The sequence below is a fragment of the Miscanthus floridulus genome, chromosome 9 (assembly GCF_019320115.1).
Source record: "Miscanthus floridulus cultivar M001 chromosome 9, ASM1932011v1, whole genome shotgun sequence".
Classification (NCBI taxonomy): domain Eukaryota; kingdom Viridiplantae; phylum Streptophyta; class Magnoliopsida; order Poales; family Poaceae; genus Miscanthus; species Miscanthus floridulus.
In genome coordinates, this window is record NC_089588.1 from 55,046,414 (window position 1) to 55,118,502 (window position 72,089).

General features: G+C 43.3%; 1 protein-coding gene across 16 annotated transcripts; it reads left to right on the forward strand.

Annotated features, from left to right (window-relative positions):
* Nucleotides 1–5,899: 5,899 nt before the first annotated feature.
* Nucleotides 5,900–47,096, forward strand: LOC136483733 (coatomer subunit beta'-3-like). 16 transcript variants are annotated; one of them, XR_010765592.1, is made up of 16 exons: nt 5,902–6,342; nt 6,402–6,564; nt 13,093–13,239; nt 13,813–13,876; nt 14,567–14,635; nt 15,155–15,289; nt 18,997–19,255; nt 19,343–19,574; nt 19,768–19,918; nt 20,038–20,247; nt 21,078–21,138; nt 38,560–38,714; nt 38,910–39,168; nt 39,253–39,417; nt 39,510–39,654; nt 39,754–39,893. XR_010765592.1 is itself a non-coding variant. In XM_066480879.1 (12 exons), exons 2-12 carry the CDS (start codon nt 39,517–39,519, stop codon nt 45,305–45,307), a joined length of 1,752 nt encoding a protein of 583 aa, XP_066336976.1. In that variant the 5' UTR covers nt 39,036–39,168; nt 39,510–39,516; the 3' UTR covers nt 45,308–47,096. The 16 variants fall into 16 exon arrangements, 4 of the variants coding, with proteins under 4 accessions (XP_066336976.1, XP_066336975.1, XP_066336977.1 ...); XR_010765593.1 differs by having other exon boundaries at nt 6,402–6,559; XR_010765594.1 differs by lacking the exon at nt 13,093–13,239 and having other exon boundaries at nt 13,785–13,876.
* Nucleotides 47,097–72,089: the final 24,993 nt, after the last annotated feature.

Sequence of the window (72,089 nt, forward strand, 5' to 3'; positions counted from 1 at the left end):
TCGGTCCCACGCCCGTGGAATGACGCCGACCGCTGCTGAGCCGCAGCCACCGTCATCGCCTGCCGCTGATGCTTGCCGCCGGAGCTGCTGCTCGTATTCTCGCCGTGCGGCGGCGCCAGAGGAGGCATCGCGCGTGCCGTGACTGCGAGCGTCGGCCGGCTGTAGAGCGGGGCTCTAGACGTCGATCGAGGCGATCGATCCGCTAGTAACGACTACGGACGAGTCACGTTCGGTGGTGGCGGCAAGGCTCGCGGCGGCCGGGCGACGAGGCGGTCAATGCTGCACAGGTGAGCTCCGCACCGGAGGACGCCGGATCTCGTAGGGAGGAGCCGAGCCGGAGGACGCCGGATCTCGCATGGAAGCGGGTGCGCCAGCAACTTCTTCGGAGGCCATGGTGGTACTGTGAGCCGCACGTGCGCGGACGCGTGAGCGCTTCGCCGAGCCAGGCCGTGGAGAAGGGGAGGAGAGGAGGGAGAAGGGTGGTGGGGCCCACAGGGGCAAAATCATCTTTTCACGTGGCAGTTAACGGTTCACAGATGGCAAACCCAACGGAGTATCATATAAGGAACGAAAGTTGAACTCGGTGTTAAATAGGGAACGAAATTTTTTTGAGGGCCAAGAAAGAAACGGGTCATTTGTCTGGTGTCAAATAAGGAATTCTCTCAAGAAAATTAGAATGGTGTTTCATGATGGTCATTTTTTGAGTACCTATTTTGAAATGGGCCATTGACTACCCTCACAGATCTGGAGTCTTAACTCTGATGTGTGCAAAACAATCATGTCAGACATGCATCAGGATGGCCTTCTCTGTGTTGATTTCATCACTGGTGCTGATCATCAGTATCTTATCACTGGATCAAAGGATCAGACTGCACAGGTTTCAGTTCGCATTTTTAGTTGTAGAGTACATTCTGTTTCCATGGTTAATACCATTGTAATGCTTTCTGTCTTTTTTTTTATTCAACCAGATCTGGGACCTGGAGATACAGAGGCGCAGGGAATACCTACAAGGGCATACAGACCAGGTTAGTGTTGTCTACTATCACTCAGATCATCAGAAACTAATTACAGGTTCACTTGATGGGACTATTAGGATTTGGGACGCCACTACTTACAGGTATTCCTTTGACACATATATGGACATTAGGTTCAAATAAAAACTGGTCAAAATGGAACAAATGTTACAAATGGTTATTATGAAAACTGTCATGGACAAATACTGTACGCATAGTTGATGGATTGGTATCAAATTTGGCTGAAATAATCCATCTGAATTTTTTATTACCAAAGAAGTTAACAATATATAAGCTTCTTCCCTTACAGGCTTGAGAATATTTTGCCTGTTCGGGAGGCCGTATCGTATCGTGGATTATTTACTGCTGACTGGTTTGGTGTGAGAGAAAAACACTGTTCCTGGCTGGAAATTTACGATCGTTTACGAGCAAGCGAACATGCCGATTATTGCTCTTAACCTAGGAGCAGTTTCTGATGTTGGATATATAGAGTTACAAAGGTAATTCAAAAGTTGCTGTTCCTCGGCTACTTTACTCACAATGCTATTTCCGATGAATAGTGAATAATGAGCTACTTTGGATGAATAATGAGCTACTTTCTAAACCATCCGATGGGTATAGTCTATATCCACTGGAACAGCAGACTTTTTCATATTTGCTTTATAAATTATACGCCATGGCATCATATATTATCCTCTAATTATATAAGAAAAATTCTTATATTCCTCCATTTATTTTCATAATGGTTCATGTAAGAAGATACTATGAATCTAGTTGGTACAGGACACTAAGGATATCCAATAGCATATATGAATTAGTTCAATACAATTTAAGTAGTTTAAGACACATATTGTTGAATATAAATTGTTTGCATACCAAGGACCCGTTTGACAGAGCTCCAGCTCTCAAAAAACAACTCCAGATCTGCAGATCCACGCAGCTTCACCATAGAGCAGCTCCACCGTAGATCCGAGATCCCGAAAAGCGTTTGGTACGGCTCCAGGTTTCCCTCCATCTCACTGAAATCTAGGGCCCACGCGACAGAACAAAAAATAAAAAAAAATGAGCATGTCTTCTTCCCCCCCCCCATGGGCTCTAGCGCCTGCGCGAGCGGATGGCCAGAGGCTGCCTGGTGGGACCTACCACGGCCTCACGGGGCTAGCGCGGCTAGGCGCGCGCGGCCAGCGGAGGCGGCCATGGCCCTCTCGCACGTGGCTGGGGCGGCCCTCCGGTGGCTGGGGAGCACCGCGTGGCTCACGGCACATGGCCATGGCGGGGCCAGCGCGGCCACAAACCAACGGTGTCGTCCAATATATAACAAGCGTACGTGTGCAAGTTGAGGAAGGGCTAGTCGTCGTCCACCCCGCTCTCCGTGTGCAAGGACCGGCCGGCCAGAGCAGATCCCCTCCATCGTCGTCAACGTGCGGCGATGGACCTCGACCTTGAGAACGGCGGCATGCTTCCATGGTGGGGCCAGCGTGGCCAGCGGAGGCTGCCGCAGCCCTCTTGCGCGTGGCTGGGGCAGCCCTCCGGCGGCTGGGGAGCACCATGTTTCTTGCCGCACGCGGCCATGCGCGGCTTGCAGCATGCGGCCATAGCACGGCAGGGTGGCCATGGCTAGGCGCGGTGGGCCGGCTACGGCCGGGCGCGGGGTCGGCGAACACGGTGGGACGCCACGGTGCAAGCTGGGGGTGGGCGCGGTGGGAGCAGTCCTCGCCGGTGTCGGTGGAGGCGACTACGCTCCCGACGGAAATGGACGAGGAAGAACCGAAACACGACATAAACGAACCGGTCATTTTCCACTAATGACAGGCAGTGGTAGGTAATTTCCCTCAATGCCACCAAATTTGATTTCGTGAAGCACCTTGACGAGATCCTAACATAAGGGTATGTTAAGCCTCAGGTCCAATGGTTCTCGACCGAAGAATACTCCCCGATCGACCCCTTCGGGATCGCCCGGGGGCTCGGGGGCTATGCCCATCGGGCACGCTCGCGCGTACCCTCTGGCGAAGAGATCCGACCGAGCCTGACTCGGCCGCAACTTCTGCCTAGGGCTCGGGGGCTTTCCCGAGCCTTGGGCTTCCGATCTACGACACCTCCGGGCCCGGCCCTTGGCTCCTGCCAGGCTAACGACGCCAGACAAGGCCCGGGCACAAGAAGACAAGCCCCAGGCTACCGATGCCAGGGGGCTCCCTAGCGCCGCTCCCTAGGCGTGCCCCTACCAATTGCTCCTCCGATAGGGTCACGTCTGAGGCGTGACACAAGAAGACAAAAGCTTCCCACAGCCTCCTAGGGCTCGGGGGTCTGGTATTTTCAAGCAGTTCTCAGGAAAAATCGATTCAACACCCAAAACTCGATCAAATCAACTCAGAATGACTTGAAACTTTACAGAGAGGATTATCGCAGAGTTGGTAGGCTACTCCTAGAAGATCATCACCCAAGACAAAGCCAATCATTGGGAAATCAAGAAATTGCGACAAACCCTAGTTTTTCAACCCTAGAACTTGATTCGCCCTGATCTATGAACTCATGAGGAATTAGATAATATCCTTCGGTGGAAGGGATCAACTCACGTCCTAGTCCATCTTAGATTAAAAAGAATGAGTCAAAACGCTCTCAAAATGACGAATCGAGCCAAGAAAGAAAGGGGGAAAAACAAGAACGCGAAGAACACAAACGCGATTCACAAAAGCACCTCACAAATCGAATCCCGGAGGACATGAGAAGGTTATCGCCTCCATTCTCAATCAAAATCACAGGTTCAATTACACCGGGACACTGGTTCATCGGTGGACCTCTTGAGAAGAACCTAGAGAGGGGGAAAACCTAAGGAGATGAAATGAAATGACAAGAGGTGAGGTAGATTGGAGCTCCCTAATCCTAATTTATCAGGGCTATTACACAATTCTAAACACGCCCCTAGATATTTTGAGTCGAACCACTTAACTAGAGGACGTTCTGGTCCAACCCGAGATAGTCTTCATCCGACAGCCACTGCGCCCTTCATGAGATAGCTTCGCCTCGATGCGAACAACTCAATGCCGCTACGTGCCGTCCGTTCCTCCTTGGAACCTCCACCCGAGTTTTGAGGCCAAACCCGCGAAACCATCATCCGATGGTTTTGAGACTCAACCCACCAAACCGTCGTGAGTAGCGTACTCCATATGCGTCCCCCCACTCGACGCGTGTCACCTCCGTCCTCAACCTCCTCGGCTCTAAGTCTTCGAGAGCCTCGCTCGACTTGCACGTCTGCCGTCTTGAATCGGTCTAACATTGTCACTCCCATATACACTTGCGCTTGACGATGTCCTAGATGTCAGCCACCTCGGCTGGTCACCCGGCCTCCCGGTCCCTCTGTCCAATCCTCACGTTCGTCCTTCACCGCTCCCAGTCCATCGGCACGGTATGTCCCTACTTGACCTTCTCCTCACCGTCAAGCACCGCCTGCCGAGTGCCGCACTCGGCAAAGGGTACTCGGCAAAAAATTAATCGGCAAAGAAGCCTTTGCCGAGTGCTTTTTGTCGGGTTTGCCGAGTGCTGAAAAAGCACTCGGCAAAGATTTACACTCGGCAAAATGAAAATGCGAAAAAACCCAAAAATAATAGCAATTTTTTTTTCGGGGGAGGCTGCCACCGGCCAACGCCCGCCCGTCTCCGTCAAAGTCGCTGCATTTTTTGCGCAAAATTCGTGGCTAACGCAGCCGGCGGGATTCGAACTCACGACCTCTCCCTCGCGTGTCTGCTGCTCTACTACTGCACTACACTGTCACTTGTGTCTAGATTCCGTTATCTATCCTCATATATTATACTAAACCGAGAGTAAATTGCTTTTTGAGGCCCTAAACGAATTCAAATAAAAAAGTGGTCAACTACAAAGTTTCATAACTTTTCGAGATCTACAATTTTCATTTAGGAAGTTTTTTCATCCGAGGTCGTTTGAAAAATTCGAATTTCAAATTTGAGAGATTCAAACGTAGTTTTGCATAATAAGATGATTTCAAATCAAAAAGTTGTCAACTACATAGTTTCATAACTTTTGGAGATCTACAATTTTCATTTAGGAAGTTTTTCCATCCGAGGTCTTTTGAAAAATTCAAATTTTAAAATTTTCAAATTCAAACGTCGTTTTTGCATGACAAGATGATTTCAAATCAAAATGTTGCCAACTACAAAATTTCATAACTTCTCAAGATCTACAAAGTTTATTTTGGTCATTTGTTCATCCGACATAGTGGTACTAACATTGTTCACAAATCTTATATATCTCTCTTTTACTTTCAAGAAACTATTATGAGATATGAGAGAGATGTAGATTTTATGAACAACGTTATTGTCGCTTTGTCAAATAAAGAAATGTCCAAAATAAACTTTGTAGATCTTGAGAAGTTATATAACTTTGTAGTTGAAAAGTTTTTCATTTGAATTCATTTAGAGCCTCAAAAATTACTTTGAAAAAATGATTTGCCGAGGACAAAAAAAAAAAAATGCACACGACAAAATACCTCTTTACCGAGTGCCAAAACAAAGGCACTCGGCAAAATACATTTTTGCCGAGTGCCAGAAAAAAGGCACTCGGCAAAGACGCATTTTACCGAGTGCCAGAAAAAAAAAACACTCAGCAAAGGCGTATTTTGCCGAGTGCCAAAAAATAACACTTGACAAAATACATCTTTGTTGAGTGCCGAAAAAACACTCGACAAAATTATCTTTGTCGAGTGTATTTTATTTAGCACTCAATAAAGACCGTCTTTATTAAATAGTCGATAAAATATACTCCCCAAAGCCTCGGCACTCGGCGAAGTGCCGGGTTTCCGGTAGTTACGTTCGTACGAGCGTTAGGTGATGTGTCGGGCCCAAGCATTAGGTGCTATGTCGGCCAATTTTAGTGCCTCGTAGTCCGATTCCCCGTCAGAGCCAAACCGGCCGATATGAACCGGCGTCGATCCGCGCGACGTGAGCAGTTGAGCACTCGGATATTCCGAGCGTGCACGCCGAGGCATAGGCGGACGGACGCGCAGCAACCATAGTCCCGCCTCCCTCTCTCTTTCCCCTCATCGAATCGCACAGCATGCGCCCCGTACCGCTGCTCGGAGCTCTTCCACCCGCCACCGCCGCCTAAAGCTCGCCCGCCGAGATCGCCGAAGGTGAGGTACCGACGGAGCCGCGTTCTCTCTCTCTCTCTCTCTCTCTCTCTCGTTCGTATCTGCTCTGTTTCTTTCGAGAAACGCCGCTGCCGGTGTCTGCCTGTCTTCTTGGTCGGCAAGGAGCCAAGGACCTCCTGCTCCGCCCCGTTGCAGCTGACGTGACCCCAAGACGGGATCCGCGAGCCGGTAATGCATCTCCCCGAACCGCACGTCTCTTTTCTCACTCATGACACTCGAGCTTGCAGATCTGGACGTCAAGGGTCTCCGCTACTGCACATCTTGCTGGTGCCGTGCGGGATTTAATTTGGCTGCTGCTGCTGGTTCCTTGCTCCGCCAATCTCCTCTTCCACAGCAACCAAGCATTGGGAGCTTCCATGAGCTCTTGTTTCTTCCATCTGATACAGTAAGGTGCAGCACGATCTCCTTTTTTTGTTATTTTTTTATTCTGTCCTATCAAATTGTTTGGATTATTCAAGGTCCCGGATCCATGTCGAATGATTTTTTTATTTTATTTTTGATAACATGTCGAATGAGCTTTGTGGTACTAATCGTCATGCAAGCCCATTTTGTAACTGAAAAAAGTCTACTTAAACCCTCACCTTTTATACTTGGTCTACTTCACCCCCAAACTATGAAACCGTCTGTTTTACTCCCTGAACTTTTCAAAACCGTCTATGTTACCCCGGACGGTTTTAACAGAGGGTTTGCTACCAGTAACAGCGGTTTGCTACGATGGGTTTGCTACAGTGTCGGTGGGTTTGAATTTTCTTTTTATTTATTTATTTTCGATGAATTTTTGAAAAATCATAGTAAATCATAGAAAAATCATAAAATAAAAAATCTAATTTTATTGGACTCCACATGAGTACATCTACACAGTTAATATATAATACGGTATATTTTAGTATAAAATTTTTACTGTAGCCTTAGATTAATTGGAAAATCTAATTTTGTCTGTAATTAATTGGAATAATTCATAGCTGCAGCTTCTATGGTCTAATTGTGGTGAAATTTTTATGGTACGCTAATTATTGTATGCTTGAACTATAGTAAAAATTTCGTACTCATTGGACTATGTATAACTTAGTTATAGATAAATTCTAATTAATTACAGAAAAAATTAGATTTTCTAATTAATCTAAAGCTACAAAAAAAAATTTGTACTAAATCATATCGTATTATATATTCACTGTGTAGATCTACTCATTTGGAGTCAAATAAAATTAAATTTTTCATTTTATGATCTTTCTATGATTTACTATGATTTTTCAAAAATTCACCGAAAATAAATAAAAAAAAGAAAATTCAAACCACCGATACTGTAGCAAAACACAACGTTACTGTAGCAAAACGCTGTTAGTGTAGCAAACCGCTGTCAGAAACGCCCGGGGGGTAAAATAGACGATTTTGGAAAGTTCAGGGGGTAAAACAGACGATTTCATAGTTGGGGGTGAAGTAGACAAAATATGAAAGGTGGAGGGTTAAGTAGACTTTTTCCTTTTGTAACCCATGTTATACGTAGAGGTCAAAACAGAGTCGCGGTTCTAGGCATAGCGTCCCATGCTATGTGGACGCAAGATTTCTTTTTTCTCACTCTCCTTTCAGTTTGGGGAAAGATGTATCAACGCAAAGTTAATATGCGTCAACTGTACTCTAAATAGAGCAGATAAATCTAAACCATATACTTGACACAGCTACTCCTATCTTAACTAATTTTCTGCCTTCCATATCAACTATATATAAAAAAACTCGGACTGTGGGGGATAGCATGCGGCCTTCGAGCATTCGTATTAAAGTAGAGGACTCCTCACCTAGTCAAGAAAACCCCAAACTTCGTATCCCGCACGCACATAGGGGCCCGTTTCCTGTGAGTGGGCTGGCGGTACAAACCTATGCTTTGGATAACACGGGACATATGAGGGTTTTTTTACCTTCGGTACTGCAATTCGCCCGCGTGGGAATAGTACCCAGACCGCAAGGGTGCCACCCGAAGTGCTTGACCAGCCGGTCTAGCATCCGTTGGCATATCTACTATATATACAGTCTATTAGGAATGTTCGGTCCATCAATAATGATTTGTTGAGCCACCAAACCAAGGCGCGGATGTACTTAATGATTTCTCTCTCTTTTTATTAGTCATCCGGTAAGGATGAACATCTCTAATTGGTAGTATAACAAAATAAGGTAGTGTCATACCCAAATTTAAAGGCAAATCTAGATATAAATTATATGTATGCCCAGGAATTAAATACACACATATAGAGACAAATTAAAGGAGAATACCAAGCACAGTGCTTTATTATATCATGATTATTTAATTCATTACATAAATATATCAAAGTCTAGCAAGCGGAAATAAATAAAGATAACTCCATGGTGCCTCCATAGCCACAGGGACCGGCGACTGGTTGATCGCAAGACTAGTAATCTTCAGGAAAATCCTTATAACCATTGCCATCTGTTACCCATCCAGAATTTTTATCCAAGTAGTAAAAATAAACAAGCGTAAGTACATCTCGTACTCAATAAGAATAACACAGGGTTCAAAAGGTAGACATGGGTTTAACTGCATTTGGCTTTTATTGAGTCACAATTTTAAGCAATTGAGTAGCAACAAGTTTAACATAAACCCAAGTAAACACATGATCAAGTAAACATAAATAATGAATAGCATAAACATAATTATCATTAATGATCATCTATTCCATAACGGTCCAATGCCGCTCGTGACCGTGAGCACGGCTGATATACCAATTTTACACTCTGCAGAGGTTGTACACTTTCACCGTGAGTCGTGATTCCCATTTGCCCAGGGTCATGACTTCCATAACACTTCCAAGGTGAGCGAGCAGAGTACACTATGAAGTCTTTCAGAAGTTCGTCTAACAAGTTAGGGCCGCTAGGTTTTCAATTGGCAAGGGAATATAGAGGGCCCCTTCCGAATGGCATATTCCGCGCAGGCTATACACATAAAGACAGAGGCCGCACTATACTCAGCTCAACAAGCCCCTTTTGCGCCCTTTCGGGTAACCACTAACAAGCTTGAAAATGTCTTCATACTGAACTAAAGCCAGAGCCATGTAGCTCTCACGGTTGTACTGTAAGTCCCGGATGATTGCTTAAAGACAAGTCCTTGAGAAGAGGAATCTAGAGCATCACAAAAACTATGCTCTAGCCCCCTTGTTCCTTGTTGCTAAAAAATATCTTTTATTGTTTATTGCATATACCATTAGTCAAGTTACAAGATCATGGTCTATAATTGAGCACTAGCATCACTACCCAATGCAATAATCCCATAGGTGTCAAGGTATGGTACAAAACTGGGAAATCCTTAATGGTAAATCAAGGAGGACACATGCAGTATGATTAAAATATGATTAATGTGAATAGGACGACAAGGATGATCCCATGCTATACTTGCCATGCTCAAAGTACTCTTAGCATACAACTTGTGTTCGCGGAGCTTCTGCGATACCAACCTTAGATGTTCAGCATGCTCTTCCTCATTCTGGGAGTAAACCAATATATCATCGATGAACACCACAACAAACTTGTCAAAATATTCCATAAACACCTTATTCATTATGTACATAATGTATACAGGAGCATTAGTCAAGCCAAACGACATCACCGTGTACTTATACAACCCATACGTTGTAGTAAATGCTGTCTTAGGAATATTTGTAGCACGAATCTTCAATTGATGATAGCCAGAACGAAGATCGATCTTAGAAAACACACAAACACCTCTCAACTGATCAAACAAGTCATCAATTGTAGGCAACGGATACTTGTTCTTGATAGTAACCTCATTAAGTGGCTGATAATCAACACACATTCTCTGACCATCATTTTTCTTACCAACAAAAATAACCGGTGCTCCCCAAGTAGAACTAGGATGAATGAAAACTTTCTCTTGCAACTCCTTTATTTGTTTCTTAAGTTCTTCTAATTCTACCCCCATTCTATATGGTCTTTTAGCTATAGGTGCAGTTTCAGATAATAGCTCAATAACAAATTCAATGTCGCGATCGGGTGGCATACCGGGCAAATCATTGGGGAACACATCCGGGAACTCATCCATAACTGGATTCTCCTGGTTGATGCCCTCACTTAGCTGGTTCACTGTTGCAGTCTATTGCTCTTGCACTGCAACATCAACACTAATCCTGTCTTCCTTTGGTGTTGTCGGAACTACAACCTTTTCCTGACATTGAATCACTGTCCGGTGTTGCTTCATCCAGTACATACCCAGAATAATATCAATACCAGACGTCCTCAATACAATAGGACTCACTTTGAAGTCTATCCCCTTAGAGAAAGACTAGCCGAGGGACACTAATAAGAAGCTGGCATGCTCCCTCCCGGTGAATTTACCAGTATGGGGTTTTTCATGGCACATCAGGGTTTGCTATGCACTCTAACAAAAGCTTGTGAAATGAATGAATGCGAAGCACTAGAATAAAAAAGAACTGCAACTATCGAAGGACTGCGCTATTTTCCACTGATAGAGGTTTCGAGTACAAACACGGTTAAAATTGAACCAACGCGCTAACAAATAATGTCACTGACTTTGGTTGTTTGGCAGTGAGTTCACTCAATAGGCTCCTAAGCCACAGTGCTTGCTTTGCTGCTGCTGTTGCTGCCATGAACTCTGCCTCACAAGATGACAGTGCCACTGTCTTCTCCTTGTGGGAGCACCAAGTAACCAGACTCTCATTCAAGTAGAAAGCCATCCCTGCAGTGCTCCTTCTCCCCACAAGATCACCTGCCAAATCACTGTCAGTGTACCCAATTATCTCTTCCTCCTTTCCACCTTGAGTATACACCAACCCAAGATTCACAGTACCCTTCAAGTACCTCAGAATCTGCTTTACTGCTTTCTGATGTTTCATAGTAGGCTTCTCCATGTACCTACTTGCCATTCCAACAGAGAAGGATAGATCAGGCCTAATATGCAACAGATATCTTAGGCACCCAATGACTCTCCTGTATTCAGTGGCATCTATCCTTTCTCCTCCCTTGTCTTCTTCAAGTTTAGCTCCTGGATCCATTGGGATCTTGGTAGGATTGCAATCTTCCATACCAAACTGACTTAATACTTTCTTGGCCGAACTTGATTGCTTGATTGTGACAAAATCTTTTTGCTGCTCAACTTCAATCCCAAGATAGAATGAAAGTAACCCCAAATCACTCATCTCAAACTCTGAAGTCATTTGCTTCTTGAACACTTCAATTTCTGCAGAATCTTCTCCTGTCACTATCAGATCATCAACATACACCCCAAGTATCACTGTTCTTCTCCCAACTCCCCTAGTGTACACAGCTGGTTCACTAGCACATTTGCTAAACTGCAACTTCTTCAAACTTTTATCCAGTTTGACATTCCAGGCCCTGGGTACCTGTCTCAGTCCATACAAAGCTTTACTAAGTTTCAGAACCATTTGTTCCTTCCCCTTTTTCACAAAGCCCTCTGGTTGTGCAACATAAACCTCCTCTTCCAATTCTCCATTGAGAAAAGCAGATTTCACATCAAGATGATGCACTTGCCAGCCTCTGTTTGCAGCCATTGCTAGAATCATTCTGATTGTGTTGAGTCTTGCAATAGGAGCAAACACTTCCTCAAAATCCACACCTTGCTTCTGTACATATCCCTTTGCAACCAACCTAGCTTTGTGTTTTACTACCTCACCTTCTGAATTTCTCTTAAGCTTATAAACCCACTTAAGTCCAATTGGCTTCTGTCCAGGTGGTAAAGTAGTCAACTCCCAAGTTCTATTTTTGCATATTGACTGGATCTCACTGTCCATTGCTGCCATCCAGTCTGCATCACCTGCTGCATCCTGATAACTTGAGGGTTCCTCCATAACTGCAAGTAAAGCTTCAACTTCAGTGTCAGAGTTCAACTCCACCTCTGTGGTGTCTTGGTAGACATCATTCAGGCTCCTAAATCTCTGTGGACCATCATCAGACTCATCACTGCTATCTACATCCATAGCATTTTGATTTCCCCCAAAACCTTGTGCTGAATTCACTGGAGTCACACTGTCTGCACCTGTTGTCGGACTATGAACAGTCAGACTGGCTCCAAGCTGCTGCTGCCTCTGAGCCATCTCCACCTGCAGAACTCTGAGCTCCAATTGATGCTCCCCCTGATCACCAAACTAGTGAATGTCCTGAGAATCGCCACCAACTTCAACAGTACCAACACCTCTAGAGAAAAACTGACCATTCTCCTCTTCTCTGATTTCTAAAAAATCTCTTACTTCTGCAGCTTCCCAGCTCCACTTCTGTGATTCCTCAAACACAACATTTCTGCTAACCACAATCTTGTTGCTATGAGGATTATACATCCTGTGTACTTTGCTGCCCTCTTCTATGACAAAATACACCATTGGCACATTCCTATCATCAAGCTTTTTCAAATGTGGCATTACAGTCTTCACATGACCTCTGCACCCAAAAACTCTCAAGTGACCTAAGTGAGGTTTCCTGCCATTCCAGCCCTCATATGGTGTTCTATCACCCATAGCTTTGGTGGGCAGCCTATTTAGTAGATACACTGAATGCCTCACTGCCTCTGCCCAAAACCTCCCTGGAATCTCCATGCTTTTCAGTAGAGCTCTTGCCATCTCCATTACAGTTCTATTCTTCCTCTCTACCACCCCATTATGCTGAGGAGTGTAAAGTGCTATAAACTGAAGCTTAATACCAGCCTGCTCTCACACACACACACACACTTAAATGCTCCAGCAAGAAACTCACCCCCTCTGTCTAACCTAAGTATTTTGATATGTTGCACAGTACTATTCTCAACTTCAGCTTTGAATTTCATAAATGCATCAACTGCTTGATCCTTAGTCTTCAGCATGTACACTGTACTCCACCTAGTTCAGTCATCCACCAACAACATAAAATATTTGTTGCCTCCTGCAGTAGGTGGTGAAATTGGCCCACACAAGTCAACATGTACCAGCTGAAGTTGCTTATCTGCTCTCCACAATGCTGAATGAGGAAAAGGCATCCTGGTCTATTTGGCTGCCAAACATGCCTCACAAACCTGATCTGGATGCTAAATCAGTGGTACTCCTCCAACCATCTCCTTGTCAACCAGCTTCTTTAGAGCTTGAAAGTTAACATGGCCAAGACGACCATGCCACAACCATGCCTCATCTGCAATGCTGGTCAGCAAACAAGTTGGCTCCATTGGCATCAACTCAATCTTGTACAGATGATTAACTGTTCTCTGAACTTTCATGATCAATCTAGATGGGTTCTTTTCTGTCACCTCAATCTCATCATCATCCATGACAATTCGATGCCCAATCTAAGTCAATTGCCCAAGACTAATCAAATTACTTTGAAGCTTAGGAATAAAATAAACATCTCGAAGCACCCATTGATCACCCGTTCTACCCTAAAACAAGATTGAACCCTTCCCCATAATTTCAACCCTGGTGTTGTCACTTGGGAAGTCTTCATGCCTGTGCATGGTTTTGATTGCTAGTAGTACCAGATATTCAGTCATCGCATTGTTGTAGCAGCTATATATAATATATGTCCATTCATATGCAAGCAATTGTTTCTGACAAAAAAAAATTAGTTGATTCAATTCGCGTTGCACTTAGAACATTCGTGGTTTGTCCGTGGCCGCAGAAGATCGATGCAGAGGTTCTTCCGGTGGTAATGGTAGCCCATGGACAGTAAGGAGAACAAACTGGTAAGTGTTTACCAGTATTCGTAGTTGTAAGCTCTCAAGCTATAACACAAACGCTCTAACATACAGTGTCTTGCGCAAATTCCATGAGCTCTTGTTTCTTCGATCTGATATAGCAAGCTGAAGCACAGCCTCCTTTTTCCATCATTTTTTCCTCTCTCGTATATATCAACTTGCTTCGATTATTCTAGGTCCCAGATAGAGCTCCAATGAGCTTTAGTACTAATAATCCTGATGCAAGTCCATTTTTCAACTCATTTTCTACATATATAAGGTCGATCGAAACAGAGTCGCGGTTCCAGGCATGGTGTCCGGCCTAGCCTCCTGGAGTATGTCACTATGTGGACCCAATATTTTTCTCTTTCTCCTTTCAGTTTAGGGAAGTGTCTCCTTTATTGATTGATGTAAACTATGCATCAAACTCAAACTGTATGGTACATAGACAAAGTAAGGATCAACGTCTCCATGCCATATTAGAGATTAGAGTCTCTATTAAGATCCATCAATCATGATTTGTTAATAAGCCACTGAATCAAGGGCCAGATGTACTTTTAATTTCTGTTACCATTTTTATGATTTTTTTAAGGCATCTGGTCAGGATTAACATATCTAATTAGGAGTAATAGTAAAACAAGATAGCTTAACATTATGATAGCTGGTTGATTATTATTCGGTTGGCGTCCTCTTTATCAGGTATCCATTTCCGCGTTCAAGGACCAAAAGCAAAGCCTCCCGCGTCTGCCGACTGCAGGACATGTTCAGGTTTCCTCCGGGCCTTATATATCCTGCCAATTAATTTCAACTTTCTCATTAAGAACTTAGTGGATAATCCCAGGCATTTTTAGCGGATGATTCAAAATTGTTCAGACATAACACCCACAACGACCTTTCCTCTTATTAAATAAGATGCACAAAGACGAAAGCTACGACGTTTCCAAAACTGAAAATGTTGAAACTAGCATTGGAGCCGAGAGATGGCTACATTTCATATATTACACTGCGTCTAGTTGTGCATAGTAATTAAATGCTATGAATAGTTGCGATATAAAAATGTGCACTGAAAGACTCTATTTCATTAATCACCTCAAATCCCTTTATGTGATATGGCACCTTTGGAAATCGTGGAATAAAACTTGGCCTAAGTACTCGTCATGCTACCTGTTTGTCCTATTTTTTAATGGGCTGTTGTGCCTCCCCCTGGCCGCTGCAGAAATTTGTAATGAACATTTGAATCTACTCTCTGTGCCAATGATAAATATGCTTATACCTTGTCTTCTGCAGATAGATCATTGCGTTGGGAGCAGAGATAGCATGGATAATGCGGAGTCAATGAAAATGTCACATAAATTATTGAAAGAAATTACACATGATTTCTCCAAGGAACTCGGTTGTGGCGCGTATGGAGTGGTTTACAAGGTATGATTCAAAGCCAACAGCAATATGGTTTTAATATTTTGTGATTAGGTACGTAAGCAATCTCTGAAAGACATGATAAAAAGACTAGCTCGCCCTCTTCCCTTCCTCTCATTCCTGTCTTCTGAGCCTACACTAGTACACTGATAATGTTTAGACACGGTCAACATCTATTTTTAGTGATAGTTTTTATAATTGCTCCTACCTACTGATTGTAGAAATTAGACATTTACAGGTTCAGCTTCATCCCCTACTCTTTCACGCTAGTCAAGAACTCAATCAGTAGGTCGGAGCAATTTGAAAAACTCAATAATGCAAGCCTTTCTCCCATGCACCTAGCTTGTATTACAACCATGTCGTACGGCTCATGAGGCTATTATTACACGAGCTGCAATGCTATCTATCCCAACATCCATACCCTATCCTCTTCTATTCTCTCTTGCATGCCCCTAGTTTGTATTAAAGTTTGTCTGCATCCAACTTGATAAGAAAAAGTTATGATTTTTTTAGCTGCACCTATTTTTAGAGACGGGCTATATTATCAACCGCCTTTAGAAATTAGAAATCAATTTCTTGAGGCAGGTGGTGTTTGTCTAAAAATAAAGAGCATTTTACAGGTAGCTAGAAACACCAACTTTTAGGGCCATCTCTGAAATCATGTTTAGAGATGGTACTTGATAAAACCATCTCTAGAAGAAAAAGAAGGCGCCTCTGAAAATCGTTTAAGTAGTGACCACCGCCTCCACCCTGGTCTTCTTGAAACTTGTCAGATTCATTGGCCATGTCACCATGCAACCGCCAACATCCACAGCAACCCAAGCTGCTCCAAAATCTCCTCAAACCAACCCTCCCTAACTAATTTAGCGAAATCTACCACTCTCCAACCCTTGGTCCTCTACCACCCACCAACACCTCACTCGCCGCCCACTGCTCCACTAGTCTAGCTTACTCGGAGGCATTCTAAGGCCGGTGAGCATTGGAGCCACCTAAAACCCCCAAATCTTAACTCTAGTTTTGCTACCTTGCCACTACTATCGATCTGCATTGCCTTTACGCGGCCAACCACCAAGCGCTCCCCTCATCTGCCATCCTTTGCCCATCACAAGCGTCGCAGCCAGAAAGCATGTGTCATGATGGACACATGTGAAATATGAATTTGATATGATGCATGGCATCTGGAAGGACCAATTAATGGCTAGAGGGGGCTGAATAGCCTATTAAAAAAATCCTTCAAGGCACAACACAACTAAGCACAAGTATTAGTAACAAAGGTGGCACAACACAACTAAGCCAAACAAGCACTCCTACAAAAGTCTAGTCACAGAAGATAAAGCTTCTAGTTACACACCAGAACTAGAAACTACTCGAACAAGGCACAAGAGCTAAATGACTACACTAGCAAGAAGAACAACTAGGCAAGCAAGCTAGTGAACAATAGTAAAGCACAAGTGTAGGGAGCTCAAACTAGATGAAGGGGGGACACAAGATTTTCTCCCTGAGGTTTGGTAGCTTGCCAGCTACATACCTACGTTCCCATTCTGGCATGTCCAAGGATCATCGCTCCTCCGCTACCTCAACTACCCCTCAAGGTAGGCTCAGACATGAGCGCTAAATTATAAGCCGACTTGATCATGAGTACACCAATAGCCTCAAATCCACTAGAGTTCCTCTTCGCTTCCACTGGTGGGGATGAGCACAAGAACCCCTTAAATCCTTCTCCAAAGCCCCCGAAACAAATTCCACAAGTGCTCGACAGAGGCCGTTGCCTCCAACCCATCTAGGTGGTGGCAATCACCAAGAGTAAAAAGAATCCCATAGCTTCAACAATCCACTAGTGCCACTACATGCTAACTCTCAAAGCAAATGCACTAGATCCTAGCCAATCTCACCCAAATGCGATTTCAACTAAGCAAATGCGAGTGGAGTGTTCTCTTGAGCTCTAGTAGCTATGTGTATCTGATGGTAGTGCCAAGAGAGCCAAATAGCATATGCCCACCACCTACTTATTATAAGCCCACAAGAGAAACTAGCTGTTACCAACTAAAGCACTAAAGCTACTTTCTGCACACACTGGATAGCTTCGGTGAGCACCGAAATTATCCAATGGCTATCTCAATGGCTATTCAAACTAGCCGTTACAATGTACAAGATCTCCAGTGACATCTCCGGTGGATTACAGAGAGGTCCAGTGTGTGTCTCAGCCCAAAACAGCACGAAAAGAACCTCTCGAGTCACGCTTCGGTGCACCCACCAGAGAGCTCCAATGGCTCCAGAATTCTACGCAGAAGGTTTTTGTTGAGCGCTGCAAGGTTTCGTTGCCTCTTTTTGAAAACGCTTGCATTCCATACCACCACTGCAGCTAAGCTCTAGTGCTCATCACTCCGGTGCCACCGGAAGATAATGTGCTCCCGCAAAAATAGGCTGACAATAGGCCCTTCAACCAAGCTCTAGGGATACTCTCTAGTGCACCACTTGAGAGTTTTGGTATACTTTAGATGTCCGGACCCATCAAGGATTTGATATTGTTCTAACCCTCCGGTGGAACCTCTCCGATTCCCACTAAAGAGCTCTCGTGAGTGTAAAAACCTTTTTCAAATGACTAACTCTAAATAGGTGTCCCACATGACAACAAACACCTTTAGCACTGAGTTATCATTTTCAAAATATTTTTCAAAGGTTTTCACTTGCTTCCTTGCCACACCACTCGACCTAACACATATGCATTGTTTAGTCCTCACCTAATGGCACTGGATAACCATATTAGCCAAAGAATTCCCCTCATTACACTATCCTAAATCCGGCCATTCACTTCTCTATACACCTTATGCTGGTGAAACAGAAAGCCTATGCATAAACCTTTGCCTTCAGGCTTTTGCTTCCGTCTCCACCATCTTCCTTACTTGTTGAGCACTTCACTTCCATGGTCCTTGCCATCACCTTTGGGCTCCACGTATAGCTTATCCTCACCTTGTGGACTAACCTAGCTCATCATCTCAAGGAAATCATTAATCCAGTAATAGCCACTCAATTACTAGAACCCAAAGTGGTCTTTGAGAATCACTCCCCAACTATGGAGGACACAAATCACGGGCATCACACTTTGGTGCCCATATCTGACCCCGAGGCTATGGCGTGGGCTGACCTGACTAAGCAGCGGATGGGCACAACCCAAAGTATCTCCACTAGGTTGCTACACAAAGCATAGATAAACACCATCCTCGAGATTTTGTTGCAACCAACTAGAAAACATAAATCTATATAAAACTAGATTAAGGATGTTGCATCCATGTAACCCTAGTCCCGGCTATATAAGGCAGGTAGGGACCCTCTTCATTGGTACTTAATCACACTTCACCATTCAACAATTGCCAACAATACAATACAATCAGAAACATATTACGTGTGGTATTACCTCATCATGAGGACTTGACGTGTATAAAATCCTCGTCTTGCACTACCCTCTATTTTTTCTTCATGCACACCATAATGATAATGTCAGTGACAAAACGCCTATATTTGTAGTGCAAGGAAGGGGAAGTGTGTAGGCCCCATTTGCAAAAGAGTTATTAAATGGCATGTGCAGCAAAGATCATCGCTGACTTCCCTCCTAGACACAGGCCTGTGCGGGTATTCCTAAAATATCAGGATCACCAAAACCAAAAATCAAACCATATATACCCCATCTTTATGAGATCTGATCTGATGAACAGGGTACAAATGCAAATGGAAGAGAGGTTGCTGTGAAGGTACTTCGTGACAAGGCAGCACTTGATGATAAGGAATTTACGAAAGAGTTCCAGACCCTTGCGAAACTCAATCATGAAAACATTGTACAGTTCGTGGGCTACTGTAATGAATCAGAACCAGTAGTTGTGGATTATGATGGAAGACAAGTTGTTGCTGAAAAACTGCATGTTGCACTCTGCTTCGAATACGTAAACAATGGCAGCCTTCGCAATCATATTTCAGGTGATTAAATATTTCTCCGGGCCATACTTGGAAAACGAAAAATCTTTTTTTATAATACATTTTGAGAATTATTTTTCCTTTTTACAGATGAAAAACAGGGGCTTGAGTGGCACATTCGTTACAAAATAATTAAGGGTATTTGTGCGGGTTTAAATTACCTTCATAAGGGATTGCAGGAACCTGTATTGCATTTAGATTTAAAACCTGATAATATATTGCTAGACAAAGAAATGGTGCCCAAAATCGCAGATTTTGGTTTATCAAGACTCATTGGAGATGAAAGAACAAAACAAACAATGAATAAGTCTATTGGTACACGGTAAGCCCACTGCCTTGTGCCAAAACATATTTTGCTTCATTAGTTGACTGTTAATTGATTTGAAATAGTTGAAGTTTCTATGTGACCTAGTACTTCATTATTACATACTATTGTGATTGGAATAATGTGCACAATTTTTAAACACTTGTTTGCTACAGTTAATTACAATCTTACTGTGTAAGATGACATGCAGTGGATACTTACCGCCAGAGTACACGAAATTCCAATTGCTCTCACCTGCGTTTGACATATTTAGCTTGGGTATTATAATTACAAAGATAATGATGGGAAGAGAACGCTACCACGATATTGCTGATATGCCATCTCGGAGACTTGTCCAGCTTGTAAGAGTATATGATAATTTTCTTATACCGATCTTACTCAACATTAAAAAAAAAACTACATCATGTTTGATCTCTTATTAGGCTCTATCGTCCTGACTCTATGTTCTAATATTTTGGAGGTACATACTAGTTGGAAAAATAGACTTCAGGAAACAGAGGGCCTCAGATCACGGCTCGAAGTATATTGCCAACAAGTGAAGACTTGTATTGAAGTAGCATCAAAATGTTTGATGGAGGATCGGCACCAAAGGCCTACTATACAAAAAATTATCGCTACATTGAACGAGACTGACATGATTCATAGCATACCGTCCAGGCAGATAGAAAAGGTGTGGGCTCAGAACATAGATTTAATCCTGCTTGTATGAGAATCCCATGACATAGATTCCTCTCTATGAAAAATTACATAAAACTTATTACAATATTCTACATCAACAAATGCTACTGCAAAAACTCCATTTTTTAAGAGTAATAAGTGATACACCCTCAGTTACAATCGTTTTGGTTACCTAGATACATAGTTTTTGCTATACGTCTAGATATACACTATGTCCAGAACTTTAGATATATAGTAAAATATATGAATCTAGAATAGTCAAAATGACATAATTTAGAACGGAGGGAGTATAAATTAACATAAAACTTTGGGGCTACATCTAATAAAAAAATCTTATCTCTGTTGGCAAAGATAAAAATGGTTATTCAACCTTAAGGCGTATTAAGCTCCAGTGTTGGCAAAGGCTATCACTGACTATGGATGTTGCGAACTCCCATCGGGCACTCTTGATTAGGGATCCACCCTTTTGCTAACGGGTAGTCGGTCTCTAAGTAGATGCTTTCTCATTTTATTCAGTTGTGTTAAGGATACTAATATCAACTATTCTCTTCGTCCCAAAAAACTTGATGTGCTAGAATAAAAAATATCACATAAAACTTGATGTTTTAGCTCTTGGACAATATATTAGGATTTAGCCCCATATCCCAGCTTGAGATTATGGTTATGCCTTCATGCATTCATTGTAACGAGGGTTTTATTTCTTAGTTAGCATGGTTTATCTTCAATAAATCGCGGTATATGGGTAATTTCTGTATCCGCTTTTTGATATTTTGTCCATTAGAATCACACCCGTAGTTGTGGTGCGTTCAATTTCCTTGGCAGTTTCACGATGGACAATCTACCCATGCAACCAGGAGGAGCATCGTGTCCGTCTTAACATCAGGTATATGTTGTCACAAACACATCACCAGTAGTTACAATCTGATCCTTTCTGTCTTTCATGATCAACGTAGTAGATGAAAGTAGAAAAGCACAAAGATACAAAGTAGGGAACTATTTTTTTATTATTCTCTTAATATCTATAATTACAATGTAGAGCTCCCATGTATATAATTACAATGTAGGCCTTGTATTATATGTAGGATACTACCTAACTCTTTGAGCTACATAGACAATGGGCTAGGATTCGGATTCATCTTTGTTGGTGTTTTATTATACCGTTGATAAATAAATTTTGTGCCACGCGCGGGGTTTCAATGAGGTAGCATACAAGACACAGTGATTTATACTGCTGGTTCGCGTGGGGTGCCATACATCTAGTGATTAGGGAGAGAGTTAATTAATTGTTGTGTCCTGAGTGCTCGAATTGTGTTATGCCATGCTCTTGAAGGGCTCCCCATCCCTCCTTATATAGCTGAAGGAATGGGGTTATAAGTGCTATGAGTTGGTATTAATGGTCATGCTTGTTGAAGCCTTGCTTGGCTGGTTCCCAATTCCACTAGTCTCCAGGTGCTGTCTTATCCAATTGGTGTCACTATGGACATGATTCCCTATGATTTTGGAGAAACACCTTTTATTTACACGGGCAAGCAATATCCACCGATTTTCGGAGGCGGTTAGTTCATTTATGGAGAAAGTAAAAAAAGACAACCATCTATATAAACAGATTTTTAGAGGCGTGCATGTTTAAGAGGCAACCTCTATTAATAAAGATGGACGTCCTAAGAAAACCACTTCTATAAATAGTAATTTTAATAGGCCGGTTTTCTATGAGTACCACCTCTAGAAATTGAACACCAGAGGCAACACTCATAAGGGAGAGGGATGCCTCTAGAAATATTTGCATAAAAGTAATTAATAACTTTTTCATATGAAGTCAGGTAAAAAAGTATTTTATACCAAAATGTTATAGTTCAACAAGATCTATAACTTTGTAATTGACAATTTTTCATTTAAACTGTCTAGAGTCCATAAAATTCGTTTTAAGTTCTTAGATTTTGAAATTCAAAATTTGTAGTCTTTGTATGACCTTCAATTTGACATTGTCTATTATGAAATTCTATCTTTTTTTTTTCTCGAACACGCAGGAGAACTGCGTATCATTGTATTAATAGAAGAAAAAAGAGTCATACATAGACCCAAACCCCACACACACCCACCAGTTAAGACAGACCAACAAGACAACCCTACACCAGTCGTTTAGGCTGAACCTCCAACAGTGAGCATGGAAAGTCCCTTGGCTCCTGCCATGCTCCACCAATGCGCCTCCTCCCTAGCCAAAGCCAGAGCCAAGTTAACATTTGGGGTTGCCCCATTAAAGACACAATCATTTCTATGCCGCCAGATACTCCAAGCTCCCAGAATGACTAGAGAGTTCAATCCCAACCTAAAGTCTCCACTAGCAGCACTGTCAACTTTTCTCCACCAATTATCAAAGGATTGGTCGGAAGGCTGAGGAGCAAGTGCTGCGAAACCAAAGCGAGATAGGAGGGAGAACCAGAAGTCTCTTGAGAAAACGCAACCCACAAGAAGATGGTGAATGTCCTCCTCCTCTTGATCACATAGAAGGCACTGATCTGGGTGAGGGAGCCCCCTCTTTGCCAATCTATCCGCTGTCCAGCATCTATTATGAGCGACAAGCCACATGAAAAATTTGCATTTGGGTGGAGCCCAAGATTTCCATACTCTTTCATAAGATTCAAAGGCGACTGCACCCTGATAGAGCGTATCGTAGGCGCTCTTTGCTGTATATTTTCCTGAAGCAGATAGCCTCCAGATGTGCTTATCAGGAACTTCCTCATTTAGCTCCACAACATTCAGAATATCTGAGAGGTGAAGATACTGGAACAAGGCAGTAGAACCGATCTCACCCTGTATGTCCTCTATCCATTTTTCCCCCGTTAGAGCTTCCGCCACAGTACGTGTACTTGACCTTCTTTTATGAACCAATGCATATATTAGAGGTGCGATGTCCTAGAGACTTTTGCCACTTATCCATTTGTCCTTCCAAAAGAGTGTATTAGATCCATTTCCAACTTCAGTTATTACAGCCACGGAGATGAGGCCAGCTACCTCTGTACTGAATTGGAAAGGTAGATTTGCCCATGGTTTGTTGGGCTCACTCCGCTTGAGCCACGGCCATCGCGCTTTTAAAGCAATACTCAAAGCCTTTAGATCAGCAATCCCAAGGCCACCAAGTTCGCGTGAGCAGCAAACTCTAGGCCAGGCAATGAGACAGTGACCACCCTTTGCCTCTTTTCGACCTCTCCACAAGAAGGCCCTTCTGATCTTGTCAATTGCTTTGAGAGCCCAAGGTGGGAGATCTGTTGCCATGGCCACATAAATCAAGATTCATGTGAGAACATACTGCACTTGAATAACTCTGCCCGCTCTGGTCAACAAATCAGCCTTCCACCCAGGAAGCTGATCTGCAATTTTGTCGATGATGGGTTGGACCTGTTGCTTAGTCAGCTTCTTGATGGTCAGTGGTAGCCCCAAATATTTGCAAAGGAAATCCAGCATCTCATAGGGCAACAAATTCTGAATAAGGTCCAAATTTTCCTCAGCACAATGGATTGGCAGCACATTACTTTTTTGAACATTGGTCCTAAGGCCAGTAGCATCACCAAATAAATCCAGTAGCTGTAAGGACAAGTTGATATCTGCTGCGTTAGGCTGAAGGAAGATGGCTACATCATCGGCATATAGGGAGATTCTATGCTGGATAGGCCTCCTTGATAAAGGTTGTAGCAGCCCCACTTCAGTAGCCCTTGTGAACATCTGATTTAATACATCCATAACAAGAATAAAGAGCATAGGGGATAGCGGATCTCCCTGTCTTAGACCCCTTCTGTGCAGAATACCTTCTCCTGGGATGCCATTCAAGAGGACTTGGGTTGATGAAGATGATAGGAGGCCACAGATCATGTCACACCAGCGATTGCCGAAGCCCAATTTTCTAAGCACCTCCAAAAGAAAGGCCCAAGACACAGAGTCGAAAGCTTTGGTAATGTCAAGCTTCAGGAGGATTCTAGGCTACTTGTGAGAGTGTAAGAATTTAACTGTCTGCTGGACCATCATGAAATTATCTTGAATGAACCTCTTTTTAATGAAAACACTTTGGTTAGAGGACACCAACTCATCTAGCCGATCAGCGAGCCTATTAGCCAAGATTTTGGTCACAAGTTTGGCAAAACTGTGAACCAAGCTAATTGGCCTATAGTCCTTGACTTGAACAGCATTGGTCTTTTTTGGAATCAGAGTGATGTATGCAGAATTCAGTTTTTTGAGATTTCTAAAATTTCCGATCCAAAGAAAATGAAGTGCTGCCATGACGTCATTCTTGATAACTGCCCAACAACTTTTATAAAACCTGCAAGTGAACCCATCCGGTCCAGGAGCCTTATTAGGCGGCATCCCCTTTATGGTGTTCCACACTTCTTCTGAGAGAGGCGAATCCAAAGTTTCAAGATCAAAACCAGGGCTGCCAAGGGTGTCCAAGTTGATAGTTCTCCCTCTATCGTACTCAGTCCCAATGAGACTATCATAAAAATCTAGAACAGCAGCTGCCTTATCCTCATGCTTTGTGAAAACTTGATCTCCAACATGCAATTTGGGGATGAAATTCTTCTTTTTTCTATACCTTGCATAATGATGAAAAAGCCTTGTGTTGGCATCCCCATCCTTTAGCCAATTCATCCTGGACCTGAGTCTTGATATTGTTCTCAGCAGAGAAGAAAGCGCCAGGGAATGCTTCTTGAGATTATTGCGTAGCCATAACTCATTAGGCTGAAGTGGTCTACTTTCTTGAGCAATATCAAGATGGTGGACGATCTCTTTTGCCATGAGCAATTGGGACTTGAAGTGACCAAATTTCTTTTGACTCCAGCTTTGTAACCTCTTGGCTGTTGCCTTGAGTTTCAGAGCGAGGGTATCAAGTGGGCAGGTACTAGGTTGTACAGTGTTCCAAGCATCCTTCACTACTTCTTGGAAACCATCCAGAGAAGGCCAGAAGGCTTCGAAATGAAATCTTTTCTTGCAGCTAATAAAATCCTTCAGCCCAAGAATCAGGGGACAATGATCTGAACCAATTGAAGCATCACACTGCAAGAGACATCCTGGAAACTGATCTTCCCAGTCCAGTGAACAAAACATTCTGTCCAACCGAACAAGAGTAGGGGAAGCGTTAGTGAAGGAGCTGGTCCATGTATATTTACGACCATGAAGAGGAATTTCAGAGACCCCCACATCATTTATCCATCTTCTGAACCTTCCCATCATTGCTCTATTGAGGTAGGAATTGTTCTTGTCCTCCTCCTTATAAATAAGATTGAAGTCCCCGACTACCAGCCATGGCCCAGAACACCGAACTCTGACATCCCTCAATTCTTGAAGAAATTGGATCTTGTCATGATCAAGTTGGGGACCATAAACACAGGTCAACCACCACGCACTACCATCAGACGAGCAGAACTGGACCGAGACACTGTAAGCATCCACCCTGGTAGCTCCAATAGTGCCCAGCTGGAATCGCCAAGCCACCAGAATTCCACCACTGGCCCCATCCGAAGGAAGGTAAATAAAATTATTATCAAAATCACTTCCTAACATGGACAGGACAATACGCCTGGAAACCGTACTCATTTTAGTTTCCTGCAGGCAAACGACATCAATCTTGGAGGAATCCACCATGACTCGAACAGCATCCTGTCTTGCTATTGAGTTCAATCCTCGTACATTCCAATTTAGGATGTGTGCTGGATCCATAATGATACTGGAGAGCAAAAGTGACCAGGAGGGCCAATCAGACAAGACACTCAACCAAGTCAGCAGCAGACACCGCCTCAGGGAGTGCCCAACCGAAAAGAGCAGCCAGGGCCTTAGTGTGTGAAGTTGGCATGGGCTGCTTAAAACATTGCACATATTCCTCTAGTGCTTGCTGGCTAATTTGTGCCCTTTCATCGTCTACATTCAAGTCCAGAGCACGCATGACTTGTTTCTTCAGGTGAGAGGGGCATTCCTCCGATGTAGACGCGGGGAAGCCCGCAAGTCGACGACTCCGTCGGGGCTCCTTGCTAGGTGGCTCCAGCTTCTTCTTCCTCCGTTTCTCCACATGGGGAATTGGCAAGATAGCCCTAGGAAATTTTGACAGAGCCATGACGAACTCCGTTGCCGGGCTGGGAGGCGCACTAGGGGGAGCTTCGGCAGCTGCTACAGAATGTGCCGCCCTCTCTTTTCTTTGGGGGTGGCGACGCGAGTAGACCTGCAAGGTCTGCTGAGAAGCTGCAGCCACCGGCCGGGCCACAGGTGGACGCAGCGAGGGGGTGGAGTTCAAGGCGGTAGGAGCAGCAGTGGCGGGGAGTGGCGAGATCGAGGAGGAAGTAGCATCAGAGGTGGGGCACGGCAGCTTCGATGGAGAGGGAGCGGAAGGAGAGGACTCGGTCGGCGCGGAGGGAGCCGACTCGGCCAGCGGCACGAGGACGGCGAGAGTCTCAGCCGGAGAAGTGTTGGCGTCCGACACGGGGAAATCATGGGCCTCAACTAGCCCAACCAGAGAGGGGAGGGGAGAAGGCCCAGATGCCAACAACTCAGGCCCCGTGTGGAGATCAGCAGCCATAGGCCCAACAGAATCAGCACCAGCAGCAGGATGCACCGAAGGCCCACAGGAGAGCTCCAGAAGGAGCTCAATCCGTGGCCTAGCGATGCTAGTGATGCAATTACTCTGCCCGACATCCGGATCTTCTTTGCCGTCCACTGCCGTATCCGCGTCGCCGCTCGCCATAACATCGCCAGCAGCACGCGTGCATGCCCCCTCAGTCAGCGATCCCCAAAGACCGGCATCAACGCCACATTCCGCATGCACCATCTTCTCGGTTCTAGTGTGGAAGCCAGACGCTGCCACATGCAGCAGCGAAAGCCCTGCTGGCACGGCCGCCTGACCAACAATGGCAGCCGCGAAATTCTATCTTTTAATGTGATCTATAACTTTATAGTTGATAATTTTTTATTTGAAGTCGTTTAGAGTTCTAAATATGTGTTTTAAGTTCTTAGATTTGGAAATTCAAAATTTGGAATGTCTAAACAACCTGAATGTTGATATGCGATCAATACCCAAGTTGTAGTGGTCTACGAGATCTACAACTTTTTAGTTGAGAAGTCTTAAATTTCTAAGTTGTTTAGAGTGTCAAATATTTGTTTTAGTTTATCAGATTTTGAGATTCAAATTTTTGAAATGTTCATGCAATCTCGGATGGAGACATGCCGCATACAAAAGTTGTACTGCTCAACAAAATCTAAAACTTTTTAGTTAAATCATTTTTTAATTTATGATTATTTAATAGTCAAAATATTTAATATAAAACTACTAAATGTTTATATAAAAGATTATCATCATATGCTCACTCACAATTGAGTGCATAATGCAGTGGTAGGGAAGTGTTATGCTAGACTAGAGGTCACATGTTCAAATCGTCCGACTGTCTCATTAAATGGTAAAATAGCTATGTAATAGAAACCATTTGACAGAGGTGTCTCTATTCCATTAATAAACAATTTTTGAAAAAGGTGGCGAACCTGTGTGTTGCTAAAATGCTTTTCCTAACCTGGGTAACCAGTGTCCTCTAACTTGGAAACCGGACAAATTTCTATTTTCTTAAAATATTAGTCATATTGTTTGATCGCTAAAAATTCATAATTAGTTTATTTAAAACAAAAAAATGAAACTAGCATCAACTTTCTTCTAAAAATGTTATGTATCTGATGGTGCTCTATTTAGAGTTGTTTGGCTCTTATTTATGTTAAATAAAGAATGAGCATGACTAAAAGCAACAAAGCAATAGGAACATAAAATCAGTTCCAAATAACTATATATATAGTTCATAAAGAGGTAACATTTTTAGAAAAAAACGATACTAGTTTTATATTTTTCTGATTTTAAATCAACTATTTATGGATTTTTAGATGGTAACCAATTGATTATTATTATAATAGAAAACCATCTTTGAAACTAATGGAGGACCAAATTTATTCAGTTTTGACGGTTGGAGTTTATCTGTTATCCAGTTTTTTAATTTAAGGCTGAAAATCGGACTATCATGTTGTAACACCCTGGCTAGAAACACCAAAAACACACTGTCTAAAAAAACTGAAAATTTCAATAGAACCTCCCCAAAAAACTAGACATCTAGGACAAATAAATCAAGAACATAAATGATATAGAATCATAAATAAAGTCATAAGCATCAGCCCAACCCAAATAAAATAGAAGGACCATCCCAACTGCAACTACCATCTCAATCAAATCAACATTTAAGCAATCTTTAATCAAATTATTAGTGGCAAAAACTTAGACTTAAAGAATGATGCATAGGTAACTATGTTTGTGCTCATGAAGGTGCTACTCCCAATTATCCCCATGCATTTCGCGGTCATTTGGTACCTAAAAACCAAATAAACACAAGGGTGAGTAAAAACACTCAGCAAGTACAGTTAGAACCCAAAATCAAATTTCACACAGGAGTTCATGAACTGGGAATCTCATATAAATAGTAGTTTCCATCTGAAACGAACGAACTTGAATCCTTTGCATCTACCGGTAAAGCCGAGTAAGTGGGGCTAGCACTTACTCACAGGAACCTGAACATAAGAACTAGATTGCACATCCAGAACTACCAGAACTTGAATTGAATGTAAATAACACTCGAACATAAATCTCATGAAACGGAGCTTGAACATAAACCAGGAAAAAAACACTTGAAACATAAACCAAAGAAAAACTCGAACCTCTAGGCTTAAAGCCCAAACACAAGTTCGTCATGCACTTGCCTTAGCGATGCTACGTAGCGTGTCGAGTAGAAGATTGGGTTATGCCCTCCAACTCACCACCACCTGACCAACCACGTTTATACTCAAGAACAACTCCAAATAATACTGAGCCAAAAGCAGCACAAACATACACATTTAATTTATATATACGAAGTTCATGCTACGGCTTAACTTTTTTCTTTATCATTTATTCCTTTGACCACCGAACCATCCAAATTGTGCCATGGTGAAGATGGCGAGCTGCATAGTCACTAGCTTTACATGTTTCACCCTAGTTTATAACCACGGAGTGCCTAGCTTGATAAAAAGCACAAGCCTGGAATTTTCTAGCGTACTACGTACTACTGAGGTCCTGAAAAAAAAAAAAGAGAATCTAAATCGATCAGACAGAGTCTGTCTGTATACGGGTATATATTTTCCATTGCCATAGCTATCTACAACTACCCAGCTGCTACGACTACTACCCAGCTGCTGTAAATTCAATCCGCAATCCACACACCCCACCCCACCCCCACCCCCACCCCCCCTCTTTTTTTTCCTTGAACGGGAGAGAAAAAGGTTACCCTAAGCCACGACCGGGGGTCCAACTTTAACAGCTCCACCAAAATTCATTCGGTCTCGAAACAAAAATGTTAGTAGTCAATTTGATTCGTCTCGACGACCTCTACACATCCACGAGTCTCTGATCTTCTATATGACTTATGGTTCAAAAAGTCAACTTTTCCTCCTATCTGTAGTCCGCCTTGTCAACATATATATATATTTTTTTAAAAATCAGGGTATTACACGTGTAAGTTGGACGATGCACAAATGTAATTTACCTTAAAAATAATGCACCTTTCATTTTTTTTAGTTCCTAACAAACATTATAAGTACGGGATCAAGAGAAACTCATCTGTCAACTACTACAGACAACCACTTATGGGTGATTCCAAATGGATTGTAATATAATGTCGATTTTGAAACCAACAGTAGTCAAATGAGTGCAAATGACATTACCACAGAGTTTTTAGTTTGAACCGACGGCATAAACATATTATCATGGTGTGTTATTGGCTCAATAAATGGTATATAGAGGCAATCCTTATAGTAATTAATTAACAGATGGCATAATTAAATCTACGTTCTAGTATTTTATAACAATTAACCACGATTTAAAGAAGCAAAAAAAGTACCAATTGGCTGCAGCACGGGCACACCAGTCGTGGTCCACTGGTGTGCTGCCACTGGTGTGGGTTAATTGTTATATTACTAGTGGACCACCAGTGGACCAGTGCTGCCAGTAATATTACCAATCATGGTTAATTGTGCCATCTGCAAACCATATAACAGATGGCACAATGATATTACCACGATGGCAATGGTGTCAAAGTCACCGGCCGGGCACTGCCACGGCAACAGCAACAGGATGTGTAGGAGATGGTGGAAGCTACTGGGGAAGGCCGTGGCCATGAGGGAGATAGTAGGAGCAAAGAGTTTTTTATAGCCTTTCGTATTAATAAGAACACATAAATTTTGGTGGGAAAAAACTTCTAACAGTTTTTTTCAATTAGATCTCTAAATATGTCATCATCTATTTTGAGTCTCTCGCTAGTAAAAGATGGAAAGCGGAAATGGCTCTCCAGAGTGCGCATAAGATATAAAGAATCTGCTAGAGTGTGAAAAATCTATAGTGCAATTTTTATTCAAAAGACTCCATATGAAGATTTAGATAATAAGTTTATGAAAGATTCTTGGAGATGCTCTAAGGGATAAAGGACAGTGATAAGAGCGCCACGATCCAAATAAGATATGTGAGCCTGTGATTTATGACTATGCCAGAAGGTGCAAATATCCATCTCCTGAACTATGATGATCCGGTGATATAGCAAATTTGTTTTGGTGAGTTCAATCATAAACTCCCAACACACCTTATTCTTAGGGCAGCATTGTAGTCACGAATTGTAGGGAGAGGTATCAGGCATCTCTACTAGCACTTTTTTGTTGCAACCGATGGTATATCAATAGAGTTTATACCATTGCTTCTTTAGCCCAATTTAATTTGTAGCATTGTTTTTTATGTGTAGCCAATAATATAAACGGTTTAAGCCCTCCTAGAGCAAGTCCGCTGGTACTGTGAGTTATTATTCTATTGAATGGTCGTTACAAGGCCTTTTTTTATGTCTAAATAAATACAAATGGACATAACTACTCTCTTACGTGTAAATTAAATGTTTTTTGTGACTTATGTGTAAATGAAATGTTGCGCAATTAGAATCTAGTCAGACAGCAGAGAGTGTTAGAAAGTAGATACCCAGAGACAACGAGTGGATGTGAATGATTGTCTGTATTCCATTGAACAGTGATGTACATATATATACAGGAGCCCAGATAGGCAATTATAAGTCTGAAAGAGAGGTGAAAAGACACCCTTTGAGATTAATTCCTAATTGATCATTAAATAATAATTCTCAACACTCCCCCTTGATCAATTAGTTCCTTGTAATCTTCATTGTTTATCTATTATGCATCATTATGAATCTTTGGAAAACCCTGTGGGAAAAACTAAAGTAATACCGGCATACCAGGCAAAACTCCTTAAAACCCAGTGGAAAAAATAAGGAGAAACACCATGATATACAATCACCAATGTTATTAGACCCTTTGAGATAAACCCAAAGTCTTAGTCTAGAAACACCTTGACCATATGGTTAATATGCATCAAATATCATCTTCCAAAAACCCCGGTGGGAAAAAATAGATGATATAGCATATACCTTTGTGTTGACATTGCCTCATCAAAAACTTTATATGAGAAACCATAAATGGAAAACTCACAAAAAGAAAAGAGTACAATGCATCTTATGTCCCAAAATCGTCCACCAAAAACCCCTGTGGGGAAAAATGGATATATGACATAACCTTGTGTTGATATTGCCTCATTAAAATCTTTATATGAGAAACCACATGGGAAACTCATACAAAGAAAAGAGTACAATATGGTGTTTGCAACAAGTTATTAATCAGAGAGACTCTCCCCCTGATATTTGCAAATCTCGAAGTCAATTTGTACCAATGCACTCAACACATCAAATATGGAGTATGGTAGATTTTGTGAATATCTCAGCGAGATTATCACACGACTTAGTTTGCAAATGTTCATTTGTCCATATTACCTATGGAGTAGAACCATCTTAGTGCAAAAATATTGCATTAAGTATAACTTGTCTCCATCTACACAACACAAGTTGCATTACCTTTATAGATAATGACCATTGATTTAATAGAATCAACACCACATAACCTCAGTATGTGATATATCATTCTGTCAAGCTATAAACATTCATGTAAAAGCCTTGTACCGTACAATATCAGAATGATTAGTGGAAATGACCACTACTGTCTATTAAAAAACTACCACAAAATGGTCTTTCCACATGTTAAGCCTTTTTAATGATCTAGAATTTGGGGATGTTATAGATAACCAGAATCATTATATCCAATCATATCCGGATCATGGGTTCTTACAAATGAACACACCAAGATCACATGTGCTATTAAGATATCAAAAGATATTGTTAACTTCAATCTACCAACATTTGATAGGAGTAGCCCTGCTACCAGATAGCAAATCATTGCAAAAATAATATCCGGCCAGAAACTTTTGCAAGATATATTAGCGCATCAATAGCACAGAGACAATGGACCACATGTCCCAAAATCTCATCTCAATCACTATGACATAAAACAATCTTCCTCTATCATGAGGTAGAATAACCATATGATACCTTCATATTGAGTCACTCAATATGATATGGATATAGATAGCTTTTGTACAAAATCCTGAGAGAAGATGCTTGGATCACAAACACAAAATGAAATTTTGGTTTAGTCTGTATCTTCCATCTCAAACTCCGTCTTGAGATTAGTACGTGCTATTAACATGTGTTCATCACCAATTATGTCAAGATTATTAACCATCATATAATACTATGAAATCCAATCAAGGACTTCAAAATGAACACCCATGTGTAATCAATCTTGTATCCCTTCAGTTTAAGGAATACACACAAAGTCGACTGTACTAAATTCAACTTAACTGCTTTAAGTCATATACTAACTTAAGCAATACACAATATATGTTGCGATTTTATGTTTGAGAGTTGGGTATGTGAACTCCTTCCTAGAAGCTTCACAAATACACCAAATCAAGTGATCATATAAATATATGCAATCACTACATCTATCAACTATCAACTGCAAAGATAGATGCTTTTGTACTGCCAATCAAAAAATAGTATCGGAAATTTATAACACTTACTATGGAGAATAATTTGCATTGAAAATCAATGCTTGGGCTTTGCGTAAACCCCTTGTGCTACTAGTCTTTCTTTGATCTCACCACCGTATTGTTCTCAATCCATTACAAGATAAAAACACATTTGTATCCCACAGTAGAGATACCTCAAGGTGTTAGCATCGTAGCTCCAAAACACCTTCTTTTTTGTGAGCAAGACTATCTTTGCATGTATTATATCACTCAACAAGTTCTAGTAAGAGTGAGAAAACACTCTGCCATGGTCTTATTCACTGGATGACTTTTAATGGTGTATATAGTTTATTCAGAGAAGTATGTGTCGACACTTGTAGCCTTTCTATCATATAATTCTCCGGTCTATCAAAACTCAAAGTACCCTAAATGACTCATCGTGACTTCCCGAAACGAGAGCCGGGGCGTTCCTATATCCCAGCATTAGTATTTAGGTGCACCTCTGAGCTAGGTTTGTGGATGACATCCATCCACTGGGTAATAACCAATATTTACCCACAAGGTGTCGCCAACCATAGGTTGACCTGCATTTACTATCTTAGAAGGAAAACTTTCTATTGCTTAGCATGACTAATTCTACTTTATGGCTATTCTTCTCCCCTCTCTTATTTACAATTGGGAGTTGAGTGGTTTTACTTGGTACCACCACTCTTTCTGGCACACACTTGCAAAGGATTAACAAGATTAAAAGACACCTTAGTAATCAGTAAATGCATTTGGCAGTTTGTTTGTAATATTATGCAAATCAACAATTCTTTGAACTCAAACTTCAGTTCATTTAGTACGTGATCCTGAGCTTAAAATGCCTTATTCATTCCAAATAATTTTCTGACATTATGTGTGGTACGTCAAATCTCCCCCTAATGCCTGGAAATGCTCATTATCAAATAAAACCAGCATACGGGTCATAAATAGATCCTCCATAAGAGGTTCTAGATACTTAACAATCGATGGAGAGATTGAAATCTCACACTGATCCCCAGTTTCATGTGTATACCCATCGGTGTATGCTGTGGTGGTGAGATTGGTACGCATACAACGTAACCCAATCTTACACAAATAGGAAATCTGCATGGATTCCCACATACTAAATGCATATAGGGGATATGCAGTTAATCACAAATCAGGAGTGTTTAAATTTGCATGATCCCAACACGAAGTTGGCAAATAGCAATTCACTAACAGTGGTCCTACTATGATCTTGATGTCTTTCTCATAGATTCCATTTATCCTTTTGGATATGTAACTAAACTTTTGATATACCAAACAATCGTCATTGTAGACACAAAAATTTAGTAGTGTCTAGAATAATCTGCTCACAACATGAGCCAGTATTTACCAAATGCATGGCTGAGTGTGGATCCTTCACACACTCTAGATCATCTTATAGATGTATCTTCACAACCATGAAATGCCTGAACTGTCCATACAATCGTTGTATCGGACCCACACTTATACTTTTGAATATGATCAAGGAATCTAAGACATTCAATCTAATTTTAAGATAAGAGGTTCTTAAAATCTATTTTCCTATTGCACTTATCATATCCTTACTTTGGGAATATCATGACCAAAAGAATTGCCAATAATTTTTCACCTCATCCCATATGATGACCAAGTTGATCATTCCAAATTCAGAATGCATCAATAGTGTGAAAAATTATCGTATACGCAACATGTTGTACGGGGATGGTTATATGCATAATACAACCAAAACGAGACTCATTTCATTACTTATATGCCATATCCAATGTTGTCTTTTTGTGTTTCCATACGAAAACACATTTGAATATTTCTATAATTTGGTAAGATATGAGTTTAATTAGGACATAATAAATATCCTCAATTGCTAACTTAGTATCCATATGAAGAATGATAGTGGCTAAATAGGCCAAACTATCATTGCATCGCATCAGCGATGGCCAAAATTATTCCCTCTTCAAGAACCAGGAATATTTTGCTTCCCTAATTATTGAGTTTGTGGATACAAATGTCCACTAGGCACATATCATTCCCATTGGAATGATTCATGTACAATCTATATGTGACAAGAATTTAATGAAATTCTCGTCTAATATATAGAAATCCATAAATATTGTCGAGTATCAAATACATCAATATGATACCCACAGTAGTTATGCATTGACAATAAGCATTACAACATATTCCGATGGACATTATCAAATAATATCAATGGACCATGAGATTATTCCAAATCTCAAAGCAAGTCATTCAAAGCATATTCGATGATCATGTTGTCCGTATATTTGAGGTTCTCTTACGAGAAAAGTGAAGTGTTGTTATGTGATCCCATAGGATCCAGCAGTGAACAACCAACATCCTAGGTAGCTTCAGATTTAAGATTGAAAAATACTTCATATCGTATGTCTTAGCTCCTGTTTCCTCCCTTATAGACTTTCGATATAGATCAATTTCAAACTTAAGAGTATGACATTGTTTAGTGCTATGCTAAATACAACCACATATATGACATTACTATGTCATTCTTGGGTTCACATTGTCATGACTCATTTTGCACATTAGGCCTTTTGCTTCTGTCATTGGAAGCAAATTGTATGAACAATATGATCATAGTCTTCCATAGTTTGAAAACTAGAGACATGATCCACTCATGATTAGCCTCAAGCTATATGAGTTCATTTATTGTTCATAACACTCTCAAAGAGTGAGCCACAAATTATGTGCATTGTCTTCCATAATCGAAAAACTTTATGGATGTAGTACCTTAACAATAATAAGGCACAATTTTCTTTGATCTATAACAAATAACCCCTAATTGAGGTTCATTAAATTCTTCCATTAGTCCATGGGATAAACCAATGTTAATGTCCATTGTCCATGTGGGATAGTGGTGCCATCTAGGGTGAGTTTATCAAACTCCTCTGAAGTCAGTATCCGCAACATGTGCCAAACCATTGATTTAATTAATTTACAACAATGGTAAATTAAAAATCAATATGGCGATGTTATAATATCAAATGCAAAATTCTAGGGGATTCCATATCTTGTCACTTGGTTTTAGATAGTTGGAGGTAGTCACAAAAATTGTAAACCTCACAACCATTAGAGGTAACTAGAAGTGTAGACCTCACAAACAATCATCACTAATATTGGTACACACATTGTAGATAATCTCTATGTCCGAAATATAGAGTAGATCTATCAGTAGTAGGCAAATAAATTGCTGCTATAGGCATGGTCTCTGGGCTGATATATTCGGATGAATAGACCACAGACCATGCCTAAGACTCTACTACCTATGTGTAGCCTTTAACAATGAATGATGGTATCGTTCTCATATTTCCAAAACACTTATTTGGGAGAGCACAATGTAGGTAATCAAGTTCAAATAAACATGATGTAGACCTCTCAGCAATGGACGAATAATCGCTGCCATAGGCACGGTCTTTGGGCTGAATAATTCAATATGAATTAAACGCAACCAATGCCTAGGACTCCCTCACTTGTGTTTTGATCCCATATATATCCAAGATATGCATTGGAAATTTTTGCATAATCTCTTATTAAATAAGCAACACTTAATTAAGAGAATTCACCTATGTTAAACTGCAATTTATGAAAAATTACTAAATTAACAAGGTCAACAAAGTACAGGAATGATCATTCTACTGTACTGATACTGTTAAAACATGAAACTTACTAAGCACATAGTGCTATAGTTGGCTAGTGGCATAACTATGCAAAATCCCATAGGATCAAAGCAAAAATCCACTTTCGATGTTAGCCTCACTAGCAAAAAAAGGTGTGACTGCCATTTTGCTTTTCCAGATTAGGCCAATATGGGCCTAAACTCACCCATCATTAATTAACTATCTAATTAAGAGGATCTGATTTTGTTGCAAATAAAATCATTGCCAAAAACAATATCGACAAACTAAGTATGTTTAGACATATATAATTTTTTTGGTCTAAAAAAATGTATAGGAGTAAACCTCTACCATACCACTATGTTAAAGTCCATGACTAAAACAGAACATTATAAACACAGAAAACATATCTAAACATTGCAATAGTAAATTCATCTACAATATAACTTGCAATATAATTGATCATGATGCAAAAATTTGATCATGCATAGATCTAAAAATTTTACACTAGGTAAACGTTGTGCATCAAAATCATAAATTGTTTAAACCAGAGGTCTAAATCGAGCATTTATATGAAATATATGTAAATGGAATATATTGCATATTCGCATTGATGATTTAATGAGGGTAAATAAAACATAAGGCTGAAATAGGCAAATAATCCTTGGATTATCACGTAATTCACATAATATAGGAGAGTCTTTGTGCAAAACGGCACAATCCTTATCCTATCCCCACGAACGGTTGCTCCACAATCCACACGCCTGGGTTCTGTGGCCCCTGGCCTCGGGGCCAGAGGGACGGCGCCACCATCGCCGGTCACGCGGCACCGACGTCGGTGGGGTGAGTAGGCACGAATGCCTCCGTACACACGTGCGCAGCCACGCCGGCCTGGCACGCGGCCACCGCATCCGGGCCCGGCGAGTGGGTGCTGGCTGCCACCGCTCGTACTCCGTCCGTTGTAGGGTGCGAGGGACCGGCCGCGGGCTCCGGCCGCCAGGGACAGCCTGTCTCAGGCTCCGAGTCGCGCATGGCCTCCGGCTGCAGGCGCGACGGGCGCGGAGGCCGCCGCCGAGGGCAGGCTCGGAGTCGCGCAGAAGCCGCCGGTTGGGGCGCATAGCCGGGGGCGCCGGTAACCGCAGGCACAGGTCGCGGGCTCCCGCCGCCGCGGAGCAAGCCAGTAGCGCCGGGCGCCTGCCGCGGGCGCGAGGCCGCTGGCGCGGGACCACGCGTGCGCGCGCTCCCTGCTGCCTAGGCGCTGCGGGGAGCCGGCCGCCGGTTCGGGGCCGCAGCGCAGCAGGCCGCGCGGGGCCACCTGCCACGAGTGCGGGCGCAGAGGCCGTGGGCGTCCGGCCCGCCGCGGAAGCCATTGAACAGTGATGTGCACACGCAGTTACTAGAAAGGGGTGAAAAGAAACCTTTGATATTAATTCCTAATTAATCATTAAATAATAATTCTCAACAGAGAGGAGGCCCAACTTGCCAACAGTGGCCCTATTCGCTTCTCTTATAATCCGTACTTTTTAGCTTGTTTTTTTCAGCTAGAACAGTATTTTTCTCTCACAAGAAATCAGCCAGAACTGTATTTCGGTTTTTTTTTCAGCGAAGCGAACGGGGCCCGCGACCTGTTCAATGGCCAAGGAGTCTACCGTTTTTTTTCAGCCAAGGAGTCTACCATTTATTCTACTTAAAGGCATTACAAATGATTTCTCGGCTGATAGGATAATTGGTAAAGGCATCATTGGAGATGTGTACAAGGTATGATTAAAATTTACATTTAGTATGCTAGGGTTGTTGTTGTCGCTTTTTTTTGTATTATCCAGTTTGGATTTCTCTTCTTTTAATCTAATCGGCAGCTCCGATTCCATTGAAAAAAAAGGTGGCCATTCAAAACCTAGAAGCACGTGATCCAAGTTCTAATTTCACTAAGATGAGATTTTAATTTTTAAATAGGGAATTTATGAAGATGGGACAATCATCGCCGTGAAGATTCTCCACAAACATGTTCGTGAACTGGTGCAAGGATTCGAGAGAGTGGCTGCAAGCTTATGCCATGTCCAGCATGAAAATATTGTACAGTTAGTTGGCTACTGTGAGGAAACAGAAGATATAGTTGTAGAACACAATGGAAGAAATATCGTTGTTGAGATGTCAATTAGGGCACTTTGCTTTGAGTATGTTCAAAACGGAAGCCTTGAACGGTATATTTCAGGTACAGCGCTGCAGCATTTTTATTTGTTGATATTCTATAAACCTGAAAGTTTGGGCATACAATACACTTGCTTTGCTTTTGCAGGTGAGTGTTCTGGACTCGATTGGCGCACACGATACAAAATAATTAAGGGAATTTGTATTGGTTTAAGACACCTTCACGAGGGATTGCCCAGTCCTATTTTCCATTCGGACCTCAGCACATATTGGACGTACACACTTATGTGGGACTGGCCCCATCATCATTCTGGTTGGCCACAACTTAACGTGGCTTTTGCCCTTTGGCTACTAAATTGCATTTTCTTTTACCAGAACCGTGTCTGATATTATGATGTTCTGCAGGAGATACATGGCGCCAGAGTACATTAATATAGGAGTAATTTCAAATAAACATGACATATTCTGCCTGGGTGTAATAATGTTGGAGATGATCACAGGACACAAGGATTACCCAGAGTTTGAAACCCAAAAAGACTCTATCGAACTTGTAAGGCGAAAAAAAGAGGCTTACTTTCGTCTACAAATGCATTTGTTTTTTTTTTATCTATCATTCGATCTTACGTTGCACTGTTAACTCGATGTGCAGGTAGTCGGAATGTGGAGGAAAAGGCTACAGCAGGAAACATCCAAGGGCCGGTCGGTGGAAGGATATTGCCGCCAAGTGATGGCATGCATCCTAATAGCACTGAAATGTGTTGATTTCGACAGGCATGATCGGCCCGACATAGGAGAGGTTGCCCGTGCGTTGGATGAAACAGAGACATGGATTCACGACGACAGTGATCTGCTTGATGTGCACCCGACGGATCTCCGCTTCGCCTTCAAGCCGAAAAAACACGCCTCCTGCTTGGTGCAGCTACATAACAAGCAAGACGATCTTGTGGCGTTCAGGATTATGTGTCATAAGAGTCCAAAGAGGTACCACACGAGCCTGCCGCTCCACGGCATGGTGCCTCCCAGGTGTACCTACACCCTCGCCCTGATGACTAGCAAGCAGCTGAAACCACCACCGTCAGACAGCGACGAGGCCTTGGTGTTGTGGAGTGTTGCAGTGAGCCATTCTCAGGAGCTACAGCTGAAGATTCTTAGTAACCAAGCGTCGGCGTCCAGAGAATATGAAAATATGTTCAGGAAAGCACAAGAGTCTGCTGACGATGAGATGCAAGAGGTGACGCTCAAGTGTATTTCTGCTCCACCACCAGCTGATGAAGAGGCAACCTCCTCCGATGTAAGTTTTGTTCAGTGACCTCTCACCTCTTCCTGTGTAATGTAATAACAGGTGCCTGTTTTCTTTTGCTTATTCTATATATATGGTTTTCCTGGGGTTTGCATTGGTCCAGCAGCTCTCCGGACAAAAAATTGAGGTAATTATATATCTTCATTTTTTGTTCCTAGATGCTAACTATGAATTCATTTTTCATTAAGAAAAATAGGAATGAAGCATGAACAATCTGGTTCCTCTGAACTGATGATCATGCCTCCCATTTGGTTGCACCAGATCATAGCCACGCTGAACGCACATAAAGTGTCGTCTGTACAAGTTCATCCGACGGAGCCATGGTGACTTCTCTAATATATTACCTTTTGTTTGCTGACCAAATTAAAATGATGTCCAAATAATCAATGCCTGGTGGTGTAATAATTCTAATTGCCTGCCTCAGGATTCTGACAACCCATGAAGGGGGAAACCTTCGCCGTTGGAACTACAAGACAACGGTATATTTGCATTGCATTCACTGCTCAGTAGAATGTGCCTCGTACTCCAGTTAATTTTGATGAACAGATTCAACTTAGGTCATATTTTCATTTATCTGCAGGAAGTCTTGAATTCATTTGAAGACGAAGCAGGTACGGAAGCTTTCTAATTAATCCCCGTAATCATTTACCATTAGCTCCTCCCACATCATCCCATGATGTTTGATCACATTCCACAACTTTGCAGTTTATATCGCTAAATTCATCCCACAAGAGGAATGGATTGTGGCCGGAGATGGCAATGGGTGGATTCATGTGTTCAGCTGCGATGGATACCAAGACCCGACAAGCTTCGAAGCTCATGATGGTCACATCATGTCGTTGGCTGTTCATCCCACTGATTCCTATGTGCTGTCATCGTCTCATGACGATCACCTGATTAAGCTCTGGCACTGGGATATGCACTGGGACTTCAAGAAGGGGCCCTGGGCGTGCACTCGCACATTTGAGGGGCACACTGACAGAGTGTCGCAACTAGTTTTTAACCGAGAGGACCCTGGTTGCTTCGCCAGTGCATCATGGGATGGCACGGTCAAGGTTTGAACCACAACCAGAATATTAAACTTCTTCCAGTGATGTGGGATTCTCCTAGTGTTTAGCATTCAATATTTAGTATGAGATTTTCCTTACCAAATGCCTCCTAGTGAGTATTTTCATGTGCTATGACTGGTAGTAGTGTTATTATTACTACTTAAAAACACTAGGAGAACTCCACCATTTTGGTAGTGAACCTTATTACTTGTATGATCCCTTGACTTTTAAATTTTAGTTTTCCTTATTGAACTGGTAGTGTACCAACAACATGAAAAAAATTAGAATGGTGTTTCATGATGATCATTTTTTGAGTACCTATTTTGAAATGGGCCATTGACTACCCTCACAGATCTGGAGTCTTAACTCTGATGTGTGCAAAACAATCATGTCAGACACGCATCAGGATGGCCTTCTCTGTGTTGATTTCATCACTGGTGCTGATCATCAGCATCTTATCACTGGATCAAAGGATCAGACTGCGCAGGTTTCAGTTTGCATTTTTAGTTGTAGAGTACATTCATGTATCATCTGCTAGCTGTTTCCATGGTTAATACCATTGTAATGCGTTCTGTCTTTTTTTTTATTCAACCAGATCTGGGACCTGGAGATACATAGGCGCAGGGAATACCTACAAGGGCATACAGACCATGTTAGTGTTGTCTACTATCAACCAGATCATCAGAAACTAATTACAGGTTCACTTGATGGGACTATTCGGATTTGGGATGCCACTACTTACAGGTATCCCTTTGACATACATATATGGGCATTAGGTTCAAATAAGAACTAGTCAAAATAGAACAAATGTTACAAATGGTTATTATGAAAATTGTCATGGGCAAATACAGTGCGCATAGTTGATGGATTGGTATCAAATTTGGCTGAAATAATCCATCTGAGTTTTTATTACCAAAGAAGTTAACAATATATATAAGCTTCTTCCCTTGCAGGCTTGAGAATGTTATTGCTCTTAACCTAGGAGCAGTTTCTGATGTTGGATATATAGAGGAGTTACAAAGGTAATTCAAAAGTTGCTGTTCCTCGGCTACTTTACTCACAATGCTATTTCCGATGAATAGTGAATAATGAGCTACTTTGGATGAATAATGAGCTACTTTCTAAACCATCCGATCCGATGGGTATAGTCTATATCCACTGGAACAGCAGACACGTTTTCATATTTGCTTTATAAATTATACGCCATGGCATCATATATTATCCTCTAATTATATAAGAAAAATTCTTATATTCCTCCATTTATTTTCATAATGGTTCATGTAAGAAGATACTATGAATCTAGTTGGTACAGGACACTAAGGATATCCAATAGCATATATGAATTAGTTCAATACAATTTAAGTAGTTTAAGACACATATTGTTGAATGTAAATTGTTTGCATACTAAGGGCCTGTTTGGCAGAGCTCCAGCTCTCAAAAAAACAACTCCAGATCTGCAGATCCACGCAACTCTACCATAGAGCAGCTCCACCGTAGATCCGAGATCCCGAAAAGCATTTGGTACGGCTCCAGGTTTCCCTCCATCTCACTGAAATCTAGGGCCCACGTGATAGAACAAAAAATAAAAAAATGAGCATGTCTTCTTCCCCCCCATGGGCTCTAGCGCCTGTGCGAGCGGATGGCCGGAGGCTGCCTGGTGGGACCTACTGCTGCCTCACGGGGCTAGCGCGGCTAGGCGCGCGCGGCCAGCGGAGGCGGCCACGGCCCTCTCGCACGTGGCTGGGGCGGCCCTTCGACGGCTGGGGAGCACTGCGTGGCTCACGGCACGTGGCCATGGTGGGGCCAGCGCGGCCACAAACCAACGGTCTCGTCCAATATATAACAAGCGTACGTGTGCGAGTTGAGGAAGGGCTAGTCATCGTCCATCCCGCTCTCCGTGTGCAAGGACCGGCCGGCCAGAGGAGATCACATCCATCGTCGTCAACGTGCGGCGATGGACCTCGACCTCGAGAACGGCGGCACGCGGCCATGGTGGGGCCAGCGCGGCCAGCGGAGGCTGCCGCAGCCCTCTTGAGCGTGGCTGGGGCAGCCCTCCGGCGGCTAGGGAGCACCGTGTGGTTTGCGGCACGCGGCCATAGCACGGCAGGGTGGCCATGGCCCGGCGTGGCGGGGCGGCTATGGCCGGGCGCGGGGTCGACGAACACGGTGCAGGCTAGGGGTGGACGCGGTGGGAGCAGTCCTCGCCGGCGTCGGTGGTCCCGATAGAAACAGACGAGGAAGAACCGAAACACAACATAAACAAACCCGTCATTTTCCACTAACGAGTGGCAGTGGTGGGTAATTTCCCTCAACTCCACCAAATTTGATTTCGTGAAGCACCCTGACGACATCCTAACATAAGTGTATGTTAAGCATCGGGTCCAGTGGTTCTCGACCGAAGAAGACTCCCCGACCGACCCCTCCGGGATTGCCCGGGGGCTCGGGGGCTATGCCCATCGGGCACGCTCGCGCATACCCTATGGCGAAGAGATCCGGCCGAGCCTGACTCGGCCACAACTTCTGCCTAGGGCTCGGGGGCTTCCCCGAGCCTTGGGCTTCCGATCTACGGCACCTCCGGGCCCGGCCCTTGGCTCCTGCCCGGCTGACGACGCCAGACAAGTCCCGGGCACAAGACAAGCCCTAGGCTACCGATGCCCGAGGGCTCCCTAGCACCGCTCTATAGGCGTGCCCCTGCCAATTGCTCCTCCGACAGGGTCACGTCCGAGGCGTGACACAAGAAGACAAAAGCTTCCCACGGCCTCCGGGGGCTCGAGGGCTTCCGGGCCCGCGTGTCCGCCCCTGGAGCCGACCTCCTTCACCATGAAGAAGACTCCAGAATCTCTCACCTCGGGGAGGCCGGTCCAAGCCGACATATCCTAACATGTAGAGTGTTAAAACAGAGCAGCCGGACGACGCCCAGGCTTCTTTGGCTCCAAGACACCTCGACGGTCCACGGCGCATCGCTATAAGGCCCTCCTGGACTTCGGGGCACGTAGACCATAGACTAGAACCCCCAAACCGCCATGTACTCGACCTATCTCGTTATATAAGGGATAAGGTTGGACCTAGGAGGGGAGAGGATCCCAGATCGATCACCAGACACTCCATTCCATTCCATCCGCCTCCGCTCGACACCGAGAGCAAGGCAACCCACAGAGGGGCACCGAGAGCCCCTCCACCGCATCCTATCGTCTCCTTCCTCTCCGACGAGGGGGAGACTCCACCAACGGTGAGGCAACCTTAGGATTAGCACCGAGCTAGCCCCCTACTAAATCTTCTTCTTCCTTTACACTCTGTTGTAATCCCCTGATTTTGGGTGCTCTTGAGTATAAGGATCATCAGCTGCTGGACGTAGGGACCGAATTGGCCCGAACTAGGATAAACTGATGCGTCTTCTCTGCGTGATCCTTGTGTTCCTGAGTCCACCGAGCCACTGGAGACCCGTACTCTGACACCGGCTCGAACAACATGCTTGCCACAGTTTCGACCCTGCGACACATCCCTTGAGGTGCTCCACCAAATCCATGAATCTGGGGGCAGATCCACCGTTTTCGTGGAGCAGATCTATGGTGGAGCTGTTGGATCTAAAACCATTTGGCAGAGAAAATCTGGAGCGGAGCTGTTTGTTAGGATCCGGAGCTGTGTGGAGCTCTGCCAAAGAGACCCTAAAACTTTGTTTGCCTTCGCTCATTTTCATCAATCTTGTCCTTCTGGTCCATCTGAAATTCGTGACTAAAGAGTACACTAATTTGTGTAGGATTATTGTCGGATGCTACCAAGGAATAGCAATGATGGAGATTAATTTTCATGAACTCTCAATTGCGAGCAAAGGACGAATGCAGATAATGCCATGAACATGAAATGGCATTTGTTATTACTATGCAAATCGTTTGAGTTGCAAGCTCACTGACAAAATGCCGAGTACACAAACAGCCGGATGTTTCAGTGAAGCTAATGGATGGATTGTTTCTCTATATTATGTTTCTTAGAACTTGGTGAAGGAGAGTGTGAATGGTGTGCTATTCGTAGTGGTGCCACATCAAGCAGTCCGATGGAATTTCTGTTTACTGTTATGGCACATCATGATTATTTGGATGTGGATTGAGATTGATTGATGTGCAGTATAAACTAATCATCATAGAGTAGCTAGTACTGAATTTTGGTGACAATAACTTCCTTCGTTGCTTGCATTCTGAACTCGAATCGGTTGCACGAAAATTCTGCAGAGCAAAAACTCACTCGTGCAGTTCCGATTCAGGTTTCAGGGAGATGCATGTGGCACATTATGCGAGAAGTAACAATGAATCTAAACGAATATGTGGCAAGAGTAAAAAAACATATGTCAAAACAAATTCCTCAGAAGAAGTAACGATGAATCTATTCCATAAATCCACGATACAATCCTATTAAGTAGACAGTTGAAGTTTACATACTCAAAAGATAACAAGATGACCACAGCATTGTGCAGAATGGAGAACACCATAAGCACAGAAGCATGTACACAACTAGAGATAAGATCGTTTCGTTTTTTTACTAACTTAACAAAATAGTTATAGCAATAAACAATTCAAAACTGTGTGTTCCCAACAGAAAAAATATATATACCACAGGTATTAATCATAGCGAAAGGATGTAACAATTTCACTCATAACTTAAGATTTTGCTCCAAATATAAAGCCAAAAATCCGCAATCATGATAGAATGGAAACATATCAAGCACCAAGAGCATTCTATGTCTGAAACAAGGCGATATCGGTACAGATCAACAGTCATACAAAAATGGAAATGACTGGTGGAAACAATATAATACAAGTCAAGCCATGCTTACTGACAGTGTACACACAGCTACAATGTTTATGCCTTTATGGTAAATAATACTAAAACTAACCTAAACCAGAATGACAACAGTGAAAATACAACAGTTATTAAAAGGCCGAGACAACCTGAGCAATATTAGAATTTGCTGACACTAGAATTTACTTGTACATGATTTAGAGAACTATGATGGCTTTCCTCCCATTATGCATCTAATTACGTTGTAAGAGGCTACATTTCCAGATGACAACACCTATACATAGCATAAAACACTAGTTCACGTGCTTGTATGTATGACCCGATTATAAACGGTACAGAGGTACTCGCATATACTCAGCCAAAAATATACTCACATAGCATAAAACACTAGTTCACTCATCAGATTTGCATAAAGTGGCACGCGCAGCGACGGGATCCAACCAAAACCAAGATCTAAAGAGAACCGTGCTACGCCGCCAACCCATCACACGGATCCAAGTAGGTCAGAGAGAGACTGGGAAGGATGGGGATGGGGGAGGGTGTTCATACTTCTTCCATGGTGGCGGCAGAGGCGCAAAGACAAGGTGAATGGGGCGAAAAGGGTGGCGTCAACTTTTGCGTCTGAGTGTGCATGGTGGCTTGGCTTGGGCCCAAATGCTCAGTTGTGGCCTGTCCTCTCCTCTCATCTTTCGCTCTTTGGAAGCCTTTGCTGCCTTCAGCCCTTCACTCAAATTCCACCTGCATTTTCATCTGTTTCGACGTTTTAGCTGCAGTGTAGGAAATACAAAAATTGCTGCCATTGTAATTTCTTGGCTCCTCATCCTTCCTCCATATGAATGTGCAATTCAATTTTGTTTATGTCCCTAGTTCTGTGAAGTATTACCAACAGAAAGACATGAAAGACTTTAGATTTTGGGAGAATCAAACCTGTTCACACTTCAAAATTTATGAGATTTGCTCAAAATCATGGCATTACGGAGTTCGATGAAGCAGTTCTACTTTTCATTGAGTTTTATGAGGTTTGGCTAAAGTCGTGAGATTTCAGGCTAACCAAATATGATTCACGAAGTTGGCAGGATACAGTCAGAGTGGTTCCTGCAACCGATTTTCTGCTCTCTCCACCATAAGCAGGTAGCAAAAACGTAAAGGTAGTGCCACAATCACATGTTCTCCACTCATTAGCCATTACCCAATCTATGGCAGAAAAGCAAAAACTCAATTCAATCTACCATCCACCTTATGCAGAGATCAACAGCAAAACAACGATGGTATGAATTGAGAACTGAAGATTGTCTAAGCGCCAATAGTACCTATAGCATAAAGCAGCTAGATTAAAGATGTCAACGGGCCCCGTTCCCCGATTCCCCGCGGGGAATTCACCCATTAGGGGACGGGGATGGTATAAATTTTCTCCCCATGGGGAATTAAATGGGGAAAAAATCATTCCCATCGGGGATGATGGGACGGGGATGGTATGTATGCCCCCGTCCCTGTTCACCGCGGGGACCCGAAATGTGCACTAAGGAGGCTGCTGCTTAAGCTAGCTGGGCTAGCTGTCTGCTGAGCGCGTAGCTGGGTCGGCCCGTCGTAGTGCAAGAGCTGGGCCAGCGGCTTGCGCGGCGTGGGGGCGCAGTGATGCGCATGGCCCGGTCATCAGCCGAGCCAAGCCGCCGCTTCTGCCTCCTCCTTCTCACTTGCCCTCTCCCTCGCTGACGCCCCGCCCCCAATCCATTCCCCCCGATCCCCAGACCCCAGCTGCTTCGATTACACGACCCGCCTCGCAAACCCTAGCTCTCCCGCTCTCTCCCTCTCCCATGCGCCCCAAACCCTAGCTTGCCGCCCGCCCATGGCCCACCCGCCGGTCATGCGCATCTCCGCCTCCGCGGTCCCCATAGAAGCCTCTGCCTCCGCCTCCGCCTCCGCCCGCAGATCCGCCGTGGGCCCCGACCCCGGTGGCGCCAAGAAGCCACGCCTCGCGCAGCCGCCGCTGCCGTGGGACCCTAGATCTTACGCCACCGCCGCTTCCTCCAATGGCGCCGCCACCGCCGCCGAGCAAGCACTGGTCGATGAGCTGCTCGGCCAGTACCGGACCGTGCTCGGGGGGCTCACCTTCAACTCCAAGCCCATCATCACCAACCTCACCATCATCGCCGGCGAGAACCTCCGGGCTGATGCGGGGATGGGGATCCCCGTGGGGATTAAATCCCCGAGTGGGGACGGGGATGGGGAAGACGTGCTCCCCGTGAGCCTTCACGGGGACGGGGAAATTTGTCCCCGCGGGGACGGGGATGGGGCAGTAACCCCCGACAGGGAATTCACCGTTGACATTTCGAAGCTAGATTAACAAAATATCGCTGCTACAATCACAGCATACACTGTCATGCTACCATCCATCATCAATTGCAACTACTGCCGCACCAATCTCATCTCGACTGCATCACCAAAAGGGAGTGGTAGCTGCCATTGTTGACAACATAATTAAAGTTAGGAAATTTTAGAAAATAGTAAAAATCTTTTGGTTAGTTTTTAGTGTTTTCAAGTCACATCCCAAAATAGGAATTTTTGGGTGTGACACCAAATGATTGGGTGGTAGGAACACAGCGGGACACCACAAAGCCAATGCAACAGACGAAAAACGAATCGGAGCTCAAACGAACAAATCACACCGGACCTGGAACAGCACCGGACACGTCCGGTAAGCACAACCTCAGAAAACCTGCTGAACTGAGCACAGTCAGCAAATACCGGACACGTTCGGTATGCTGAACAACACAAAGCGACTTTCGGAGAAAAATCGAAAACCCTAGCAAATGGTGTACAAAAATTATGAAATTTTAACCACAGCTTCTAGACACCTTGAGGTAGGTCTCGACCAAATTTCAGCTCCAAACTCGAAAGTTTGACCTACCAGACGCGTCTGGTATTTTCGAGCAGTTGTAGGGAAAAATCGATTCAACACCTAAAACTCGATCAAATCAACTCAGAATGACTTGAAACTTTGCAGAGAGGATTATCACAGAGTTGGTAGGCTAGTCCTAGAAGATCATCCCCCAAGACAAAGCCAATCATCGGGAAATCAAGAAATCGCGACGAACCCTAGTTTTTCAACCCTAGAACTTGATTCGCCCTGGTCTATGAACTCGTGAGGAATTAGATAAAATCCTTCAGTGGAAGAGATCAACTCACGTCCTAGTCCATCTCAGATTAAAAAGAACGAGTCAAAACGCTCTTAAAATGATGAATCGAGCCAAGAAAGAAAGGGGGGGGGGAAACAAGAACGCGAAGAACACAAACGCAATTCACAAAAGCACCTCACAAATCAAATCCCGGAGCACACGAGAAGGTTAGCGCCTCCATTCTCAATCAAAATCACATGTTCAATTACACCGGGACACTCGATCATCGGTGGACCTCTTGAGAAGAACCTAGAGAGGGGGAAAACCTAAGGAGATGAAATGAAATGACAAGAGGTGAGGGCGATTGGGGCTCCCTCATCCTTATTTATCAGGGCTATTACACAATCTTAAACACATCCTTAGATATTTTGAGTCGAACCACTTAACCCGAGGCCGTTATGGTCCAACCCGAGATAGCCTTCATTCGACAGCTACTGCGCCCTTCATGAGATAGCTTTGCCTCGACGCGAACAACTCAATGCCGCTACGTGCCGTCCGTTCCTCATCGGAACCTCCGCCTGGGTTTTGAGGCCAACCCCGCGAAACCATCACCATGTGGTTTTGAGGCTCAACCCACCAAACCGCCACGAGTAGCGTACTCCATGCGCATTCCCCCCACTCGACGCGTGTCACCTCCGTCCTCGACCTCCTCGGCGCCAAGTCTTCTAGAGCCTCCCTCGATTTGCACGTCCACCGTCTTAAATCGGTCTAACACGGCCACTCCCATGTACACTTACGCTTGTCGATGTCCCAGATGTTAGCCACCTCGGTTGGTCACCCGGCCACCTGGTCCCTCGGTCCAAGCCTCACGTCCGTCCTTCACCGCTCCCGGTCCATCGGCACGGCATGTCCCTACTTGACCTTCTCCTCACCGTCAACCACCGCCTCCGAGATTCACACCTGCGCACCCACTACGTAAAAAACAGTTTGTAGCAACAGGACAAATTTTTTGTAGGGGAGACTGGTGATGGAGCCGCCCCTACAGTGGCGTGCTCGGGAGCCCAGAGACCAGCCACCCCTATAAATGGAACAGCAGGGGCGGCTGGTCATACAAGCCACCCCTACAAATGGGTCGGATTTATAGGGGTGACTCACTCACCAGCCACCCCTGGTATTGCTATTTGTAGGGGCGGCTGGTGATTGAGCCGCCCCTACAAATGCCCGAGTATAAATACCTCTGATTTGTAGGGGCGGCTCAATCACCAGCCGCCCCTACAAATGACACACATATAAAGCAAACTGCAGCACCTTCTTTCTCCTTGGGTCACTCACTCCAACCCGTGAAAGAAAGGTGTGGAGGCCTTGGGCACCTCCCAAAAATTACTCTACTAAGGGGGGAATGTTTTGGTCTCAAATCCTTTGATGGAGAGGTTGTAGACGGTAAGAAAATGCTATTCCACACTTTTTTTGAAGTTTTAATGGTTGGTTAGTGAGTAATTAGAGTTTTGTTTTTCTCTCTCTTCTATGGTGCTTAAGCTACTTATGAAGCAAATTAGACCCAAGTTTTGAATGTACTAGGGTAAATTAGGGAGGGAAACAAGATCATACCCTTATTTGGTCCATGTTTCTTGATTTTAGTGAACAATTAGTTAGTTTTATGGATGTTTCATGTGCATGTAGATCTAGATCTAGGGTTTGTTTTTTTATTAATTTTGTTTTTGTAAATTTATGTTTGATGAAATTGGACTAGGGTTTGCATGAAAGATATTGGGTAAAATATTAATTGTTGCTAATTATTGTCTTTGAAATTGTTTATTATAATCAACAAATATGTATTTTAATTATTTATGGATAAATAGGCCATTAATTAATTTTCCTCTACCATGGTATGTTTGTATGCTTCATGTAATTATATTTGATTTATATTCATATATATCTGAAGTATATACAATTATTCTCAAGTAATTATTAATTTGATTCATTTTTATATATATTTGAATAAGTAGTCCTTTAATGTTTGTTTTGTTGTTGTTATAAAAGATGGAGTACAGGAACTCTTGGATGTATGGTTTGTTAAGGTTCAAGGCAGGCTTTCGTGAAGAGGTGGATAAATTTATTGAAGCCGCAAAGAAGCATGCAATGACGTTGACAGAGAATAAGGATACAACTATTTGTCCCTGTAAAGATTGCAAGAACCGTATGGAATGGACAGATGTGACTATCATCAGATCACATTTGACTATGCAAGGATTTGTTGAGGACTACACAGTGTGGATTCATCATGGTGAAATGGTTATTGTTAACGACAAGGATGAGGAGGAATACGACGACGAAACCCTAGAATCCCTGTCCCAATATTCAGCAGAGCTTGATGCACGAATGAATTCTGAGTTTGGCAAGAGCAAGGTGGCGATGCTGGTGGTTGGGATGGTAACGATGAAGGTGGTGCCAATAATGATGGTGGAGCACATGTCGGGGATGAAGATGATTTGGAGGACATGATTCGAGCCCTTGGACCAAAGATTTTATTAAAAAGCCCGAAAGGTCTAGAAAATTTTGAAAGGGTGACAAAAACATCGAAGGAGACTGTGTATGGTGTTGAAAAGGGTTGTCCGACACATTGGACATTGCTACATTTTGTGCTTGAGCTACTCATCCTGAAGGCTAAGTATGGCTAGTCAGACTGTAGTTTCAATGATCTATTGCATCTCCTGTCATGGATGCTGCCACAACCAAACTCAGTTCCCGCCAACACATACGAAGCGAAGAAGGTCATAAGTCCATTGACAATGGGGGTTGAAAAAATCCATGCATGCCCCAACCACTGTATACTTTTTTATGGCGAAACATTCAAGTCACTCGATAAATATCCCTGGTGTGGGGCCAGCCGATAAAAGAAAAATCACACTTGTTCATCATGAACAGTTGTGATTTTTCTTTTTAATCTCTAGGTAAAATTGGTAACTAGTCTTTCTCCCTCATACTAACTCCAAATGTGATGATTTTTTTCATAAAATTTTCTAAAATCATGCCCTATCAAGTTACTATGTTGCTTTGGTCATTCTTTTCATTTGACAAAGTTTGAGCAATTCAAATTTTCAAATTTAAAAAAAATGACAAGTTCTAACAAGATTTTCAACCATTAAATGATTTCAGCTAAAAAAGTGATGAATACCAAAGTTGTATAACTCATCAAGATCTATAACTTTTATTTTGATCATTTCTTCAACCAATAAAAAATGCTTTTAGGATCATAGGAGAGTCATTCTGACATTGGAGGTCGGAGCTCAACAAGAAGTATATCCAAAAGGGGTTAACTCCCTTCAACGAGTTCGGTAACATAACTCTTAGTCAATGGGAGGAGCTCGTGGCTCAGAAGACTTCACCAGAGGCATTGGAGCTCAGTGCCCATAACACCAAGCTGGCAAAGAGGAACAAACACCACCATCATCTAGGCCCCGGTGACTACTATGCCAAGGAATAGCAGTTTAGGAAGATGGACGAAGAGGCCGCAGCTGCTGGGAATATCGATGTGATGAATTTGAAGGTACGCTCAAGGAATTGGATATATGCGAGGAGTACAGAATTATCCGATGGTAATCTTAAGTTTGATAAGCCAGAGACCCAAGAGGCAGTATGGTGTTGAAAATATGGTCTAGAAAATAGCCCCGGTGACTACATGATTCGAGCCCTTAGACCAGAGATTTTACTAAATAGCCCAAAAGGTCTAGAAAATATGGAAAGAGTGACAAAAGCATCGAAGGAGACTATGTATGGTATTGAAAAGGGTTGTCCAACACATTGGACATTGCTACATTTTGTGCTTGAGCTACTCATCCTGAAGGCTAAGTACGGTTGGTCAGACTATAGTTTCAATGATCTATTGCATCTCCTATCATGGGTGCTGCCACAACCAAACTCAGTTCCCGCCAACACATACCAAGCGAAGAAGGTCATAAGTCCATTGACAATGGGGGTTGAACAAATTCATGCATGCCCCAACCACTGTATACTTTTTCATGTCAAAACGTTCAAGTCACTGGATAAATGTCCCCGGTGTGGGGCTAGCCGGTACAAGAACAATGACCTTTACGGTGCGGACGAAGCCTCCATGGGGAAAAAGAGGAATAAGAAGGGTACAAAAAAGGTGGTACAAGAATCTCAGCCCCTAGAGGACACTCCATTAGGCAACGATGCAAAGCAGAGAAGAATTGCTGCCTTGGTAATGTGGTACCTGCCAGTGACCGACTGCTTGAGACGTATCTTCCTAAACCCTAAAGAAGCCGCACTCATGATATGGTGGGATGATTAGCGCAAGGTGGATGATGATAAGATTGCACACCCGGCTGATTGTAGTCAGTGGCAAAGGTTCGATGAGAAGCACAAAGAATTCAGCGATGACCCAAGGAATGTACGGTTTAGCTTGAGCACCGATGGAATGAATCCCTTCAATGAGAGGATGAGTGACCATAGCACTTGGCCAGTGATCTTGACCATATACAACATCCCAACATGGTTGTGTCAGAAGAGAAAGTACCTTCTCCTCACTATTCTTATTTCTAGCCCTAAACAACCAGGCATTGATATAGATGTGTTCCTCGAGCCTTTAATGCAAGAAATGGAGAGGCTATGGAGGCATGGGGAGCTGATGTACGATGCGTTCTGAAAGGAGGACTTCATATGTAGAGCAATAATATTTGTTACTACCAATGATTACCCCACACTATTTGCTTTGTCTGGACAGATCAAAGGGAAGACGGGATGCTTGGTTCGCTTGGATGGTACTACATGGGTGTACCTGGATGCATCCAAGAAGATAGTTTACCTAAGAAACTGATGCTTCTTAAAGACAAGTCACAAGTACCGCAGCAAATTGTTCTTTAGATTTTATGACAACATCCCGAAGATTGAACCGCCTCTAGAGAGACGTCATAACGGAGAACACATGTACAGAACGGTGAAAAACTTACGCGTCGTCTATGGAAAGAAGAATCCGGATGGGACGAATAGAGATAGAAGCACACCTCCTGTCGAAGGCGTACCTTTTAAGAAACAATCGATCTTCTTTTAGTATCTGCCTTATTGGCCAGACTTAGAGGTCCCCCATGCCATTGATGCTATGCACATGTAGAAGAATGTCTTTGAGAGTCTCATTGCTACCTTGATGGACATAGGCAAGTCAAAGGATGGTCTAAAAGCATGAAAAGACATGGTGCAGTTAAACATGATGCCACAGCTTCACTCGGTACCTGAGGCTCATGAAAAATACACTCTGCCCGCGACGTCCTTCAACCTAACACCAGACGAGAAGAGAGCTATATGCACTTTCCTAAGGGGGGTCAAAGTCCCGACTGGGTTTTTAGCAAATGTGAAGAAGCTAGTGTCGATGAAGGACTTGTCAATAACACACTGCAAGGCTCACGATTGTCATGTGACGTTGATAGTGTTTCTACCTATTGCAATCAGGGCTATAAAGCCAGAGTTCTTAAAAATGGCCATCACCCGCATGTGCTACTTCTTTTCGAAGATCTCATAGAAGACGATTGGCAAGCAAGAGCTGAGTGACCTACATGAATTTGTGGTGGAGACACAAAACCAACTAGAGATGTGTTTACCTCCTGCTTTTTTTGATATAATGCCATATCTCATGATTCACATGGTTCATTAGATATAGGCGCTGGGCCCTTGCTACTTGCATGAAATGTGGTCCTACGAGCGGTTCATGTCGGTTATAAGTCGATACGTGCATAATCGAGCATACCTAGAGGGCTCCATGATAGAGGGTTACAGTACTGAAGAAGTCATCGAGTGCTGTCAAGAGTACCTAAAAGTACAGAAAGGGATTGGTAAACCCGATTCTCATCATAAGTGTAGATTGGCTAGGAAGGGCACCAGTGATAGAAAAGTGTTCATCGACCATGATTACAAAGAGGTGAGTCGAGCGTATTATAGTGTCTTGCAGAGTACACAACTAATGCAACCGTACATTGATGAACACTTGGCTATCATTATGACGGAGAGAAATGGTCGTTCGGATGATTGGGTCATGAAACAGCATAAGCAACGACTAACTACATGGTTGAAGGACCAAAACATACCGCCTAGAGAAATCATAGACTCTATTACCATCAGTAGGTTGGCGGAGGGGCCATCGAGATAGGTGACATCATGGAATGCTTATGACATCAATGGGTATACGTACTCTACCAACGTAAAGGATAGTAAATATGTGAACTAAAACAGCGGCGTTCGAATAGAGGCTCTTGATGGATTGGGGCGAAAGATCCAATACTTTGGCATCATTGAAGAGATATGGGAACTTAACTATGGAAGGGATATAACGGTGGCCCTATTTCGATGCCGCTGGATCAAACAACACCAACTGAACGAGATCAGATTGAGAGTCCTAGACCTCAAGAATCTAGGCTACCAAGATGACCCTTGGGTGCTCGCTTCACGTGTCGCACAAGTTTTCTATATGTCTGACCCATAAAGTAACCTCCCCCCGAAGAAGAAGAAGACAAAGCACGTGGTTGCCTTCGGGAAACAGCACATTATCGGAGTTGATGGCGTGGACGATGTTGAAGCTTATAATAACTATGATGAGATGCCGCTATTCACAGACTTTCCAAAGAAGATCAGTGTTGTGGAAAAGAACCTACCCAAAGACATATTGCCATGGGAACGAAAAGGTGTCAAGGGGAAAGTCGTTACAGCGGGCTAGCTAATTGTTGAACATAGAGTGTTTGTGTAAGTGTGTGTTTGTAAGACTTCATTTATACATGCGTGTGAGACTATATATTTATGTATGTGTGTAAGACTATATATTTATGTATGTGTGTGAGACTACATTTATGCATATGTGTGAGATTACCCTTTGCAACATCCAGATGAATCTATTTCAACATCCACTCTATTACTACTAAAACTTTATGAAATCACTTAACACTTTATGAAATGAAGAAATGGCCAAAATAAAAGTAGAAGATCTTGACGAGTTATACAACTTTTATATTCATCACCTTTACCGCTGAAATCATTAGTGGTTGAAAATCAGGTTTGAAGCTGTCATTTTCTGAAATTCAAAATTTGAAATATTCAAATTTTGTCAAATAAAAAGATGACCAAAATAAAAGTTGTAGACAATGATGTGTTCAACAACTTTTATATTCATCACCTTTACAGCTGAAATCATTTATTGGTTGAAAATCAGGTTTGAAGGTGTTATTTTCTGAAATTCAAAATTTTAATTGTTCAAAATTAGTGACAAAGATAAATGACTAGACTAAAATGATAGAGCATGATTTTAGAAAATTTTAGGAAAAAAACCATGACATTTGGAGTTAGTATGAGGGAAAAAAACTGGTTACAAGTTTTAGCCATAGATTAAAAAGAGAAATCGTAGTTGTTCATCATTGATCATCATGAACAGTTGTGATTTTTTTTAATCTCTGGATAAAATTTGTAACTAGTCTTTCTCCCTCATACTAACTCCAAATGTGATGATTTTTTCCTAAAATTTTCTAAAATCATGCCCTATCAAGTTACTGTATTGATTTAGTCATTCTTTTCATATGACAAAGTTTGAGCAATTCAAATTTTCAAATTTAAAAAAAATGACAAGTTCTAACGAGATTTTCAATTATTAAATGATTTCAGTTGAAAAAGTGATGAATACCAAAGTTGTATAACTCATCAAGATCTACAACTTTTATTTTGAACATTTCTTCATCTGATAAAATGATAGTAAACATTGTTCACAAAGCAACATGTTTCTCGTATAGTTTATAAAACTATGAGTCATATGTGAATTTTTGAACAATGTTTACTAATACTTTATCACATGAAGAAGTGACCAAAATAAAAGTTGTAGATAGTGATGAGTTGAACAACCTTTATGTTTACGACTTTTATTGTTGAAATCATTTAAGGTTTCAAAATCTTGTTTGAAGTTGCCATTTATTGAAATTCAAAATTTCAACTGTTCAAATTTGGTCAAATGAAAAGATGATCAAAATAAAAGTTGTACATACTGATGAGTTCTACAACTTTAGTATTCATGAGTTTTTCAGCTGAAATCATTTACTCTTTCAAAATATTATTTCAAATTAAAATTGTTTGAATTTCAAATTTTAAATCATTCAAACAAAGTCACGTGACAAGATGATCAAAATAAAAGTTGTACATGTTGATGAGTTATACAACTTTTATGTTTACAACATTTTCATTTTAGATCATTTAATGTCATAAAATTGTAGTCAAAGTTTTAAAATTCATATTTTTATTTTTTATTTTTTTTTGTTTTCTATATTGTTTTGACTACAATTGTTTTTATATATATTTGGGCATATATAGAATAATACAAAATATTATATATAAAATATTATATTTGTGCATATATACAATTGTTTTTATATTACTTTATGTTTTTGTGATATAAAAAATACAGAATTAATAATTTAATAAAATAGAAAATATTTTTAGGGGCGGCTATATCAGGAACCGCTCCTACAAATGCATTTTTTGGGGCGGCTGGATCAGGAACTGCCCCTACAAATCGTCCTAGGTATATAACCACGGGCGCTCTGGTGAACAAGTGCTGGGCGCTATCTTCTTCCTCCCGACGCCGTCAGGCTGCCCACGGTGCTCGCGCTAGGGTTTTAGAGCCCGAGCACCTCCCTGCTCCCGCTGCGCCTCCCTGCTCCCGACTGCTTCCTCCGCGATGGCGCGCTCCACCGTTTCGAGTACGGTGTCCCCGCGGCCTCCCTGCTCCCGCTGTGCCCCTCCCCACGTCGCCTCTCTGCTCCCGCGCTGCGCCCCTCCGCACGCCGCTGCACATGCCGACGGGAAGCACTCCAAAGGTGAGGCATCGCTATCCCTCCCACCAGTCATGTCTACCGTTTGCCTCGATTTTTTGGTTCTACTAGATGTCGGTTGTCCTCGCCCCTTGCGAGAAGTGCTTCGGCGACTGGATCTGCGTGTCCTGTGAGAGCGAAGCGAGACGGTGTTCTGGTTGGTCGTTTGATTATGCTCGTTGCCTCCAAAATTGAAATACAAATCAAGAGTTTTCCCCTCTATGCTTAGGCTGTTACTCTCTAACTTCGACTACTAAATGGAACCTTAAAGTCTAGCTTTGTATTTGACTCTCCGAGTAATGTGTGTGAAGATGGATCAAAAGAATACAATCAAATCTGAAGAAATCAGACAGGGTTGCAGACTGAAAATTTGTATATAAATGTATCACAGTTAGATCTGCTTCATATGCAAATGCAAAAAGTATAAACAATTTTACCCAGCTACTGATAAAAAATTATGTCAGCTAGATGCTTGGTTAACAAATTTTAAATTCCAATGTAATCTTCGGTTATTAGTGAAGTTCATTTAAATAGATTTTGTGGTAGGCTCTGAAAAATTAGAAAAAGAGCACTTCTCATGGTCTCACATCAAACTAGAATATCATGCTTAGATGTCGAAACCTTCCTAAATTCACTGTAGCTAGTGGATTTGGAATTGGAACTTGTTATACTGTTGTTGCTATGCTAACACATTGCGTCGACCAGCAAAAGACTGATTGAATATTTGAGAACTGTCCATCTCTAATTTTTAGTTCAATTCATTGTGTAAAAATTGCGCAATAAGTTTAATTAAGGGAAAATTATACTAACTAATACTTTATTGTTCCTTATCTGTGGTAGGTGTGGGGTTAAATAGGATATTGTATTACAAGATCTGTCTTATTACATCATATTCCACTATGATAATTCCTTTAGGAAGGGCAGTAGAAAGCACTGTAGCTCTTAATTTTGAACTTTAATGAGAAATTCTGCTAATATTTGATATTAGAGAAAGTAAACCAATTTAAGAAGCTGGCTGAAAGGATCAAGATGCCCAAGAGGGGGGGGGGGGGTGAATTGGGCTAATTCTAAATTTTCTTGCAATAATCAAATCCTACAGATAGCCCAGTTAACCCCTTGTGCCTAGAAAAGTGTTTCTATCAAATCAACGCACAAATGACTTGCACCCTATGTTCTAAACTTACTCTAGCATAGCAATTCTATGAATGTAAAACAAGTATTGAATTGCTCAAAGTAAATACTCAAAGTAAGTGCTCAAAGTAAATAGGGAGAGAAAGGAACGCGGCGATATTTTGCCAAGGTATCGGAGAGTCGCCACTCCCCACTAGTCCTCGTTGGAGCACCTGCGCAAGGGTGTAGCTCCCCCTTGATCCGCGCAAGGATCAAGTGCTCTCTATGGGTTGATTCTTCGATACTCCGTCGCGGCGAATCACCCAAAGCCGCTCACAACTTGAGTTGGGTCACCCACAAGCTCCGCCGAGTGATCACCAAACTCCCAATCACCACCAAGCCGTCTAGGTGATGGCGATCACCAAGAGTAACAAGCACGAACTCTCACTTGACCACGCGAAGCCTAATGAGAAGATGGATGCACACTTTGCTACTCTTGATTTGCTAGTGAGGCTACTCTCTTGGATTCTCAAATCACAAACACCTCACTAGGACCTTGCTCTTCTTGGCACTCACAAACATATTTCTCAGCTGTTGGAATGAGCAGAAGTGGCTCCACTCACGAGTGGAGCTTCTATTTATAAGGCAGCCTAAAAAACGAACCGTTATGAGCTTCTGCGGGGTGACCGGACGCTTCGATCGTTTTGACCGGACGCTCCGGTCAGTTCAACCCGCGAACAGTTTTCACGTGATGACCGGATGCAGTCAAGGTCCGGTCAGTACCGACCGGACGCGTCCGGTCGTTCTTGGATGCTTACTGTAAATGACCGGACGCTGGATACTCAGGGTCCGGTCACCACTGACCGGACGCGTCCGATCACACTTTCTCAAGTCTAGACCCTTACTGGAGTTGATCGGACGCTGGCCCTCAGCGTCTGGTCACACGACCTTCCAGCGTCCGGTCACTCCAGACTTGTTCTTCACGGTCAAATGAACTGACCGGACCCTGCGGCCAGCGTCCGATCGCACCGGAGCCAGCGTCCGGTCAGTATTTGACCCTCCATTCACTTCCAACTCTCGATCATATGTGAATGAAGTTCGCTCCAAAGGATCTTAAGCATTCATAGGAGCTACCTAGAGCTAGTTTTAACAAGTGTGCACCACACCTAACTCACTAGACTCAACTAGGTCAAGCTACCCGTTCATACCCCCCTTCATAGTACGGCCAAAGGAAAAACAAAGTCCTAAACTACTCTAAGTGTCTCTCCAACTTCAATTGACACTTAGAACTAGTTATCCTTAACCTTGTCGTCCATCCTTTGAAAACCGAAATGATTTCCATCGTAGGGGCATGACAACCTCGATTGCCCAATCGATCTCCATTACCATGACCTAACTTAATTGCCTCTGCACAACACACGTTAGTCATAGTAATCTTGTATTGACATTAATCTCCGAAATCCACTTAGGGGCCTAGATGCTTTCAATCTCCCCCTTTTTGGTGATTGATGACAATACCACCTCGAGTATGTTATGGAGTGAGGTTTTTGACGGGCTTGGTTCATATAAGCTTTTGTCGATAAGAACAAAAGAGTTAGGCAAGCTTATATGACCCAAGCCAACACAATGTACTCAAAGAATATGAATTAAGCATGAGTACAAGTAACAAAGCTCATTTGCTTCGAAGTATAAACGCAGAAGCAAAAGCAAATGAGCATAACAGAAGTGATATGCCATAGAGATAATGCAAAGTGGAAATCACACATGTCAAATATCACAATCACGTAGATAGCACTATCACATATATATAATAGTATGCATGAAAGTAAACACACGAATGCATAAGTAATAGTGTATCACACAAATTAAACTCCAAATGTATATAATAAGCTAATACTATATAACTAGCTCCCCCTAAATGTAGCTCCCCCTGAGACTACACACACGAACACCCTCTCCCCCTTTGGCGTTAAACACCAAAACCTAAGGGTCGGTCGGCGGGGCTGCAGCGGACGAGTCGGGCGCTAAAGTACGTGGGGCAAGCTGGAACTGGGCACCATCATCATCTGACCCTGAGCTCTGAACTGACTGACCCTCTATGGCAGGAAGTGTCGCTGAAGCGGTCTGGGTCTGAGCTGGGGCTGGTGCTGCCTGTGAAGCTGCTAGTATGTCTGTCGTAGGATCTGATGAGGCGACAGACGAGGGGAGCCTCTGAGTAGTCACTGTGACTGGAGCTGCTGTAGACAGACCGGCGGTATGCATATGAGGCGGAGTAGGCATGCCGGTCAACTTGCTGAAGGATGCTCCAAGACTCCTGGAGACTGACGTCTCAGGCACAAATAGCGAGGAAGACTGCTCTGGTGTGAAGCCCGTCTGAAATGGAGTGAACTGCGGGGCTACCACGGGTGAGGCTAACCACTGGGACACCTGTATAGGAGGTGAAGCAAACTAAGCTAGAGGCTGTCCCTGACTCTGGAGCCCACTGGGCTATACTACAGGAGTCGTCGAAGTGGTAGGAGGCTGTGCAAGCTGGGGCGAAGACTGTGGCAGTGGGACCCCAATGGCTGTCACTACATGCTGCATGAATCCCATGAGCTGCTGCTGCATAAGTAACTGCTGGTGCTGAAGGAGCTGCTGCTGCCGCTGGAACTCGTCCTGACGAGCCTGAAACTGTGTGAAGTTGGTAGCTGTCTCCTGTGCCTGGCGTGTCTGATCCTGCTGCATCCGCTCAAGAATAGCAATGAGAGCGGGGTCTGTCTGTGGAGCAGGTAGAGCAGAACTGGAGCTACTGGCCTCTGCATCGTGTCAGCGTGGAGGCATCTGAGGTATAGGCTGGTAGTCGTCGTCAGAGCTGTCACTGTACTCGCTCACCTCCTGCTGTGCCTCTAGCTCCTCCTCCTCAGTGGCTGCAATCCCTTTGATAATCTAATCCTACTGAGCTGTGGACTCTGGCACGTCAGGACGACGGCTAGGCTGTCTGGGTGCCTGAGGAGTGGTGTGTCTGATCCTATATGACAAGTTGTAAGCTGGGAATTCTGTGGTGGCACCTATATACTCATCCATCATGCCAGGGGGCTTATCAAGCACTACTCTGCGGATGAGGAACGTGATCCAGTGAGCATAAGGAAGCTGCCTGCGACCCTTGAATCCCTCAGCTATTGTGTCCTCCATCTTTGAAAGCAGGAGATCCCAGATATCAAATACTGTCTGCTACATGATGGCATTGAGAAGCCAGAGCTGTAAGCGAGTCAGGCCCTCCCTGTATCCCAACCTGGGAAGCAGTGTCCTCGTGATGATGGCCTCTAGTACCCTCACTATAGGAGTCAAGTCACTGGGGTTCCTGCTCGACCCTTCTCCAAACGGCTCCTTGAAGCAATGTCACACTAAATCTGTAGGGGGCACCAACCCTCCATGAGGATGCCTGGGAGGCTCCTGCTGTCCATAACAGACCTCATGCATCTTGACAGGCTACTCCTGTAGCCTCAGTATCTCTCTGGCTCTGCCACTCATCACTCTGTAGTCTTTGCCTTTGAAGGCAAAGTGAATGAATCTGTGATGTGGATCGATGTAGAGCGAAGCATAAAACTGACGGACCCAAGATGGTACATATATGCCCATCCGTCCAATCAAATCTATCAGTCCTGGCAAATATGATAAGTATGGCCGAATACTCTCTCTGGCTGCTGCCATAATAGACTCTATCTGACAGACTCTCTGAGATCTGAACACTGCCCCACTGTTGAGATAAGCATTGTAGAAATCCTCCTGCAGTGACGTGTAGAAACCCTCAGCTGCTCTCTCGTCCCTCCTCGGAGGAAACCAAACCTCAAACTCAACAAATCGTAGCTGCTGAACCTATCTGGCGGTGGTGGCCCTCAAGTCGAGGTGAACCACTGGAGGCAGACCCTGAGGTCTGGGCGGAGGACGTGAACCTCTGCGCTGTGTAACTGGCCTCGGTGGAACTATAGCACTGGTACGACTCGAGCGGCATTGCTGAGGTGCCAGCTCGGTCTCCTGACCCTCCTGAGTCTCCTGGGCTGGCTGAGGCTCTGCTGGTGGGGGCTGCTGCTGTGCTGACGGACCCTCCTCAATAGCAACCCGTCGTCCTACAAACATGGCAGTCCTAGCTGGACTACCGTGACGATGCTCAACCTCCTCAATCGCAGCTCTGACTGCTGGTGAAACTGGCTGATCTGTAATGACAACTCCGCTGCGGGCACCACCTCTCTCGGCACGCTCTATGGCCTCTACAACAGCTGCTGCTCTCGCTGTCTCTGCGTCGGGGTACTTCCGCTTCTTGGATGTCACCTGCTTGGTTGACTTGCCCTTCGATCCGGCTGGCTGGCGAGGCGGAGGTCTCCGATCATCATCACCTAGGCCACCACCAACGTTCTTGGTGCGAGCCATCTGAACTGACAAGATGGTGAACTGCCGCTGATGAAGATCAACTGTCAAACTGCTGCTTTCGAGGCTTGGCCTCGATCCTTACTCGCGAGCTTGGCTCCGAGTTGACTGCCAACTGCCACAAGAACCACAACAGAACCGACTCGCTGCACGATAGAATAGATGGATATACAAATAAATACCATATTGCTAATAGATGCGAAACCCTAACAGAGAAAGCAATGTAGATGCGAAATTGAATCGAATGGCTTTCTACCTGACGATCCGCGAACTGAGAAAAGATAAGGCGACACGCGGGGGATCCTCGGAACCGGCAGGGGCTAGGGTTACAAGAAGCAATGATGAACTGGTGGCCCTGGAATTTGTGAAATCAGTGCATTGTATTGCAAAGTGATCTACGCAATTTCAAATTGAAACCAGGGGCTAGCCTTACCGAGAGGAGAAGAGGCTAGGGTTCACGGCACTTCACGGTGAAGAGGAGGCCGGTCGCACGGTGGCGTGCGGGGAGGCACGGTGGCGCTGCGAGTTGTGCTGGCGTGGAGGCGCTGACACGGGTGAGCAGTGGCAGTAGGGGAGGCTCGGTGGTTGCGACGGGCCGGCGCGGGGTTGCGGTGGCGTGGTGCGGCGGCGCGCGGCATGGCTTCGGCGGTGAGTTGGCGGCGGCGCAAGCTAGGGCTCGGTCACGGGGATTTGGCGGCACGGGTTAGGTCAAGGAAAGGGAACACAGAGGCGCGGTTTTATGAGGATCCAAAGCGAAACAAAGAAGGAAACGGAAAAGAGTCCTGAAAACGCGCGAGATCCACTGACCGGACGCTCCGGTGGTAGTGACCGGACGCTACCACCCAGCATCCAGTCGATTCCAGAGAGGTCCAAATCCTCTGGAATCGGGACTGGACGCGTCCGGTGGTCCATGACCGGACGCAGGCAGGGTCCGGCCAGTACAACTTGGTCTTCCTTCGATCGACCAGACGCTGAACCCTTCCTAACCGGACGCACAAACTCAGCATCCGGTCACTCCTTCACCAACAGTTCACCTCCTGTGAACTGACCGGACGCTGGACAGCAGCGTCCGGTGCAGCGTCCGGTGCACCTTTTCTAGCAAATATTCAAACTTCCTTCGCGCTGCCTGTTCCCAATCAAGTCCCAACTTGAATAAGATCCAAATAAACACCAATTGGGACTGATGTGAGTGACCTCTCTCAAACCCTCATATTTTTCAAAATATTTTGCCTTAGGCTATAATTCTTTTTAAGAAAATAGGCAACAAGAGGGCAAATGGAACAAAACGACAAAACAACATTCATGCATATGCAATACTTGTAAGTAAATCTAGTTGCTTGTCAAGTTTGATCCAAGGTTAAGCTTCTTCACACGCTTTTCGGCGGTTATCTTAACCATGTTAGACAAGCCCTATGTGCATTGCCACAAATTAAACATGTTGTATATTACAATGAATGCAAGGGACAACACAAGCTCAATTTTTAGTGAAGTTACTAAAATCAAGTACATTGAGCTCATTCCGCAATCTACAAAATGTAGCCTCATCTAGCGGTTTTGTGAAGATATCCGCTAATTGATCTTCGGATCTTACACCTTCTAGTGATATATCATTTTTAGCCACATGATCTCTTAGAAAGTGATGGCGGATATCTATATGCTTGGTGCGAGAGTGTTGAACCGAATTATTTGCAAGTTTTACCGCACTTTCATTGTCGCACAAAAGAGGTACTTTCTCTAGAACTACTCCATAGTCTAGCAAAGTTTGTTTCATGTATAATATTTGTGCACAACAAGCACCCGCAGCAATGTATTCCGCTTCGGTGGTGGACAAAGCCACACTATTTTGTTTCTTAGAGGACCAAGACACAAGTGATCTACCAAGCAAATGGCACCCTCCGAATGTGCTCTTTCTATCAACTTTGCATCCGGCGTAATCCGAATCAGAATAGCCAATTAATTCAAATAAAGCTCCTTTGGGATACCAAAGACCAATGCTTGGTGTGTGCTTAAGATACCTAAGGATTCTTTTTACAGCAATTAAATGAGTTTCCTTAGGACTAGCTTGAAATCTAGCACACATACACACACTAAACATGATGTCGGGCCTAGATGCGGTTAAATATAACAAGCTACCAATCATAGAGCGGTAGAGAGTTTGATCAACCGGGTTACCTCCCTCATCTAGGTCGAGATGTCCATTTGTAGGCATTGGTGTCTTGATTGGCTTACATTCATCCATCTTAAATCTCTTGAGAAGATCTTTTGTGTATTTCTCTTGAGAGATGAAGATGCCTTCTTTCATTTGCTTGACTTGAAAACCAAGAAAGAATGTAAGCTCACCAATCATTGACATCTCGAACTCTTTCGACATCAATTCACCAAATTCTTTGCATGAGTCTTCATTTGATGATCCAAAGATGATATCATCAACATATACTTGACAAATGAAGATATGCCCATCAAGCTTCTTGGTGAATAGTGTGGTGTCGACCTTCCCAATGGTGAAGCCCTTCTCAATGAGGAAGTCCCGAAGGCGCTCATACCAAGCTCTTGGGGCTTGCTTAAGCCCATATAGTGCCTTGGACAACCTATAAACATGATTAGGATATCTAGGGTCTTCAAACCTGGGAGGTTGATCAACATAGACTAGTTTATTTATAAAGTCATTTAAAAATGCACTTTTCACATCCATTTGATATAGTTCATTTCATGATGTGATGCATATGCAAGAAGGATACGGATGGCTTCTAATCTTGCAACCGGTGCAAAGGTCTCTCCAAAATCCAAACCTTCAACTTGAGAGAACCCCTTTGCAACTAGTCTTGCCTTGTTCCTCACAACAACACCTTGATCATCTTGCTTGTTGCGGAACACCCACTTCGTTCCTATGACTCTTGCACCTTTTGGTCGCTCTTCAAGAGTCCAAACTTCATTGCGAGTGAAGTTGTTCAACTCTTCATGCATGGCATTGATCCAATCTGGATCTTTAAGAGCTTCTTCTACCTTGGTAGGCTCATAGCAAGAGACAAAAGAGTGATGAGCAATAAATGAAGTAAGTTTTTGAGATCGAGTCATCACACCCTTTGTTGGACTCCCTATGATGAGATCTTGTGGATGATCTTGTAGGAGAGGTGTATTTCTTCTATTGACCACTTGAGGAGGAGGTTGTGGAGCATCAACATCTTGTGCTTGTACCACCATTTGCTCATGGGAGATATGAGTATCTTCATTTTCTACTCTCCCATCTTTTTCACCATCTTGTGGTATATTTGATGAAGAAGGTTGGTCAATGACTTGTACATCATCTTCATCATCTTTTGGCTTGATGTCTCCCACCGGAATATTCTTCATAGCTTCCCTCAATGGTTCATCACCTACATCATCAAGATTCTCATGTGCTCCTTGGGAGCCGTTAGATTCATCAAATTCCACATCATATGTTTCTTCAACCAAGCCGGTGGCATGATTAAATACTCTATATGCTTTGGACTTCAATGAGTAACCAACAACAAAACCTATATCACAACGTCTTTGAAACTTCCCTAGGTGTTGCCGCTTCTTGTAGATATAGCACTTGCAACCAAACACCCTAAAGAAGGAGACGTCCGGCTTCTTCCCATTGAGCAACTCATACGGTGTCTTGACAAGGAACTTTTGAAGAAATAGGCGGTTGGATGCATAACATGCGGTGTTGATTACTTCTGCCCATAGAGCTTTGGGGGTGTTGTACTCATCTAGCATTGTCCTTGCAAGAGTGATCAAAGTCCGGTTCTTCCTCTCAACTACACCATTTTGTTGAGGAGTATAGGTTACGGAGACTTCATGTTTGATTCCAACTTCATCACAATAAGCTTCTATGTTTGTGTTGTCAAACTCTTTGCCATTGTCACTTCTTATCTTCTTGAGCTTCACTTCAAATTCATTTTGAGCTCTCTTGGCAAACTTCTTGAAACAAGATGCAACTTTGGATTTGTCATGAAGGAAGAACACCCATGTATACCTTGAATAGTCATCCACAATCACAAGACAATAGAGATTTCCTCCCAAACTCTTATATGTTGTTGGTCCAAATAAATCCATGTGTAGGAGTTCTAGCACTCTTGTGGTTGACATGAAAGCTTTGGTTGGATGAGTGTTTGCAACTTGCTTGCTGGCTTGACATGCACTACAAAGCTTGTCCTTCTCAAACTTCACATCCTTCAACCCTCTCACCAAATCATTCTTCATAAGCTTCTTGAGTGAGCTCATCCCAACATGAGCAAGTCTTCTATGCCATAGCCACCCAAGTGTTGTTTTGGTGAATAGGCAAGTCTTCAAGTTTGCATCTTCAGAGGTGAAGTCAACTAGATATAGGTTGTTGTATCTAAATCCATTGAATATCACTTGGTTGTCATCTACCTTGGATACAACAACCTCCTTCTCGGTGAATAAGCATTGGAAGCCAAGATCACACAATTGCCCAACGGATAGCAAGTTGAAGCTCAATGAAGCGACATAGAGCACGTTGGAGATGAAATGATCATTTGATATTGCCACTTTGCCCAATCCTTTAACCTTGTCCTTTGAATTATCTCCAAAAGTTCCATCTACCTCTTCATCTAGTGAGGTGAACATACGAGGATCACCAGTCATATGTTGAGTGCAATCACTATCAATAACCCAATGACTTCCACCGGTCTTGTAGTTCACCTACACACAAGAGATTCAAGCTTTAGGGATCCAAACTTGTTGAGGGCCCTTCACCTTCTCAACAAGTGACTTAGCCACCCAAATCTTCTTAGGCCTACTCTTGTTGGGGGGTCCTAAGAACATGACTTTCATCTTTCCACTAGAATCTTTTCTAAGCATGTAGTGAGCATTGAAAGCAAAGGGTCTAGCATGCTTGGGCAAGGGTTGTGGTGGTGGAGTTTGACACTCATGAGCAAAGTGGCCTTCTTGTCCACACTCAAAACATCTCTTTGGCTTTAGCTTTGGCTTTGATTGTTGGTGTTGAGCTTGAGCCTTCTTCTTCTCTACACTTGCCATATATCCAATGCCACTTCTATCCATCTTCATGACGGTATTCATGAGTAGCTCACTTTGGAGATGCTTGCCTCTGGCAAACTTGCTCAATCCCACCTTGAGATACTCTTTCTCCATCTTGAGCTTCTTGTTCTCTTCCTTGAGAATATCATTGTTCTTCTCTTCCTTGAGTTTCTTGTTTTCTTCTTTGAGCTTCTCATTCTCAAGGATCAACTCTTTGTCATGATCAAGAGTTTCTAGCACAATGGTGTTGTGACTTTTCATCTCTTCAAGATCTTTCATGAGCTTCTCATGGTCACTCTTGAGCTTGACATACTCATCATAGTCATTGCACTCAACCACTTGCTTGCCTTTGCTACTAGATCCATGCTCAATGCTCTCATCAATTAAATCATCACATGAGGTAGCTATATCAATCTTAACAACATGGTTAGTAGCATCATGTGGCTCATTTGGTAAGAATTCTTGTGCAATAACAAGGGTATCATAATTGATCTTTAGAGTTGTATATTCATCTTTTAGCTTGTTGTGACTAGTGATAAGCTCATTGTGCACCCACTCAAGTTTATCATGTTTATCTTTAAGCTCTTTCTTAGAAGATTTGAGCTCCTTAAGTTTGGATGATATAGAATCATTTGTTTCTTTGAGCTCATCATTAGCCTTTTCTAATGTATCACACTTAGCTAAAAGTAAATCATTTTTAGCATCAAGTTTTTCATTTGTAGCTCTACTCTTTCTAATGATCTTAGTGTATTTTCTTAATATTTTGACAAGATCATCATATGTAGGTGAGTCATCATCGCTATCGCTATCATCATCACTAGCTTGCTCATCATCACTACTATCATCACTCTTAGTTACCTTGCGTTCACCCTTGGCCATAAGGCATAGGTGTGTAGAGGATGATGGCGATGGTGGCGGTGAGGATGCATGATCAATAGCAATGGCGGCCACCTTCTCATTGTCACTCTCATCATCGGATGATCCACTTGATGAATCAATGTCTGTGAGCCAATCACCGACAATGTAGGCCTTGCCACTCTTCTTCTTCTTGTAGAAGTCCCTCTTTTTGCCATCTCTCTTCTTGTATGGCTTGTTCTTTTTCTTTTCATCTTCATCACTTGAATCATCTTTCTTGCCCTTGTTTTTGAACTTGTCTTTCTTGGGCTTTGTGCATTGATGAGCTAGGTGGCCAAGTTCGCCACAATTGTAGCAATTCATCTCGGAGATTGGCTTTCTTCTTGAGCTAGTGAAGAACTTCTTCTTCTTGCCGTCAAACTTGATGCCACTCTTGTTTAGCTTCTTTAGCATCTTGGCGGTCTTCTTCACCATGAGAGCAAGACTTTCTTCATCATCTTCATCGCTTGAGCTCTCATACTCAAGTCTTGCTTTGCCCTTATCTTGGCTAGCTTTGAATGCTAAGTCCTTCTCTTTCTTCTTTGTAGAGGATGAGCCATCTTGAGGTGTGATGTGCATGTACATCTCATGAGCATTGATCTTTCCCAAGATTTGTGTCGGTGTAGCGGCGGAAAGATCACCTTGATGTAGCATGGTCATAATGTGCCCATATTTGTCAATGGGGAGGACACTCAAGATTTTTCTCACAACGTCAGATGGTGACATTTGAGTAAGTCCAAGCCCATTGACTTCCTCTACAAGAACATTTAAACGAGAATACATCTCATTAGCACTTTCTTTGGGAAACATCGCAAAAGAATTTAGCTTTTTAATTACAAGATGATAGCGTTCCTCATGCTCACTCTTGGTTCCCTCATGGAGCGCACAAATGTCCGACCATAGTGCATGGGCGTCTTTGTGGTTCCTTACACGATTGAACACATCTTTGCAAAGGCCTCTAAAGATGGTGTTGTGAGCCTTTGCATTCCATTTTTCATAATTTACTTCATCGCCTTGAAGTTGTGCAGCATTCTTAGGTGTTGGGAACCCTTGAGAGGCGGCTCTAAGAATTCCAACGTCTAGAGCCTCTAAATACGCCTCCATGCGAATTTTCCAATATGGAAAATCATCCCCCTCGAAGATAGGAGGAGGTCCATCCCCATGAGACATCTTGCTCTAAGCGGTTAGGCTTAAAACGTGAGCACGAGGCTCTGATACCAATTGAAAGGATCAAGATGCCCAAGAGGGGGGGGGTGAATTGGCCTAATTCTAAATTTTCTTGCAATAATCAAATCCTACGGATAGCCCAATTAACCCCTTGTGCCTAGAAAAGTGTTTCTATCAAATCAACGCACAAATGACTTGCACCCTATGTTCTAAACTTACTCTAGCATAGCAATTCTATGAATGTAAAACAAGTATTGAATTGCTCAAAGTAAATACTCAAAGTAAGTGCTCAAAGTAAATAGGGAGAGAAAGGAACGCGGCGATATTTTGCCGAGGTATCGGAGAGTCGCCACTCCCCACTAGTCCTCGTTGGAGCACCCGCGCAAGGGTGTAGCTCCCCCTTGATCCGAGCAAGGATCAAGTGCTCTCTATGGGTTGATTCTTCGACACTCCGTCGCGGTGAATCACCCAAAGCCGCTCACAACTTGAGTTGGGTCACCCACAAGCTCCGCCGGGTGATCACCAAACTCCCAATCACCACCAAGCCGTCTAGGTGATGGCGATCACCAAGAGTAACAAGCATGAACTCTCACTTGACCATGCGAAGCCTAATAAGAAGATGGATGCACACTTTGCTACTCTTGATTTGCTAGTGAGGCTACTCTCTTGGATTCTCAAATCACAAACACCTCACTAGGACCTTGCTCTTCTTGGCACTCACAAACATGTTTCTCAGCTATTGGAATGAGTAGAAGTGGCTCCACTCACGAGTGGAGCTTCTATTTATAAGGCAGCCTAAAAAATGAACCGTTATGAGCTTCTGCGGGGTGACCGGACGCTCCGATCGTTTTGACCGGACGCTCCGGTCAGTTCAACCCGCAAACAGTTTTCACGTGATGACCGGACGCAGTCAGGGTCCGGTCAGTACCGACTAGACACGTCCGGTCGCACTTTCTCAAGTCTGGACCCTTACTGGAGTTGATCGGACGCTGGCCCTCAGCGTCCAATCACACGACCTTCCAGCGTCCGGTCACTCCAGACTTGTTCTTCATGGTCAAATGAACTGACCGGACCCTGCGGCCAGCGTCCGGTCGCACCGGAGCCAGCGTCCGGTCAGTATTTGACCCTCCATTCACTTCCAACTCTCGATCATATGTGAATGAAGTTCACTCCAAAGGATCTTAGGCATTCATAGGAGCTACCTAGAGCTAGTTTTAACAAGTGTGCACCACACCTAACTCACTAGACTCAACTAGGTCAAGCTACCCGTT

What these genes read in the sequence shown, in the direction of transcription:
- LOC136483733 (XM_066480879.1), top strand. Translation starts at nt 39,517, where the DNA reads ATGGCGCCAGAGTACATTAATATAGGAGTAATTTCAAATAAACATGAC. An exon ending in AAGAGGCAACCTCCTCCGAT is followed by an intron (nt 40,396 to 40,507) that starts GTAAGTTTTGTT and finishes GCATTGGTCCAG; the next exon opens with CAGCTCTCCGGACAAAAAAT. An exon ending in TGGGATGCCACTACTTACAG is followed by an intron (nt 42,198 to 42,406) that starts GTATCCCTTTGA and finishes CTTCCCTTGCAG; the next exon opens with GCTTGAGAATGTTATTGCTC.